Consider the following 72,089-nt stretch of genomic DNA (forward strand, 5'->3'; position numbering starts at 1 on the left):
TATCCGTTGAAAGACATAGTACATCATCCGTTGAAGTACAAAATGAAGCATCCGTTGATCATAGTTCATCAACGGATAATCGATTTACATCATCAGTTGATAGAACTCCAAATTCCCTGCAAAGAACCAACAACTCAGGGGGAGTTTCAACTAATCAACACTCTGTCTCACATCATGACAATACTGAGGCCTCCTTATCTAGAGCACATCTTCCACCTCAAAGGAAATGGACCAAGAATCATCCCTTTGAACTGATCATTGGTGATGCATCATCTAAAGTGCAAACAAGAAAAGCTACTCAAGATGAATGTCTGTATAGTAGTTTTCTATCTCAGGAGGAACCTAAGAAAGTGGAAGAAGCTTTATTGGATCCAGATTGGATATTAGCTATGCAGGAAGAGCTGAACCAATTTGAGAGAAACAAAGTTTGGAAGCTGGTACCCAAACCAAAGAACAAGAGTCCTATTGACACAAAATGGGTATTCAGAAATAAGATGGATGAAAATGGCATTGTCATAAGGAATAAAGCCAGATTGGTTGCTAAAGGCTATTCTCAACAAGAGGGAATAGATTTTGATGAAACATATGCTCATGTTACAAGACTTGAAGCCATCAGAATTTTTCTAGCCTATGCAGCCCATGCCAATTTCAAAGTCTATCAAATGGATGTCAAGAGTGCATTTCTAAATGGGAAATTGGAGGAAGAAGTCTATGTAAGTCAACCTCCAGGGTTTGAAGATCCAAATTTTCCAGACTATGTGTATTATCTGTTGAAAGCACTCTATGGACTGAAGCAAGCACCTAGAGTCTGGTATGAAACCCTATCAAAATTCCTTTTGGAGAATCACTTCACTAGAGGTACTGTTGATAAAACTCTCTTCTTTAGGAATGTTAATGGCTCTAGTATACTTGTTCAAACTTATGTAGATGACATAATATTTGGTTCTAAAGATAATAAACTTTGCAAAAAGTTTGCTAAGCTAATGCAAAGTAAGTATGAAATGAGCCTGATGGGAGAACTAACCTATTTTCTTGGTTTACAAGTTAAACAAGTTAATGATGGAATTTTCATTAGTCAAACTAAATATATTCATGATCTTCTAAAAAGGTTTGACTTAATGGAATGTTCATCTGCAAAAACTCCCATGGCCACTGCCACCAAACTTGAATTGAATAAGACTGAAAGGTCTGTGGACATTACAGGTTATAGAGGCATGGTTGGTTCACTTTTATATTTAACTGCCAGTAGACCAGATATAATATTTGCTACATGTCTGTGTGCTAGATTTCAAGCTGATCCTAGGGAGTCTCACTTAATTGCTATCAAGAGGATTTTCAGATATCTCAAGGGTACACCAAATTTAGGTATTTGGTACCCTAGAGAATCTGGCTTTGATCTAATTGGTTATTCAGATGCAGACTATGCAGGTTGCAAAATAGACAGGAAAAGTATAACAGGCTCCTGCCAATTCCTGGGAAACAAGCTTGTATTATGGTTTAGCAAAAAGTAAAATTCAGTCTCTACTTCTACAGCTGAGGCTGAATACATTGCTGCTGGAAGTTGCTGCTCTCAAGTGTTATGGATGAGGAATCAACTCTTTGATTATGGACTTCATGTTGATAGAATTCCTATCTTTTGTGACAACACAAGTGCCATAGCCATAACAGAGAATCCTGTGCAGCACTCAAGGACCAAGCACATTGATATCAAGTACCACTTCATCAGAGAGCATGTCATGAATGGTACAGTGGAACTACATTTTGTTCCAAGTGAACAACAAATTGCAGACATATTTACCAAGCCACTTGATGAATCAACATTCACAAGATTGGTAAGTGAGCTAGGTATGCTTAATTACTCATAAAATTTAATGTCCTAATTGCAATTTGAATTGAAGCCTGAAATGTATTAGTTGCTAGAACAAATTTGACTTCTTAACACAGATTATTCCATCAACGGGTATTTCCTATCCGTTGAAAGTCAAAATTGTTCCATCAACGGATGTTCATTATCCGTTGAAAGACATATACATTTCTGGAATTTTTATCCGTCAACGGATAAAACTGGAGTACTTTTCAACGGATGACAATTTACTTCATCCGTTGAAATGTCACATCAGTCGATTCAGGTGTCTTACAGCCGTTGATTCTATTTTCTTAACCGTTGATACTCATACATACAGCTGTATGTATTTGTTTTAAAGGTAGTTTTTAGAATACTTACAGTTTATTCTTAAACGGATGAAACTCACTTACATATATTTATTGATTAATCTTTTATTTATGCTTTTTAATTTGAGAAAGTATATAAGCCCTTCTGATTTTTCATTTTTACTTTACGCTTTCTTGAAACTTCAAAGCTTTTACCATTTACTCTCTGCAAAACCTTCAAGTTATTCTCTGCAATTTCTACTTACAACAATGGCACCAGTAGTAAAAATTATGTCTCAATCTGGGTTCATCTATGAGAAGAACAATTTCATAGCTTTGGTAGCAAAGAATGAAGCCCACTCAGATTATCACAAAATGATGGACTTCATCAAAAACTGTAAACTTAGCTATGCAATGCTGGAAGCCCCAACGATTTACTGTGAAGTAGTTGAGGAGATTTGGACAACTGCCGAGTTCAACTCCATAGATATGACCATCTCTTTCACTCTCAAAGGTAAAAATCACTGTGTTAACTGTGATGATTTACTAGCATATTTTAAATTGCCTGAGAACAATGCCATGACACCACACACTGATAATGATGTATCCAGCATGTTAGATTCCATAGGTTATTCTCTTAACTCTGCTAGTTTAGGGAGTATTAAAAGAAAAGGCCTTAGGAAAGAATGGAGTTTTCTTGGGGATGCCTTTATCAAGGTTTTCTCTGGGAAATTTAGTAATTTTGATGCCATAACTTCATCTCTTGTTAATATGCTCTATATACTTGTTTCTGATAGGTATTTTAACTTTAGCAATTATGTTATGCTAGAATTGGGTACTAGATTAGATAACAAAGCTAATAGACCTAATAACATCTATTATGCTAGATTCTTTATGTTATTGGCTAACCATGTTGCTGAAGGTTTGGTCATAACCAATGAGAATAATAAACTCAAGTGCTGGGCACAAGAGAAAAGAGTTCTTGCAGATTTATTGAGAATGGATCTCAACAGCAGTGTACCATTGGTATATTTACCAATCATGGATGCACCTCAGGTAAGTGAGGTAATTGTTTCTACAACTCCTACTTCTTCCAACCCCTCTATTTCTTTATCTTCTAGTGTGCCCATGGAATCTGTGACAATGCCCCAACAGATTCCTACCAAGGTCACCAAAACTAAACTTTCAAAATCAAAGACAAAGAAAACCACCTCTGTTGTTTCTCAAAAGACAATAGTTGTAACACCTACCCTTAACCCTGAGGGGAGTGAACAGGGTGTGAGTGGTGAGGGGAGGGGTGAACATCAAAGAAACCCCCAGGATAAGGAAGGAGAGATAAGTGTTTCTCAAGCTAGCCAAGCCACAGTTTCTCAAAAAGCTGTGGTGGTTGAAAAGGTTACTAGCACATCCCTAGCTGCATTCTCCCAAAAGGATGTAACTATTGAAAATAGTTCCCAACCAGGAACACAGAACAAACGAGGGAGGGACACAGAAGCCAAACACTCACCAACAAAAGCTTTTCTTAGAAGAAAGAGGGCTAGAACCCAATCTTCTACACAGGGTGCACACACTACACAGATACATCCATCTGTATCTATGCCTTCTCAAACTCAGTTTGATGTGGCTCCAACAAATGTGGAGTCACAGCCCCATTCTCTCACAATTAACACACATCAATCACTACACACTTCATCACCATCTCTGGATGTGGATATGTTATTCCCATCAATTCCTGATTCTCCCTCTTTATAACTCAGGGAGGAGCCCCACTCAAATACAGGTGATCATCATCTTTTAGATGATTTGTTGGATCACCCGCAAATTCTTTCAGATGTAATTGAAGGATCTGTGTCACCAAAACTCAAATCAATCCACACAGATTCAACAGTTATATCACTTTCAATTTCTACTTCTTTTCCTTCTTCAACGGATATCACTCATCCGTTGACAAGTGGTTGTTCTTCAACGGATAAGCTTAACAGCAGTTATCCGTTGATACCATCAGTGTCACCTTCAACGGCTATTCCATATCCGTTGATAGTCTCTACACACACAACTGAAACAATTCCAAGTGTAGAAGACATGATTACTGTACAATCACTTTTAGGACTGAGGGAAGGGAGTGACAATTTGAGTGAGAGGCTGGGTTGCACCCAGGCAAAAGGAGAGATTGAGAGCTCAAATATGCATGCTATTTCTTCCAGCATGGCAAAAGTAAGTGAGAGGAGTACCACCTTAGTAGGTGAAGGTGAGGAAGTGAGGAGTGTGAGCCAGGGGGAGCCCCTGATGCAAGAATATAGAGAAAAAGAGAGAAAGGCAGGTACAGCAGATATAAGGGTGGATCCAGCCATTGCTAGTGAGTCAATGATTGTGGATGATGCTGAAAAGGAAAGACAATTTCAGCAACATTACAAAGCTGTAATTGATAACATTTCCTTGGATGCTGACATTTTTACTCATCCTGTGTCGCCTATCAGTTGTTGGCTGCTCAGGGCAATGAGGAGGCAGAAAAGACACTACATCTAGTACATACAACAGAATCTCTTCAAAGGGATAAAGCTGTTATTAACAAGATGCCTTCTAAAGCTGGTGAGTCATCTGAGGAATTTGGAGTAAATTCTGATGATGATGACTCTGTTTCTTTTGATGGAAGCATGAACTTAGGGGGAGATGAAAGCCCTAGTTCTATTCCAAATTTACCTGAATGGGCCTTGACAAAGGAGTTTACACCAGGGCAATTCAATGTCTCCTTAGTCAAACAAATCAGTACTATCCAACAGGCCATTCAGAAAACTTCACATGCTGGTACCAAGGCAATCCTTACAGATCACCTGGACTCACTGCATCTCATGAAGTTGCAGCAAGTAAGACAGAATCTGAGTGTGGATGAACTCAAGAAGGATATTGCTGACTTGAAATCCTACAATTCTGAAAAATTGGATTCAGTCATGCCCTATGGTACAATGAAGGACTTATTGTTGAGATTGAAAAAGGATTCAAATACTGAAAAGAGGCTGGCTAAGTTAGAAGACAGAGTCCAAGTTATTGAAAATTCTGTGGCCAGCATTCTTCACAACCAACAATCTCAAACAGTCTACTTATGCAGCTGGCAAAGGCACAAGGCTTGACCCCTCTCCTTGATGATAACAAAAAGGGGGAGAGAAAAAGGGAAGGGGAAGGAGAGCCATCTACAAAAATCCAGATATCTAAAGTGCTAGTTCCTGCCATCACTACTTCTCCAATTATGCAAATCAAAGGAAAGCCTGATGGAATTGACCTAATCCAGCTAGCAACAGCTGAAATTCAAGTGAAAGAGCAAAGGAGGAGAATTGATGAAAGGGTGCAACAAGTGTTTGGCTCAACACAAGATAAATCAATATCTGTGAAACATAGCACAAAGGTTGAACCAATCATTATGGAGCACAAGCCAGAAAGGAGGAATAAGGTTGGAGAAACTTCTTTCAAGAATCTAAAACCTATAGTTCTCAAGCCCAATACTAGATCCAACAAGGACTCCACAAAGAACCCCCTAGACTTTGCTCAGATGAAAGAAGTGGACTTTCCTCTTCCAAAGCCTGATGAAGACAAAGTTTTGGGTGCTAACATCATAAAGTACAAGGAGACCAAGGACATAGATGAAAGAATGAAAATGGCCATTATCTTTAGAGAGGGAAAGAGTATCTGTATGATGCAAGGACATCCCAAATTTCCAAAGGCCAAGAGGGAAGAAACCAAAAGGTTGAAGAAAGAAGCTGAAAAACTCAAGGATGATAAAAGAGCACAAGCAAAGCTTGAACAACAGCTAAAGTCAAGACAAGTTGAAGGAGAGAAAGGAATTGAAGTCAGGGGTGAAGACAAGATTGCAAACCTAGATGAGGTTTTTGGGAGTATATTTGGTGAGATTATGGAGGAAAGAGAGGAATGGCAGAAGGGAAACAGAAGAAAGGCCAAGGCACATAGAAGGAGTGAAGATAACACTGAAGAAACTAAATCAATATCTAAACCACTACCTTCCATACCTGAACCTTGTGTTGCTGATCCCACTATAAACATCCATGGTGAACTAATCATCCCAAAAGAGGAACCTATTGATTGGGACACCATCAAATTGCCTACCTTTTTAATCACTCTTCCACTACCAAAGAAACAGAAAAGAAAATCCAAATCTACACCTCCCCTAACCTCTAAGAAATTCACTCAAAAACAAAAACCTAAGCCTAAGCCACCCATTTCTAAAGATGATTATGTTCACATCTGTGACATAAAAGAAATTTCAGACATTGAACTCTATCTGGATGAGCTGGAGGATGTAAGGGGAATAGCTGCCTACAGACAGCTACCAGAGAGATTGGTGTTCAGATACAAAGGAGCTGGGGAAAGAACATGGCCTCTCTACAAGATTCTGAATGAAGGCTACTCTACCTTGATCAGAGTCTTTTCAGCCATACAAAAGGATTCTGGCTTTACCAGGACTGCCAAGACTGAAATTCTCAACAAGATTGCCAACATAAGGAAAACTTGGAGGGAGCCCAATGCTTTGCCCAGAACTTTACTCATTCAAGAAAGGGGAATTACAATCCACAAATCACCTCATTGGTTGATGGAATTTAGAGATGATAAAGGAGTCAGAAGATTTTTCAGACTTGAAGACCAACTCAAGATTGCCAGCAATGAAACTCTCAAGGAAATGCAATCTAAGTTGGATATCAGTGATGAAGATGAAGCTGAATTCTACAGACAACTCCAACTCCAAATTGAGGAAAATGACAAAGGGCTAGGAAAGAAAACAAGGGAATAAAGAAGAAAAAGATGATTTGCTCAGACTAGAGGAGCACCCTTGGAAATTCTGTAAATCTTCAATTACCTCCTAGTACATACACTTTTGCAGCACTTTTAAATTTCTACTTAGTTTCAATTCATATATTTGTTAAGTGTTTTGTTATCATCAAGTTAACCCTGAATTTATGTCTACAATTCTTATAGACATAAATAGGGGGAGATTGTTAGGAATATATGTGCATTAGTTTGATGATATGTTTAACAAAACACTTAAGTAGAAGTTTAGTGTTTGTAGCCTCAACGGATAAGACCACTTTGGCTATCCGTTGATGGTGCAGCTTTACTTAGAAATAAGTCTAGTGTTGTAGCACATTTCAGTCTCTGTATTTAAGATATAATTCTTAGAAGTTGAGAGAAAATATAAGTCATGTTGACTACTAGAAGATATGCAAATAGGAAGGCCAATTGTAAATATTTCATGCTTTGTAATTTTGTATAAATGAAGTGGTATCAACGGATATCTTAAAGACCTTCAACGGATGAGAAACAAAGTTTCAACGGATGTCTCTAAAGCTTCAACGGATAGAGCTTCAACTGCTAACACATCAACAGATAAAGCCATCAACGGATGAAGGCTTCAACGGATGTTCTGTTAAATAGCAGTTGATAAGTGGTAGTTGTAACAGCAGACAGAGGCACATGGGTTGACAGAGATAACTGAAATGTGGAAGCCTAATTTCAGGAACATCAGAAAAAGCAGCCGTTCTACTCTAGTACAAAGAGGCAATAGTCAACAAAGTACTTGAGTGATATGGAGAAGAAACAAGTGGAGAACTTATTTTAATATTGTATTTTTATCTTTGTCTTCACTTGTACACTTGGTGATATATAAACCAAGTAGCAGCTAGTAATTAGATATGAATTTTTCCAGTGCTGTTTAGAAAAATCTTGAGAGAAAAATTATCTAGTTTGTACTAGGACGCAGTTGTGATCAACATCTAGAATCACAGATTTTCTGAAATACCATCTCTGGTGGAACAACAATCCACCAGAAAAGTTTTTAAGGTATGTTGTGTTCTTTACATTAGTGCTTGAATACATATCTGTCTGTATTAGCTTAAAGTAATTCACACACTTGTTCATCTTGAACACAAAGCCTTTAAAACTGCTCAAAACTTGAAAAAAGTTTTGAGATTTACATTCAACCCCCCTTCTGTAAATCTCATTGTTAGTCCACTAGGAATAACAAATACCAACCAAAACTATGAGCAAAAAAATATTGAAATAATATTTATATTAATATATTTAACTAAATTAAAATTACTGATTTAAAATATTATAAATTAAAATATTTATTCGACCACTCAACCAAATATGTGATATTTGTTATACATTATTCTCGTGCCACTCAAACCCCGTTAAATGAGGTTGGTGATTCTAATTTCATATCATATTTTGAATTAAATGATTCCATATATGATTTAATAAATATAGGGATAATTGAGAAGGGAACGGAAAGTATGATTTAATCCAAAATTTAAACACGTGGACGTGGAGACAAAAGTTAGGTGTCTGCATTATTTTTTTTTCTGATCGTGTGGGAGAACCATCCCGTATATTATTTTGATTCCAGTGGATTATAGAACAAATCATTTCACTGGAATGCCGGAATGAATTACAATATAGGAGTATGACTTTTGTGTAATCTTATTACATAGTACTAAAACAAACGAATATTCCACTTATGGTTTTTTACATGAATTTCCTAGGTTGATTAGAAATTTACAGATATATAAATTAATGATTGGTTGTTTCTTGATAGAAGAAAAAACAATGTCCACGCAGATGCTAATGTTTGAGCAATGGATTCCGCTGGAAAAAGTTAGCTGGTCGGAGCTCAAATCCACTGTTGAGAGTTGACATCACCGGAAAATCTTCTTGGACTGGACTATGATGTAGCCCTATTGTGTACCACAGTACTATATCCTCATTCTTTATTGATCTGTCCCTGCACATTACACATATGTCAATTTCAAATCCTAGTAAAAGAATTTTACAAGTACATGCTTTATATCCCACCGCAACTTGTTACTAGCTTAGTCCTTGTCTTTAATTTCGGTGTAATTAACTTGTTCTCATAGAGCCATATAAAGTGAAAAAATCAAATGAGTGGAAAAATGCTTTAGAAATAAACGCATTACTTGGAACAAGAAACTTACTTGCTGCTCCAACTGGCTAATCCATCGTCGCCATGGCTCCGATCAGCATAAAATCCACCAGCCCATCTCTCAGACTTATTATAGCTAGTCACCCAAACTTGATACTTTGTATAAGCAGCGCGAATTTGTGGATGATCATCATCAGAAAGTAGTGAAATTGCTGGCTGTCCAGTGATCAGACCATAGCCTACATTGTTTCCCAACTTTGATTTCTTATTCGGATTCACTACAAGATATTCAGTTGGAACCAATCCAAGGTTGATCCTTGCGTCCGCCTCGGTTTTTGCTGTTTCTGTCACAACTCTCCAGTAACTCTTTCTTGGAGAATGCTTTGCATGTATCCTTTTTAAATTGGCTTTGACAAATGAATTTTTATTACCATCGATATCAAGGTCGAGATAATAAGTTAGAAAATGATCATGGTTGTTTGCTATGGTGTTGTCTGCGACAAGGTTACCATAGATCTCCTCTATTATCTGATCTTGATTTTTGTACGGAACACCTTTCATTTCTACAACACCTGATAGGCCTACCTGTTTACCATTACAATAGAAGAAAACAAATCTAAGTACAAAATTCTTATTTTATAACTGTATATATAAAAAATTTGCAATAATAAATAGAACTAGCTAAATCATTTCTAAAAACATAGTTGGGGACACTCACATTAATTTTTATTGCACCATTTTCTTTGAACTCCCAATCAAGAATATAATCGTAATTTCCAACAGTAGCCACCATCCTAACTACTAAAGTAACTTCTGGTTGCCCACTTGTTATCTGCAAAGCCAGTAGTTAATATCAAGATTCAAGAGTCTGCAAAAATAACAAACTATTGAAACTTATTAGTTGCTTCTAACAGCTTATCTTTACCACTTTTCCAGGAACACCGATTTCAGTATGTCTCCAGGCAATATCACCAGCATAACGCTGGAAAATGCATATTGCATTTGGGACTTCTTGTGGCTGTCCATCTCCTCCAGCCATGTAACCATCCATATACACTGCATTGCTCGGACAATCTGTCAGTGGAATTAGGCTAGAAGCAGATCTTCCGAACCCAAATTCTCCAATGTCCATGAATGTCCTGTAATACCATTCAATTGTAGGATCCATGTATGGAACAAATGTCTCGGAAACATGACCTCTGTAAAGCACATTCCTGAATTTCTTCCTTTCAAGATCAAGTATTGAAGCTGTTGATATAATTAGCCCTGCGCGAGCATTAAATCCAACATGAAATTTCCAATTAGCCCATCTGACCTCGTGTTTATTGATAGTGAAGCCAGCATCTGTTGCATTGCATGGTACAGAAATAGGCCATTGACCTGCTGAGTGAAAATCTGTGCCTTCTGCTTTTGGTAAAGGTGTTCTGTATCTATCTACATATTGAGTAATTTGCAACGGCTCCACACTTACTAATATAGTCAATCCTCCAATAGGTCTGGCAAATATGCTGGTAGTTCCTCCGCGATAAAAGCATGAAACTTTGACAGCTCTACTTCTTACATGCTCTCCAAACCAGCCAATTGTGAAAGGAAGACAAGTGACTTCAGACAAATTTAGTCCTCTTCTTGAAATTGAATCTTTGAATTTCGGATACTTTGCAGGTAACCTGGCTGCTTGGAAAAGCTCAATAGCGGTCCATGGAGGGTAACCATGACCAGTATAAACATGGTCCGATGTAACTGAACTAGTGGCCAAGTCTACAACGAGCTCATGAGTCTCGTGATTAGCACGAACCACAACCTTAGCTCTACGATAAGGAAATGACTTGTTGCCTTTTCGAGAAGACATCCATTTGAGGACATTATCTTTCTCTGGTTCATCAAGATCTAAGAAATGAAAGGTTATGTTGGGAAAATAAGGTGCAAGGTGAGACTTTTGAATAATTCGCCTCACTTGATTAATTTCTTTAGGGGTGAGAGGATCCAGGGGATGGTTAAGGCCATAAGAAGTTAAAAAGAATTGCAGTAGAAAAACAAAAAATAGGAATGGTATTTTCATCAAATCTGTATTATCAAAATAGAAAGAATACAAAAGCTGTGATTCCAAAAACTGTTTGAAAGTATATATTGTATCGAACTAATGCACATGATCATGAATGCTTCTGTTGCCAATAAACTTGGGCTTCCCATGTTACCCAAACTTAGAAGTTTTCCTTGTGAATGAGTCAATTACAGCCTATCATACTTTAAATAACTAAGTTGGTTACTATTTTTTTAAGCCCTTTACTTGCCTTGTAATCACAGATTTCTTGATAAATCTCTGCCTTTGCATCACCAGCAGAGACCCTTTATTGCTATTATTATGTGAACCTAACATCATAAAGTTAATTTATACCCACTTGGGAAACAACTTATGCCAATACTTTTAAGAGTATTCATGACCAATTCTATCTTCTCTTAAGTTCTACTTCTACAGAAATAATTTACATGACTTGGTTTCTGTGTACATCCATACTTCAAGCATTAAGAAATACTCAAGTCAAAACTCCAACTTGGAAGTTTATTAATACAAATCAACCAAGTCTTGCATTTATATGTTTTAAATTATCTGGCTTCTTCACACAATGAAGAGGCTATACATTGAGCACAGGAATTGGTTCGGCTTGCAGGCGGCAGATCGAAAGTACCATTTAAGATGGGCATGACTGGCAAATTTTCATGATAAAGAAAATGATAAACAATTTATCTAAAACACAATGTCCTTCTGAATCTTCCTATCTCTGCGTTGACAAATGAACCAGAGACTTGGTCATATTGATAACCAATTGTTACCAAATAGTACCAAACTAATGATATGGTCAAAATCAATCTATGTGAATTAAATCATCAATTCACAGCTAAAAGTCAGCTTAATGTACTTATGACATATTAGAGTACTGTTAGCTAATGTCAGCTTAATGTACTTATGACATATTAGAGTACTGTTAGCTAATGTGTTACTTACACATAATACTAGTTTATATTATTAAAGTCAAAGTATTTTATGCAATAGTACCTGAGGGTCCATGGAGCAATTGTGTCAGTTCTTGGGGTCTTGGCTCTGATCAGCAAAATATACCAGCTGCACATTTTTCAGACTAAAAATCACTAAAAAATTAATCAGTGAAGGCCCCACGATTCACTGTCTAATAAAAGCGCAAAGATCTAGCATCCTGGAATCAGATTGTTGCCCCTATGATACCCCACCTTTGCTTTCTTGTTAGGATCAGAAATCAGGTTCTGATTTAGCTGTTTTCTCATCAGCATTTTAACTGGTCGTTCTTGGTGTGTTTTTACTACTCATGAAGGTTGTATTTAAGTTATAGCCTCACCTGTAGACTATAGCAAACTAGTCAGGTGAACCTCCAACTTTAAGGATTTAGATCAATGCTCAATTGTTCACCCATGTTTTATTGATAGTCAACGTAAATCATGAAACATGAATTGCTTATATAACATAAAACATACAAAAAACATGTTCCACAATAAATACAGCATCCAGATTCTGAGATAACAATACCTACAGCTTAAAGGTTATAAATCTTTCATTAGATTCTCTCCTAGAATTTTATACTACAGAACTCAAAAGAATTAATTCGTATACTCTCGTACATTCCTTACTTGATCAAGAGATCCATCTGATTATACAATATGATTAATGGATAAACAGGCATGTGCTTGATATAAGAAATTACTTAGAAAATGTGCTTATTACGAATAATTTTCCGTTGACCCATTTTAAGAAATGTACCTGTTTCCAGCATTGAAGCTTCTGCCACATGCTATGTAATGTTGAAAGATAGAGAATACCTGTGATGTTTTACAGTTGTCTCACTCTGTCCAGTGTATTAGCCGTCGCTGAACGTGCATTTTCTGACATCAATTAGTAATGTAAGATGACACTGCTGAGAGATTAAAACCTGCTCCCCAGCATCTATGGAAGTCCTACAGAACCATTCTTCAGGCAGATCAACGCAAGGCACAAGAAACTACCTACAGTATGGATCTGTTTAAAAAAATTGATAAAATTTAGCATTGGCAATATCAAAAACTGACGTTGAAGATAAAAATGGATCAGCTCTCATGTCTAAGCTAGATGAAACTCCCAGTTAGGTTGCCTACATTGCGAAACACATATAATGCTTATTAGTATTTTGTATGGTTATACTATAATATGTGCTGTAGCATGATGTAAGTTGTCCATTATTAACATTAAAACAGACCTAGAATTCAATTATTAGCAATATCTGGTCCCAAATCGTAACTAAATCAATAAAATAGAGATCATACACTTGCTCAAACTTCTGTCAATTGTTCAACACATATTGCCTCAATGCATATCACTCATGTGGGGTGCAGACAATGTCATACCTGACTGTGGTCATCAGTTATGGAACCTGGTTCAGCAAGCGGTCACGAAACATTGTGATCTTTATTGCATCAAGATCAACAGCACTAGTCACACCCTCAAACCTCTATAGGTCTCAACGGGCCTCATGCACGTAATCACAGTTCAATCTAAATATTATCACCAAACTTTGATAACCATGTTAGTCTTTTTTCCTCTCCAGCACATTAGAGAGTAAAACTTAGACAACTTCCTCAATCTTGAACCCTCTTTCTATTTGAAGCTAAAAACGGGGGTATCCTACTATCCCGGTATACTTAACATACAGGCAGCTGGCAGCCATTAGTTCTTTGTAGGGCAGTAAAGGTAATACTTGACCAGGAAAACTTTTATCTGATATGGATTAGTGTGCATATTTAGCTACAATGATATCATGACTTTCTTGATTGATTCCTGCAACAGGGATCATCGATAAGTTATCCTAAACCGGTGGTTTGTTAATAATTAAAAAAAAATTGTTCCTTTTTCAGGTTCAGGTAAGCCCGAAATTTTGAGATGTCAGACTGTGGGGGGGCAAGGCTTGGATTGGCTGAGCTCTGAAAGAATGATATGTCCGGTGGGTAAGTTGAGATTAGAGACAAAATGGCGAGGAGGAGGAAAAAAATGAGAAAATTAGAGACAGAAGTAGATGCCATGGCCTAAAATGTAAGAGAGGCAAAGGTGTTGATAGATGAAACATAAATCATATAATCATGCAACTTAGTGTGGATATGTAATGGGTACATGCAGATTGTTAAATCATATTTTAATAGCGTGGTTTTGATTGAATATTTTGGTCTTGTTATGCAGATAAGTTAATTATGTTAGTTAATAATAACCGAATCAGTATTCTTGTAAGTGGTACCTAAATAAAAGGATTTTCACTTATAGGTTCATAACAGCAGATCAATGAGGATTTGTAAATATTTTTAATTTGATGAGATGATGATTTCTTAACCTGTTAAAGCCAATGTTCATGTTTTACAAATTTGTTCTTGAATTGCTATTAGGTAAAGAACTAGTACTAACATCTCAGTTCTTAATATCATAATCTCTTCTCACCAATTTACTGGAGGTTTGTACTGTCTTCGATTTGCAGCAAGACACCATAACATTGTCTTCTGTTAGTTCTTCCCCCCAGACTGATCACATATTTACGAAGGCTCATTCAACTCCAAGTTTCTGATATCGGAAAACTCTCGATACCTATGTTTTGCTGGGTTAGGGAGAATGGAATGAGTAAAATCGAATGAGAAAAATGAAATTTGTAACGTAGATTAAAAAAATGAATAAGTACAAATTCATTACGGTATAAATTTTTAAGAAAGGAACAGAACATTCTTTCTAAACATGGAACGAGGACGAGGAAAGAATGGAACAATGAATTTATGGAAAAAGAAGAATATAGAAAAGAATAATGAATCAACAGAGTAAAACTATTTTATTGCAGAAGTGTAAGAGGAAAATGCTGAAAAAGGAGATCGGAGCATTAATTTCAAAACATGTGGGTTAAATTTTTAACTTAAATTGTTTGGAAATGAAAGAAGGAAAAAAATTTATAAAATTTAACTCAAACTCTCCCAAATAAAAGTATAAATTCCATTTCCTTCTAACCCCATTCCATTCGAACACTTCTTGATGTTGTGAAAGTCTTTTGCATCACTAAGATGTTGATAATGAGTAAGACTTGAGAGTTAGCAAAATACAGAGTTAGCAAAATACAGAAGAACAGCATATAACAAGGACTAGATGTTGTAAATTTCACTAATAAATATAGCAACATAGAGTCAAGTATATAAAAAATTTAGTAAGTGCAGGTCAAGACCACAGTTAACAAAATAAGTAACAAAATAAAATATGCATGTAAATAAAATCAGTAACTGAAATAACGAAGAGAAAAACGAAGATTTACCCGAACTTATAGCTTTCAACAGTGACTGAAAATAATGGTTGTGCACAGATACAGAATGCCAAGAAAAGAAGATCATAACTGAGACACTAGGCCTTGCTCGAAGCCCCGACTCTCTTGAAGAGAATATTGCCTTGACAGCTCTTGAAGAGAATATTGCCCCTACCTGCTGTGTTGGGATGCGTGCAATATCTCCACCAGGATAAAACAGTTCGGAGTTTATGTTAACAGCAGCAACAAAACCTCCACCTCGACTAGCACCTCAGTCGCCGGAAAATTAACTAACAGCACTTCGAACTTGTGTTTTTGAGAAACAATTGCAGAGAGGGAGAAGAAAAGAGAATGTAGTGTGGTGTGTAAAATACATTCGTTTTAACCTCTATTTATAGAAGAGGAAAAGTGAAACTGCCCACACAATTAATGTATGAATTAAACTGCTCCATTAATAAATAAAATCAAAACTGATCAGATTTTGAATTTAAAAATATTTGTAACAGCTTTTCATTTAACACCCACATTATTATCAGATTTAAATTTTAATTGAATATATCAGTTACAGATCAGATTATATTCATGTCCAGGTTCAATGAATTAGACTAAACCCACTAAGAAAGTGACTTAGCCCAATTCAGTATCGAACCCAGCCTAACAATTGTAATAATAATCCAGTCTACTGATAAATAAATTTGAATTAAAATTAATTCTCAAATAAATAAAATCCTTGCTCAGGTCGCCTCGCGTACGCGAGACGCCGAGACATTCGCCCAAATCGCCCTGGTCCGGTCTGGTGCGTGACGGGGCAGGGCGGCGGCGGCGTGCGCACGCGTGTGTGTGCGCGTGAAGCACACAACAACACAATGAACCATCACACATCTTAGTAGTTGTATACTACTCATGTGTATGATATCATATAAAGCACACAACTCCCTTTATTTATTTTAATATGGGACAAAAACATTCTCAAAATTCCAAGCTTTTTCTAGCTACTTTCAACTCTCATTTCATATGGATTTTATTAAGAAAATTCTTAAAACCAAACATGAAAATTTAAGTTCAAATATCATTGAACAATTTCCAATCATTAGATTTTAGGATTAACATCAAGAACATAATTAAAATTAAGCTCTAAAATCCTAATTTTCTAACAATCCCCCACAAATCCATACAGAAATGCGATTAATTTTCCATCATGACTTATTTTTCAGAGTCGGTACCCTTCCGGGTTTGAATCCTCCTAAATCCTCTACTTCAATGGTTACTAGATTCAGATGGAATGTTTCACCTTGAATCTTAATCCGTTTAGTATAACCATATTCCATAGACGACGACAAGTCAAAGGTTATGGTGCCAATCTACGGCTTTGAGACATTAATGGTCATGTCTCGATCCTGTTCGTCGAATGCTTCAAGGATTAACCCAATCCTCTAATTGTGACCACACAATTACATTCGCTTAGCTGGGCATCTCCAGAGATATACTGCCTCTATCTCGTCAAATGACTTGACCCCATTCAGAGTTCTAACACTCTTGCTTTTCTAGCAGTGCCAGTACCTTCTAGTTTTACATGGGATAGACTCAGATACTATAGTATCATCTATGTAGCAAAGGTACTACCAATTCATCCTTCCAGCTTGTTATTACCCATTGAATACACTTAGAGGGATCTCCTCTCATGTGTATTGGGATCCCACTGTCGATGAATTATGATGGGTTGACAGTCCCATCCCCAACCTTGACTTCAGGACCACTGCAGGTTCCAGTCCTTTAGTAAGAGGATCAGCTATATTATTTTGAATTCCTATGAACTCTATAGCTATGATCCTATCAGTCACTAAACCCCTTATAGAGTTGAGTCTAACTTGGATGTGTCTCTTAGTTTTAGCATTATGTTTTTTACTGCTAATTTTGTCGATAGTTGTTCGACTATCACAGTGAATAGCAATAGCAGGAAGCGGTCTGCTTACTATAGGTATCGCAGACATAAGTCTGTGTAACCATTCAGCCTCCGTCCCTGTGACATCAAGTGCACACAACTCAGCCTCAAAAGTAGACCGAGTAACTATAGTCTGTCTTCTTGACTTCCAGGATATTGCTCCACCAGCCAAGGTGAACACGTATCTAGTCACTCCATTGGAACCAGACTTCTTAGCTATCCAACTTGCATCACTGTACCCTTCAAGAACACCAGGATATCTCCTTTAGTGTAAACTAAGGTACATTGTGCCTTTTAGATATCTAAGTACTCTATCAAGAGCATCCCAATGAGTTCTGTTTGGACAGCTTGTAGATCCGGTCAACTTAGACACAGAATATGAAATATCTGGTCTAGTACAGTTAGCAAGATACTGCAAACTCCCAATAATCTGAGAATACCTTAACTGAGACACAGGCACTCCTGAAGTATTCATGACAAGGGAAACTTTCGAATCATAGGGTGTACTAGCGATTCTACACTGTGAATAACCATATTTTTCAAGTATAGATTTCTCTATATAATGAGATTGAGTCAAGGTTATTCCTTCAGTGGACTGAATCAGTTTGATTCCAAGAATCACACTTGCCTCACCCATATGCTTCATTTCAAAATGCCTTTTCAAGAATTCTTTAGTCTCGTTAATAATCTCAATATTGGTTCCAAACAGTAAAATATCATCCACATATAGGCACAAAATAACACACTCATTACCTTTAACTTTAGTGTGGACACACTTATCACTTTCATTAATCTTATAACTGAAAGGCAATACAGTTTCATCAAACTTTTCATTCCAATCTCTGGGAGCTTGTTTCAAGCCATAGATGGACTTGATCAACTTACATACTTTCCTTTCATTTCCAGATGCAACAAATCCCTCAGGCTGATCCATATAAATCTCTTATTCAAGTTCACCATGAAGAAAAGCCGTCTTTACATCCATCTGATGGATGATAAGACCATGGACTGAACCCAATGCTATAAGCATTCGGATTGTTACCATTCTTGTAACCGGAGAGTATGTATCAAAGTAATTAATTCCTTCCTTTTGCTTAAAATCCTTAGCTACCAGTCTAGCTTTGTACTTGTCTATTGAGCCGTCAGGGTTCAACTTCCTTTTAAAGACCCATTTGCACCCAATAGTAGAACACCCAGGAGGGAGATCAACCAACTCTCATGTTCCATTAGAAATAATAGAGTCAATTTCACTCTTCACAGCGCCCTTCCAGTGCCTTGACTCAGAAGAATACATAGCTTGTCGGAAAGTTAAAGGTTCGTCCTTGATATTGTAAGTGATGAAATCACCTCCAAAATCCTTGACTACCTTTGCACGCTTACTTCTCCTCGGTTCCTCTACTTCCTTAGGAATAGAGCTACTACTAGGTTCCGCCCCCACATTTGTCATCTTTTCCACATGATCAGGAATAGAACTCGATGTGTGAGTAGGATCTTCCTCAGAAGTCATCTCAGGTATTCCGGTCTTCATAGGGTAGACATCCTCAAAGAATGTCGCATCTCGAAATTCAACTATCGTGTTTTCCACTATACCATCTATGTCAGATTTTAACACTAAAAATCTCATAGCTGTAGTGGTTTCAAGATAGCCCAGAAAGATACAGTCAACAGTCTTTGGACCTAGTTTCTTTCTCTTGTGTTCAGGAACAAGCATCTTAGCAAGGCACCCCCATACACGAAGATACTTAAGACTAGTCATCCTGCCTTTCTATAACTCCAAGGGTGTCTTATCCATGTGTTTCAGAGGGACTCTATTCAAAATATGGCAAGCCGTATTTAGAGCCTCTCCCCACATGTATTTAGGCAACCCAGAGTTAATAAGCATACTATTAATCATATCTTTAAATGTTCATTTCTTTCGCTCAACAACCCCATTAGACTCAGGTGTGTATGGTGGAGTAATTTCATGAACTATACCATTGTTTGCACAAAATTCATAAAAAACGTTACTCGTATACTCACCACCTCTATCGGATCTCAACCTTTTAAGTACCTTACTAGTTTGTTTTTCTACTTCAGTTTTATATATAATGAATTTACTAAGTGCTTCATCCTTATGTCTAAGTAAATAAACATAACAATATCTACTATTATCATCTATAAAGGTAATGAAGTATCTAAAATGGTCCTTGGTCAACACACCACCAAATTCACAAATATCAGTGTGTACTAAATCTAACAAGTTTGAATCTCTAACAACGTTATGAAAAGGTTTCCTTATTTATTCAGCAGACACACATACTTGACATTTAGAATTCTTTTCTATGGTATGTTTTGGAATCAACTCTAAGTTCATCATGTTCTTAAGAGTACCAAAGTTTAAATGACCTAGTCTAGCATGCCATATATTCGAGGATTCAATACAGTTAACAGAAGGAATAACATTATTATTCAAATTTCCCAAAACGGGATTCGCATTAATAACAAATAAATCATTTAACAATTAACCCTTGTCAAAGAATGTACCAGTGTGAATAAGAACTACTTTATCACATTTGAACGAAATTTCAAAACCACTAGAAACTAAACAGCTTCCACTTATTATATTTCTACGCATGTCGGAAACATGATGCACTCTCGTCAGAGATAGAATATGTCCTGAAGGGAACTTCAGATCCACGTTTCCAACTCCATGTACTTGAGCAGCGCTAGCATTCCCCATCTTCACAGTCGGGCTATGACTTTGTTGATAAGATACAAATAAACTAATATCAGCACAAATATGTACATTAGCTCCAGTATTTATCAACCATTCATTTAACAGATAGGTAGAAAATATTACAGGGTTGTAGGATACATACCGGTCAACATTGGTTTCAGAAGCCGTAGCCTCACCAACGACCATGTTCACTACAGGCCAACTTGCGATTCCAAGCACAGCATTCGCTTGCGCTACCTCAGTTTTCTTCGCTTTCTTCGTAGGGCAGTCCTTACTCCAGTGCCCAACCTGCCCACAAGACCAACATGGTTTGTTTGTCTTGGATTTCTTGGCCTTGTCCTTGTCACTCTTAGGTTTATTACTATTAGCTTTCTTAGCAAAAACCTTCCTCTTTTGTCCTACAGTTGTTATATTTATCTTCGAGGTATCGTATTCGGTTGGCATCACATGTCCCTGTTTGGACTTATGTTGTTCTTGCACCGAGATGTCCAGCATAAGGTTGGTCCAGGTGATCTCTCCTTTCTGTCTTTTCAGGGAGAGAGAGAACTCTTCCCAAGACTTCGGGAGCTTTTCAATCACACTCATCACCTTGAACTTCTCCGGCAAGTCCATTCCAGACTCCTTCAAAGCATGCACTATCATCTCGAACTCATGCACCTGCTCAGTCATGGACTTATTGTCCACCAGCTTGAACTCGAGGAACCTTACCACAGAATACTTTTCTAGACCTTGTGAGTCAGTATTATGTGTCTGGTCCAGCTTCTCCCATAAGAGTTTTGCGGAGTAGACATCAGAAGAATAGACATCAAACAAAGTGTTTGTTAGAGCCGCCAGAATGGCCACCCTAGTCACTCCATCCTTCTCAGCCCACTTCGCAAAAGCCTTAACTGTGTCAGTCTTCTCTTGATCCGCTACTGGTTTCTCATATTCCATAACCGGCCACAAGCCCTTTATAGTCAGCCACAACTTCATCATTTTTTCCCAGCGAGAAAAGCCAATGCCACCGTTGAATTTCTCCAAAAAACCGGTTAGTTCAACAGCTTGTGGGAAACTATAGGTGGTCCAATCAATGGCCCCGGCAGTTGCACCCGAACCGCTACCACCACCAATGATAACCTCACTTTCGTTAACCATTATGCTAAATTCTAAATAACTAATATTCTCTTCAAAAATGTTGTAAATTTCACTAACAAATATAGCAATATAGAGGCAAGTATATAAAAAATTTAGTAAGTTCAGGTCAAGACCACAGTTAACAAAACAAAACATGCATGTAAACAAAATCAATAACTGAAATAACGAAGAGAAAAACGAAGATGTACCCGAAACCATAGCTTTCAACAATGACTGTAAATAATGGTTGTGCACAGATACAGAATGCCAAGAAAAGAAGATCATAGCTGAGTCACCAGGCCTTTCTCGAAACTCTGGCTGTCTTGAAGAGAATATTGCCCCCTACCTGTTACGTTGGGATGCGTGCAATATCTCCAACAGGATAAAACAGCTCGGAGTATATGTTAACAGCAACAACAAAGCCTCCACCTCGACTAGCACCTCAGTTGCCGAAAAACTAACTAACAGCACTTCGAACTTGTGTTTTTGGGAGAGAAATTCAGAGAGGGAGAAGAGAATGTAGTGTGGTGTGTAAAATACATTTGCTTTAGCCTCTATTTATAGGAGAGGAAAGGTGAAACCGCTCACACAATTAATGTATGAATTAAACTGCTTCATTAATAAATAAAATCAAAACTGATTAGATTTTGAATTTAAAAATATTTGTACCAGCTTTTTATTTAATACCCACATTATTATCAGATTTAAATTTTAATTGAATATATCAGTTACAAATCATATTATATTCATGTTCAGGTTCAATGAATTAGACTAAGCCCACTAACAAAGTGACTTAGCCCAATTCAGTATCGAACCCAGCCCAACAATTGTAATAATAATCCAGTGTACTGATAAATTAATTTGAATTAAAATTAATTCTCAAATAAATAAAATCCTCACCCAGGACGCCTCGCATATGCGACACGCCGAGACATTCGCCCTTCGACCCGACCCGGTCCAGTGCGTTGCGTTGCGTGGCGGGTCGGCGCGTGTGCGCGTGAAGTACACAACAACACAATAGATCATCACACACCTTAATAGTTGTATACTACTCATCTGTGTGATACCATATAAACTACACAACTCCCTTTATTTATTTCAATGTAGGAAAAAAATATTCTCAAAGTTCTAAGTTTTTTCTAGCTACTTTCAACTCTCATTTCATATGGATTTTATTAAGAAAATTCTTAAAACCATACATGAAAATTTAAGTTCAAATATCATTGAAAAATTTCCAATCATTAGATTTTAGGATTAACATCAAGAACTTAATTAAAATTAAGCTCTAAAATCCTAATTTTCTAACAATATATCAAGTAGTCAAGGACAACACATAAAAAGCAATTCCAAACGTTAACATGTCACAAATGTTGTAGAAAAATTGAGGATAACTTGGATTATTCTGAAGTCTTGACAAACAATTTCAGATTGAAACAATTTGGTGGTTATCCAAACTTTTCAACCGGATAAAATCATAATATAAGAACAGAGAATGATGTATTTTGTGTGAATTCAATAACCAACCTTTTGTTTTTTTTTCTATTTGGATGACCAAATCTATTACAAGTATTATATAGGTGTCCAAAAGACATGTCCTAAGACACGTCCATACATGTCCAAAAGACATGTCCTAAGACACATCCATACATGTCTAAAAGACATGTCCTAAGACACATCCATACATATCCAAAAGACATATCCTAAGACACGTCCTTTGAGGTATGCGGTTGTGTCTAAAAGACATGTCTTTTTACATTAACACCAACCCCCGCCAATACCGAAAATCATAATAAACTCAAATAAGCATGCACTCCGCACTCTCCCGACTTGTTTGATGAAATATTACAATGACATTAGTCAACTAGTTAATCCAATTACACTAAAATATCTAACAATCCTCCCCCATTTTAGCGTAATCCATGATTAACTAAACAAAATCACAACAAACAACAAATTTATGCATAAATGAAATATCATGACGATTGAATTTCATATTAGTATATTACACATCCCAGATATTCGAATATCAAGGTATCACACCTGATTGAACCTCTGTTATTCATAATGAATACATGAAGATAATATACACATAAATTTACATCCTCAAATGTTCTCACTTGACACTATCTTTTACTAGTCTTGTGTCCTAATCCTTCATAAGCATAATAAAGTCAAGTCCTAACGTCTTGAAGCGGCTAAATTTCATGCTCACATAGGTAGCTCTTTTATTCTTGCACCTGCATATGCAATTTTTCAAAAGAACTATTAAGAAGATAAACTTCAACCTCCTCAACTTGCAGGCCTGAACACATACCTTGGGATGATACTATTAATGTGTTCCAATCTCTAGATGTTAAGCTTTCCGCGTTGAATTCAACATCTAATGTCATATTAGATGGAAATTGGGTATCTCAACATGAAAAATTTTAGATGGACTTTAATCCCACCCCTACAGCCGATTTGTACACAAGATCTCTTCTCAACCCTTTGGTCAAATGATCGGCTAAATTATGTTGAGTTCTTATAAACTCCACTGATATAACATCATGTCTAACACCTAAGTGTCTACACTTGCCTTTGTACACTTCTCTATAAGCATTAGCCAAGGCAGACTCACTATCACATCTGATAGATATGGGAGATATCAGTTTAGGCCACAATGGAATTTCATAAATCAGATTTCTTAGCCATTCAGCTTCTTTACCAGCAGCTGATAATGCTACAAACTCATATTCCATTGTTGAGTTAGTAATGCAACTCTGTTTTTTTTATGCCCAAGAAATAGCACCTCCCCCAAGAAGGAATACCCAACCACTCGTGGAAGAATGATCTTCTTTATCACAAATTCAACTTGCATCTGAATGACCTTCAAGAACCGAAGGAAATCCAGTATAAGTCAAACCATAATTCACGGTTCCTTTTAAGTACTTGAACACTCGGCTTAAAGCTTGCCAATGATGTGAACTTGGTTTGCTAGTAAACCTACTAAGCTTACCAACAATATAGGCTATATCTGGCCTAGTGCTTATCATGGCATACATGAGGCTACCAATCGCTCTTGAGAATTCAAGTTGAGATACTACAACTCCTTTAGTAGATACTAGCTTAAGACTAGGATCAATAAGAGTGTTAACTGGAGAACAATTATTAAAGTTAAATCTTTTCAGAATCTTCTCAATATAATGAGATTGAGAAATTGAAATACTATTTTCGTACGCTTGATCTTTATACCAAGAATCACCTCAGCCTCTCCCAAGTCTTTCATGTCAAAATTAGATGACAAAAATTTCTTGGTTTTATCTACTTGATTTTGGTCAGTACCAAAAATCAACATATCATCTACGTATAAGCAAATTATAACTCCTTTACCAGAAGCATCAAACTTGCTATATACACATTTATCTGCTTGGTTAAGAAGAAAACCATTAGACAAAACCACACTATCAAATTTTTGATGTCAATCTTTTGGTGCTTGTTTAAGACCATACAAAGATTTCTTCAACTTACACACCTTGTGCTCACTACCAGGCATAACAAACCCTTCCGGTTGTTTCATAGAAATCTCCTCATCTAATTCACCATTCAAGAATGCAGTTTTTACATCCATCTGATGAATTACAAGGTTGTGTATAGATGCAAGTGCTATCAACAACCTGATAGTAGAAATCCTAGCAACATGAGCATAAATATCAAAGTAATCAATCCCTTCTTTTTGCCTAAAGCCTTGTACAACCAATCTGGCTTTAAATTTGTCTATGGTAACGTCCACTTTCATTTTTCTTTTGAAGATCCATCTATTTCCTAATGCTTTACAGCCAGGAGCTAGATCACTCAATTCCCATGTGTTATTATTCATGATAGAATCCATCTCATCCTGAATAGCTTCTTTCCAGAATGCAACATCCCTTGATGTCATTGCTTCATTAAATATTTTTGGATCCTCCTCAATAATAAAATAATATTGGTACTCAGACTCAATCTCAACCTCATCTCTTGAACCTTACAACTTTTTATGTGGTTAACAAGAAATGCATCTTCTTTTGCCATCTTCTAAAATCATGTCCCTCAAACTTGTCTAGTTTTGCAAACTTGCTAGTCATGTCTTTTACAAATTCGTTGTTCGCCATCTTCAGAAAACAAATTTGTTTCAATCTTTTTTGTAGAAAAATTGAGGATAACTTGGATTATTCTGAAATCTTGACAAACAATTTCAGATTCAAACAATTTGATGATTATCCAAACTTTTCAACCGGATAAAATCATAATATAAGAACAGAGAATGATGTATTTTGTGTGAATTCAACAACCAACCTTTTGTTTTTTTTTCTATTTGAATGACCAAATCTGTTGCAAGTATTATATAGGTGTCCAAAAGACATTTCCTAAGACACGTCCATACATGTCCTAAAACACATCCATACATGTCCAAAAGACACGTCCTAAGACACGTCCATACATGTCCAAAAGACATGTCATAAGACACGTCCTTTTAGGTATGCGGATGTGTCTAAAAGGCATGTCTTTTCACATTAACACCAACCTCCGCCAATACCGAAAATCATAATAAACTCAAATAAGCATGCACTCCGCACTCTCCCGACTTGTTTGATGAAATATTACAATCACATTGGTCAACTAGTTAATCCAATTACACTAAAATATCTAACAACAAACAAAAGGCAAAGCTAGCAATTGTTCAAACAATTATCTCAAGTCTCAACTCTTAACAGGCACCAAGTACTGAGAGATGCAACAACACTACAAAATATTATCTAAACTGAAAGGATAAAAATTTCCGGATACTACAAGGATTATGGCAATTGTTTCAAAGAACTGTCAGGCATTTAGAAACGAACAGGGTACATCTTAAAACTGGAGACTGAGTCTAAGCAGCAAGAATACAAATTGTAATTATAAAAGCCGACAGCCAATCCAGTATAACCGTTCACCCCTCTTTTGTGCAAGAGGTGAAGCATTCAAGTTGCCCTGTATACATGTATGCAACTATACTAGTCTATAGAACATTGTTCTGTACTAACTAGAACATAATTCAGGAAAAAAATCAATGTTAGTCAGCCACTCTTGCAGTGGCGACAATTATCACCTGATCATTTCCAATATTGATCTTTCTTCATTTCTTATAAACATCATTGGATAGTAAATTAGCTAATGTTATGACCTATACAACTAACAAGGATGGACGTAAACACCAGCAGTGTAGCAAATGTATTCCAGAATCTAGGACCAATTGACATAACCATCTTCAACATGCACATGATGAAACAGGTGCAAGAATTTCATGGCAAACTAACATTGCATTCAATCTCGGACAGTCACCATCAAAGCCCTCATCCATATTTATATTCAAAGTATAAAATTAGGCCACAAAAAATCTAGTACTATGCCTGTTACCGATAATAAACACATTTAGGATTCTAGATTAATTAGTTACTATAATCCCTGTAATTAAGGAACAGGTAATAAGACGTACACTGCTATAATGTCATGAAATACCACTAGAAACAAGTAGTATAATTTATGAAGTTTCCAGCTAGAGATTGATGCCTATCCGGTGCTTTTTTTTAGAAAAAAAAAAGAACTAGATCCAGTGAAGAACCCACCATGTTGAAGTAAATGGAGGAAGCATCACTAACTTAAAGTGGAAACCTTTACAAGGATCTTAGCTAGAACTTTACAAAGACAGCTTAGAAAGACATATCTAAAGAAATAATTAAGAAAATACATTGTGAAGTACATTACTTAAATATATTGACTTGTCTGGAAATGGCATTCCATAATCGAAAAAGGATTCCCAGTGACTGTGCTACAGTCCATGGATAGGTTTCATCACAGGCACGACCAGCACGGTTCAAATTTTAAAGTTTCTTTTTCTCCCATGAAATGCTCAACATTCAATTCACCATAAACTCTACACAAGAATACTATGCTATAAACTATAAAAGGTGTATGTTCCGTAAACAACTAGTAGAAGGTACAAATGGGAATCTGTGTAGTTGAAGAATCTTACACCATATATAGTTCACCACCAGTAAATGCTGTCATATTTAGTCCTTGAAGAGTTGAAGGATACAGTTTTCATAACACTTGATGGTGACACAGCAGCTTTCACGAAAAGTGCCAAACGCCATGTTACGCAAAAATCTTGCTAAAGCACTCTCCATGAAATGACAATAAAAGTTCATGAAAGTTTTTACTTGGCAAATTATTAATTATAATTTTTCCATTTTCTGAGCTCATGCCGCGGTCCATGTCATTACTTAAATATATGAAAGAAATTGATAAGAACGCCACAAAACTTTATGAGCTTAATGCTCCTAAGTACGTACTCACCTAAGTTAGGTGAGTACAAAGACTTTTTAGTGTGAATACACGAGGGTTATATCAGTAATTAAACGACTTGATTAAAAATTTGTTAAGTCTATCATTAAAATACACTACGTACTCATATAACTCCCCTAAGTATGTACTTAGGGGCATTTTTCTCAAACTTTATAATATAATTTAATTAGGTTGTTTACCAGAGCATAATAAGACCCAAATTGACAAATGAAAATGACTGGTCTTCATTTGCATCTCAAGCAAATTACACAAGTATGAGCGTAAATATATCTTGAAATATGTAACCACTGTATAAGGGTTATAGGTATAGCTCAAATGTTTTGATATTGCAAAGTGAAATAAACAAGCAAAGAATTTTAATGGACTGATATAGTATAATACCATCATTAGTATAGTTCAACCATCTCCATTTCATCCAAGCATAAAACACACATCATGTATCAAGGAGGCTTTGCTACTCATTCTTCCACGCATACAAGGTCAGAGCAAATCCAGGATCGGATGACTTAGATTCTCTACTATTCAGTAAGCAAGGCCAAGGGGGTTCAGAGGGATCCAACGTCTGACTAGCCCATAACTTCTCAGTTCTCGGACACGTTTGAAACATGAAAATGGCACTCCCAAAAGTTGTGCCAAATAACCAATTATAAACATCCCAAAATACTTCTACAGGAAGCCCATCAACCAAAATTGTCTGGTTCCCACGAAACGTCCATCGTAAATGCTTAACCTGCATCACTATTTTGCTGTCTAAACGAACAACTAGCCGCGGGTCATTAACTCCAATCGTCTCACATTCAATCACAAGATGATGAACTTTTCCATTATCAGAAAACTGAACCCTACTTTTATACACCCTCTTCCCAAACACATGCTCCCTCTTCGAAACAAACACTGAACCAAACAAAGAAGGAACAGCATTCGCTTTCTTAATCGCTTCTTTACGCATATCTCCAACCAACAAAACCATCTCCCCCTTACACACCACTCCTACATAAAACCCCTCCAATGGCTGTGAACCCGAACCATATTTCGCCAAAGAAAGGTCCCAAAAAACATCAATTTTACCAGCATTCACTTGCAAACACTTATACCCTTTCCTTTTATGAAACAAAGAAGGCTTAACATCAACTCTACAAACACACTGACCAGCTAAATCATTAACCTCAACACCTAAACAATACCCCATCAAACTCTTGGTCCAAGAAAGCACTATCAAACAAGTCTTGCCAAGTAATTTGCATTGATATATACAAGTAACCAAGTTGTGTGGAGATTTACTTAAACCAACACTTGAATAAGAAGAATTATCAGCAATTTGAACACCATTTTCACCAAAACAAGATGGAAAGTCCCTCATTCTATCAAGAACCATCAAGAACTATACATACAAAATCTGTATATTTATAAAAGTTTAAGTGAAAATACGAAAAGGGTATTGTAAACTCACCAGAAAGAGTCAATGGCAGAAGAAAAAAGAAGACCCCGTGATCTTGAAATTCATGTTTTGAAGATGTGAGGTGTTTATTGACTACAAGTTGAAATGGGCATTTGGTTTCTAAAGGACTAGAAATAAGAAAAGGAAAGCTAGTAAGCAAAAACAAAGACTGAAGAAGCCTTGAAAAATGTGGAAATTTTAGCGTAATTTTTGGGGACCAGCAAGAAGAACAAGATTGGAGAGAGAATGAATAGTTGTAATTGTAGTTGTAGTTGTAGTGATTAGTACGTACAGTTTGTAATAACTAGTACTAGTAGTAGTGTTTATCTCCTTTTCCATACATGTTTTTTACGCATCATTGTATCTAATACGGGCATTAACATTTATTATTCAACCACCAATAAGAAGATCTCATTTATACGAGAGTTAATGACTAGTGTGTGCCCTTGTACACATCATAGAAAATCATTTCTTTAATAGTAACTAGCTCTATACCTTGCGAGGCACGGTTACATAATTTTTTTATCAATTTTGATTTTTATTTGAGGTATTTGAAATTCATATTAGTGATAGATGTTGCGACATTACAAATTTATTTTTGTGTTATATTCAGAGAAAGTTCTCGGCGTGATTATATTATTATCGACTTGTCAGAAAAGATTTATTATTGCATAACATTGATAGGGTATAAGAGACCCGGATAGGCATCAACCTGGACTAAAGAGAGGCAGGCTCAACCGAACTGCTAAGACCCCCCTCTCCCAGGCCAGTCAAGCATAGGAGCCCAGGCCCGGGTCTATCCTACTTCCCGGATCCGGATCCACCTGCATACCTGGATCCGGATCGGGGCCAAAACCACAGTGAGGGGTCCCAGAAAACACATGCACACCCCACAACCCGCCAAGCAAGGGGGCGTAGACACGTGACTATGACAGCTATCAACAACCAACACACCAGACAAGCACGGCGCGTGTCAGAAGGCCGTTAGGACACTCTGGAGGTGGTCCTCCCCTGGACACGTGCAAGCAATCCGCCCAAGTCAGGTGTCCTCCGGTCCCAAGGTCCAACGGCCCAGATTCAGAGGTAACTACCCATAAACCCTACCTTGGGGCTATATATACCCCCAAGGCTGAAGGGTTTAGGGGTTGGAAAATAATTTCTCTTGCACTCACACACTCTCACACTCAAAACACACAGCAGCCATCACATATACACATCCACACACAAACACACAGCAGCCTCTGAGATACATAGATATATATATACCTTCATCTTCTCCAAAACACGTTCTTATTCTTATACCGGAGGCGCCGTGGGAGCAAAACCCCTCTTCCGGTGTTGTTTTGCAGGCGCCCAACCTGCAACTACACCTCACCCCCGCACAGAAGATCCAGGAACGCCGTCGGACGGAGCCGCCCGCTCACCAGAGTTATCAAACATGTTATTTGTGTTGGATTAGTTCTTTGTGCTTCGTTGATTTGAATTTCATTCAAGAAACGTGCATGATATAAATACGATTATATTATTGTAAAATTTCCACTAAATATTTGATATTGTATGGTATGTTCTTTTTATTTTATTGGTAAGAATTTCTGTAAAAACAAGATGCGACAATTATATTGTGTATTTTGTAAGCAAGTATTTGATATTTCATAATTGTCATCATAATAATATTACATATTAAATAATTTGAAAAATATTACTTAAAATAATTTTATAAGTGTATTTTAAAATATGTAGTGATGATTTCTTTATGTTGGTCATTTAAACGACAAATTAATTTAATATGAAATTGTGTCATATTATTTAAAAATTTGATATAATAAAATTATGTTATATTTATTATTATTTCAAAATCTCTAATTTATAATTGTATTTTATTAATTTTTAAATGATACATATAACTGAAAATAACATGTGTATAAATATATGTGTGGATGTATGTTAATATATATGTATAACTATTTTAAAATTTGACTATAAATGAGTATTAAATATGAAATAAATATGATAAAAGTTTCATAAATAGGATAGGATTTAAGTATAATTTTAGTGCTTGGAGAGTATAATAATCATTTTACCTTGATTAAATACAGCAAAGAAACTTAAACCAAATTATATGATGCAGTTTTTAAAATTTTTAAAACAATATATGACCTTCAACCCATTTAACATGCACTATGTGGTGGGTTTTAGATGATTTTATTTAGCGAATTAATCAATTTCTGATCAGTGAAATAATAATTATTAAAAATTACTGATATTACTATTAAATAAATTTTTCCACCTAATACATTATAGCCTGCAAATTATGATGTGTTAATTAAGTAATGCTAAACAGTGGTGCTTCGATAATAATGACCAAAAACTGACGATACCTGAATAATAAGTGCAAACATGAGTTTTCCAACAATATTTTAGAAAAATAAATAATGAAATTACACTAAACTTGTGCTATCTATTTAACTAAAAGTTTTTTTTTTAAATAATGACAATTTGGTGAAATTCAAAAAGTAGTAATATAAAACTACTAATATATATATATATATATATATAGTTCGGTTTATTAGGGGTGAGTTAATATAAAACTTTATTAAATTTGGTGAACCGGAACTACGAAACTCGTTTCGATTTAAGTTCAGATCGAATTATAAGTAGATTAAGACTCTGTTTGGGATTGCTGTTAAAAATTGTTGTACTGTTAGAAAAAGTGCTGCTGAAAAAAGTGCTGTTGTAAAAATCAGATGACTGTTTGGTAACTTTTTTGATACGTATATGTGTTGATGCAAAAAATTAAAAATAATGATGCTTTTGGTAAGGTTTGATGGTGAAATCAGTATCTGCTTCCCGCAACAGCTGAAAAACAGCTTTTTCCAAAAGCATAGGGGGCTTGTTTTCTCTAACTGCAGCTTTTAGGTCAAAAGTACTTTTCCGAAAAATAGCTTTTAAATTTTACCAAACAGTTTTTTAACTGTCTGCTGTTGGTGTATGCAACATCAATACCAAACACGCCCTAATTTTGACGGTTCAACCGGAACCATAATCACCCCTTATTACATAATCGGGAAATATGAGAAAGCGTGTCAACTATGATCTTATCCTTTATTTAGTTGTTTATAAAAAGTTAAGATATTTAGCTAATTATTAAAATTTAAGATATTTAAATTTGGATAGCATCAACATTTTTGTCACATGTTTCGTTTTCGACTCTTCAACATTTTTGTCACATGTTTCGTTTTCGACTCTTGGTTTATTTAAAAATTTATAGAAACACGTACTTTACTAAATAGGCTAACGCTACACTCGCTGATATTTTTGGATATTTTTGCCAATCCATAATTAAGAGGTAAAAATAGCTAACATTAATTTCGTGTTTACGTTTGAAGGTATTTTTACGTAATAAAGTATTGGTATCAATCTTCGTTGCTTACTATTAAATTAATTCCATTAAAAATAACTTTTTTCGTATTGGATTACATAATGTTTCTGATAAATAAAAATTTGAAAGTACTAAGGTTGTATTCCCTTGTTGAAATGGAATGAGATTTAAAATGTACTCCAATGAAATTTGTATTTTTTTAATCTATTTTCATTATTGTAAAAATTATACTACCTCGTGTTTATTGATATAATCACATACATTTTTTTACCAAATATTTTGTTAATCATTTTTCATTCCAATTCACATGTAGTCAAATTATTGATCTCCCTAAAAAAAATCAAAAGTAACTTCATTCCATTCTTATCAACTAAACAAATCCTAAATATATATTCGTGAATTGTGGAGCATTTTTTATTAAATGTAGATGAATATACATAAAATAAAATTTGTGCACATTATTAAATTTATGGCAATAATAAAGATGGGGCATCGATCTCATGCATGAATACATGATGTATGATGTATCTAAGCTTCCTATTAGCATGCAATGCATAATATATGGGGACCCATCATATGTATGTAATACAAAATATGAAGTGGCGATGTCTAGTCCACAACACTGTGAAAATGCATTTCTACAAATTAATAGTTACTGTATTATCTCTTCATCCCAATTTTATTATTCATTCTTTTCATTATTGTCTGGCCTAAAAAAATTGTTCAAATTCGATAATTATGATAATTTACGGTGAATAAAAGGATAACATAAGATAAATATGATTATGCGAGCTTAATATTATAAAAGTTATTGTTATTTTTTATTGATTAAATAAAAAATGAATTTTGATTAATGAAATGGACGGAGAAAATATGAAGCAGAGAGACATAAATATATAATCCTTAGCTCTCAACTAATCTCGCACATCATTCCTTTTCCCATGCTCTTTTTTCTAATCATTATAATGATTAGTAAGTATCGTAAAACTCAAGGTTAATCATTTTGCAGCCTTGTAATGGGTTTACCAAAATCCATCCACCCAGGGCATGGGGTACAAGGTAAAATGATATGACTATATATCTATTTATCACTTATCAATCCATTATTCATTTTAATTTATCAGTTATTTATTTTAAAATTGTCAAACAGATACAATATCCTATCATTGTAACTTATAACTTAAATCTGTAAATTTACTTGAAATTTAATTTAAAACTTATAGGTGGCAAACCTTTAAAGTTCCATTCTCAAACAATAAAATGATCTGGAATAAATTTAGTATATTTTGGTGCATATCTAGATAACACGGTTTTAAGAATCAATAAATCATCTGAGAACTCGATCTGAGGTACTTGTTTTCGAAATTTAGTTCGATCTAATTTTCGGGTAATCGCCTGACCGATTCAGGAACGATTTTGTAAGAAACTAGTCAAAACTTGATCTGGACTTTGATTTTAATGAGAACCTTTAAAAAAACAATACATATATATAACAATTTATGGTATTTTATTGTTAAATTTCAAGATTTCACACATTATAATAAAACTAGCGTTATTACCCAAGTAAGGCACGGGGTAGCTTTATTTATAAAAAATATTGCTATTTTTAATGTACTTTTACGACATTTTTATTTTGTTTCATGCAATTTTGCGTGGTTAATATTAGAAGAATTAATGTAACCACGAATATCCCTAAATTTATATTATGCCACGAATATAAAGTTTAGAATGAACTCTTACCATTGTAAATAATGGTTTTCTATAAAGTCTCAATAATTTTTTCAATTAGAGATACCAAAAATACTACAATGTTTATGTGTCATATTTATCAAAATATAGGGGTAAAATAGTAAAAAAAATTACACGGTCGAGCTCGAACTTCAAATTACTCGGCTCATGAGGCTCACGAGTCTTATTGAGCCGATACTATTTTTTTAATATAAATATATTTTTATGTAAATATTTAATATTTTATTTATATTTTATATATTTAATAGAAGCAATTTTGAGCATAACCTATCATATTTCAAATTTTTGTCAATATTTGGTGAAGTTGATTCAATCTTTCGAGCCGAACTTGAGGCGACCTGACTATTTATGACCCGAGTTTCAAGCTTGATTTAAGATTCGGTTGATACCGGGCTCGTGCTCGAGTTTTTAATCGAGTTCGAGTCTGAAAGTTTTCGACTCGGCTCGGCTTGATTATAGCCTTAGTTGTTGTACACAACTATAAAGTTAGTATTTTGAAGTGAGTTAATTACACAAGTCTCAATAATTAATAAATTATTATTATATGTTAATATATTATCAACAAGTTAATATGGTAACATAATATCAACAAGTTATTTATTTAATGGTTGTAATTTTTTTATAAAAAAAAATTATAATCCAGTTATTGTACATGAGTATAAAATTAATATATTGTAGTGAGCTAATTACGCAAGTATTAGAATAATTTTATTCTATATCAAGATTAAATTATATAAGTTTAGCCATCCAATATAAAGAAACAAATATATAATGCAGTATTTGATGTTATCAAAATATAATCAAATGGGCCCTAACCTCAATTGATTGAAGGCACGTGTTTGGACATATGTGTCACGGGTTCAATTCTACAAGCCAACAATATTTTTTCATATTTGTTCAAATACGGGCGCAAAATAGTAATTTCAAATTATATGTTTCCCCTAAAAAATTTGAGCCTATCGAACCATTTATGACCCGGGATTCGAGTCTGAAATTTAAGGTTCGGTTGAACTCGAGTTCATGCTTGAACCCGAATATTTTTAATTGAGTTCGAGACTAACAGTTTCGACTCGACTCGGATTGATTATAACCTTAGTTGTTACACGAGTATAAAGTTAGTATCTCGAAGCGAGTTAATTACAGGAGTCTCGATAATTAATAAATTATTATACGATAAGATATTATCAACAAGTTAATATGATTATATATTATCAACAAAAAATTCTTTATTTGATTTATAAATTAAAAAACAATTATAATCCCATTGTTGCACATGAGTATAAAGTTATTATATTGTAATCAGCTAATTACCCAAGTCATAGAATAATTTTATCTTGTATAAATATTGAATTATATAGGTTTAGTCACCCAAAATAAAGAAAGAAGTATATAATTCAATAGTTGATGTTATCAAAATCAAATCAAATGAGCCTCTAGTTCAGTTGGTTGAAGTTATATGTTTGCTATAATGTGTCATGGGTTCAATTCTCCATGCCAACAATATTTTTCCATATTCATTTATAATCCCAATGTTACATATGAATATAAAATTATTATATTAAAATATAAACAAATGAGCCTCAAGCTCAACTGGTTGAATTCATATGCTTGTTATAAGTATGTCATGGGTTCAATTCTCCATGTCAAAAAATTTCCATATTTATTCAAGTACGAGGGCAAAATAGTAATTTCGAATTAAATGTTTCTCCACAAAAACAATGTTGCAGTATTATATATATAATAGATAGATTTGAACGAAATCAATTTTATTTTATAAAAAATTAAAAATTGTGTCAGATTCATTCTTCTGAGTATTCTTCAAATTTTAGATACTCACTTTTCCGGAACAAAATTGAGTCAGACTTGAATTCCAATTTTTACAACCATGCTAAATAGTTAGTGATAGTACATACAGCTCCTGCAAGGCCTTGCCCCAGACTCTTAACTATATAGCTCCTGGAAGTACTAATCCTAGACTCCTAACTCTATAACTCCTGGAAGGACTAGTCCTGCACACTACCAGTCCTGACTGACCCAGTCCCGCAAGCCCAACCTTGATAAATCCCAGCACGTGAGACACTGACCCAAGCACATGATGGGGACAACTGTCACACATCAATCATGGAAATAATTAGGGCATGTGTCAGAGGATCCTCAGAACATTCCTCGGCCAGTCCCGTGCTGACACGTGTAAGGCATCCACTCCAGCCAGGTGTTCTCCGCTCCCAGAACCAATGGCTACGATTTAAAGGTACCAACCCCAAAACCCTACCCTTGGGCTATAAATAGCCCAAGAAGGTGAGGTTTTGGGGTTAATCACTCTCTCACACTCATATACATACATAGCCACCCTGCATTGATATCTATTTTCATCTTCCCCAAAAACGAGTTCTTACTCGCACACTAGAGGCGCCGCGGGACTCAAACCCCCCTTCCGGTGTTGTTTATTTAAGCCACGTTTGGGTGTGCTCGTTATTTTAGGCCACGTTTGTGTGAGCCCTGTTTTGTTGATTTAAGCCGCGTTTGTGTGAGATATTGTTAATTTTAATCGTTTTTGCTCTAGCTTGAATATTGCATTTGTGTTCTACTACATTGTTGATTAGTCCCAGGAGATTGTTTAAACTAGTCCTGGGAAGCTATTTGTAGGTGTTTGTTGTTATTCTGGGTAGTTTTTGCAATTTTCAAAAAGCAACCTTAGATCGATACTTTGTGTAGCATATTGTTGTTAGTTATTGTTGGTATTGTTGAGAAATGGCAAGACCAGGAAAACATACTTCTGGGAGACCATCTGCCAGCACTCAGGTCCAAGAGCCGGACCACTTCCAGGCCCATGATGCAGGAGCCGAAGTGTTCCAGGAGCAACCACTGCACACTCCCGTAGTGGAGAGAATCGTAAACACCAGGGACGCCAGAAGCCTTATTGAGCTTAACCAATACAAATACACCAATGTCCTGGTGGCCGAAGAACACATGGCCAACCTTACGAGTGATGAACTAGCAGAAGCAATCAGGCTCTACAGGCAGGAGCAAACCCGGCTCCAGGAAGAAGCCGAACTTGAGGAGGAACCGGAGGAGTCCGGGGACTCCCAGCAATCTAAAAGATCAGTGTTTGACCGAATTAAAGCCAAGGGGAAGAAAAGCAAGAAAGATCAAGGAAATAAAAAAGAAGCAGAAGCTGCTAAGCAGAGAAAGTTGGACGAAGTCCGGGAGCAAATCAGGAAAGAGGAAGAAGCAAAGCTTGAGCTAAAGATCCAAAATAAAATGCAGCTAGAAGAAGATAAGCTACTGGCCAAGTCCAGGAGCAAGAGAACCCGGAGAGACCCTACTCCGGAGCTGATTTCTGATGATGAAGAAGAAGAGAAGTAGAAGGACCTGAAAGATATGATCTATGAATTGCAAAGAAAGATGGACAGAGATTCAGGAGTAGAAATTGGAGAAATATTAACTCCTTTCATCCACTCCTTGGAAGCCATTCCCCGGCAGCGGAACTTGAAGCATTACAACTTTGACTCCTTTGATGGTCTAGGAGACCCAGAGGAGCACCTGAACTACTTTGAGAAGATATCGCAGATATATTACTACAATGACTTGACGAAATCAAGGTTCTTCGCTTCAACTCTTAAGGGAGGGGCCCATAGATGGTTCAGCAGGATCCCCTCCCGCAGCATCCATAGTTGGAAGGAATTCCGAGCCTCCTTCCTTCGGAGATTTCGGGCAAATAAAATGCACGAAATGCACATGTGTCACCTGGAGACAATCCGGCAGCATGACAACGAGTCCCTCTCTGCATACATGCGCCGGTTCCAGGAAGCAATCAACAAAGTTTCGAGCTTGGATGAAAGGGAATCTTTGAGCATTTTCAGGAGAAACTTGGACCCAGAGCACAATGAGAGATATATAGTGGAGCTAATTAATAAGGAGCCGCAAAGTCCGGAAGCAGCTTACTCCATGGCTTCCAGATTCATAAAGGAAACAGATATTCTACAGGCGATGAGGATAACCCGGAATGGGGGGTCCAGGAGTAAAAACACTGATGACCGACCAAAAGGGGGTTACCATCAGGATAAGAAGTTCAAGCAAAGCAACCAAAGCCAAGAAAGATAAACAACTCTGGTTTTCCAGTGACTTGGTCCTAAGCAGGAGTCAAACAGCGATCCAGGACCCGCGAAGCAACCCTGGGAGCCGAAGCAAGAGCCGTACTAGACTCCTCTCAACATGACCCGGAAGGAAATCTTGAAAGAGGTAAAAGACAAGCCTTTCTATTATCCTCCGAAACCAATGCAAACTCCTCCGGAGAACAGGCCTTACAATAGGCAGTGTGATTACCATGAGACCCATGGACATAAGACTGAGAACTGCTTATCACTCAAGTACTTCATTGAGGACCAAGTAAAGAAGGGGAATATGAATAAGTATTTAGTCCGAGATAGCAACAACAGGGGGGAAGCGCAGAAGAGAGGAAATAATGTAGTCAATGTAGTCCTAGGAGGCTCCCACTCCCACCTTGGGGCCCGGACTTCGGCGAAGAAGTGCTCTCCATCCAATCACTCCCAGACCTGGTGATATCCTTCAGCAGCAAGGACTACGAAGGAGTCAACCTATATCACAATGCAACTTTGGTTTTCACTCTGGACATCTTTGATAATGAAATAAGGAGAATGCTCATAGATAATGGTTCCTCAGTAAATATTCTCTTCAAGCACATAGTGGATCGAATGCAGTTAGGAAGCGTCTGCTCAAACGAGTGCCGGGAGGACCCACTCTATGGGTTCGGCCACAACTTAGTCCCGATCCAAGGAACTTTATATCTACCAGTCATTTTTGGAACTGCTCCTAACCAAGTGACTCATGTCATCAAGTTTTATGTGATCAACGCTCCTTCGTCATACAACGGAATTATTGGAAGGTTGGCTCTAACAATGATGCAAGCGATAACTTCAATCTCCCATCTTAAGATCAAATTCCCAACCGCGACAGGAGTCGGGGAAATAAAAGGAGATTATGGAGTTGCTGAAACATGCTACACCCAAGGGTTAGTCATGGCAGAAACCCATCAGGACAATAAAAGGAAGGCAACAGTTTTTCGCAAACAACAAAGCATGCAGAAGCACAAACCCCGAACAAGGGAAGAAGCAACAAAGGAAGTACAACTCATTATTTCAAGTCTGGAGCAAGAAGGACCGGAAAGCAACCAAGTCATGATAGTCGAAAAAAAAATCAGGTCCCAGACCAAGCTAGTCCTACCATGCAAACAACCAAAGAATCTGAACAAGTAAACTTCTATCTGAAGAAAAATTCTGAAGCCCGAATTCATCAAATGGTTTCAAACAAAGAACATGAAAAAATTGAAGCTGCAGTAGAAACAGAAGAAGTCCAGATTGATGAGAGCAGTTCTAACAAAAAAGTGAAAGTAGGGTCAGGAATCAAGGAGTCCTTCAAGGAAATATTAGCGTCCCTGCTCCGGGAGTACAAAGATGTTTTTATCTGGAGCCCAAGAGACATGCCAGGACTACATGAGTCCATAGCAATGCACATCTTGGATGTCAACCCCAACAGAAATCCAGTCAAACAGAAGAGAAGAAATTTTGCCCCAGAGAGGCAAAAAGTCATTGACGAAGAAGTAGAGAAGCTACTCAAAGCAGGAATCATCAAAGAAATCAAATATCTGGAGTGGCTAGATAATGTTATTATGGTAAAGAAGTCCAACGATAAATGGAGAATGTGTGCGGACTACACCGATCTGAATGATGCATGCTCGAAGGACCCATACCCTCTCCCAAATATTGATTAGCTGATAGATGCCACCTCCGGACACATCATGCTTAGTTTCATGGACGCCTTCTGCGGATATAACCAGATCAAAATGAACCCGAAGGACATACCTAAGAAAGCATTCATAACTCACATAGCAGTCTATGCTTATGTGATGCTACCCTTCGAACTGAAAAGCGCAAGATCCACTTACCAAAGAGCCATGAACAAGATATTCAAGTCCCAGATTGGGAGGAACTTAGAGTGCTATGTCGATGACATGATTTCCAAATAAACAACTATACAAGGGCATGTGGAAGATCTGAAGGAATGCTTTAACAACCTAAGGAAGAACCAACTCAAGCTGAATCCGGAGAAATGCACCTTCGGAGTAGGAGCAGGAAAGTTCCTAGGATTCATGATCAGCAACAGAGGCATTGAAGCCAATCCGGAGAAAATAAAAGCAATCCAGGAGATGAAGGCTCCCAGGACCCAAAAAGATGTCCAGAAGCTAGCAGGATCACTAGCAGCACTCATGAGATTTGTCTCAAAGCTAGCAGAGAGGTGCCTACCATTTTTTGATTTATTCAAAGGATCAATTAACAAGAAAGCGGTGAACTGGAGCCCGGAGTGCCAAAAGGCATTTGAGGAAATCAAGTCCTACCTCTCTCAGCCACCAGTCCTAACTAAAGCTCAGCCAGGAAAGCCTATCTACTTATACTTGTCAGCAGGAGCATAAGTCGTAGGAGCTGTCCTAATCAGGGAAGAAAATGGAAAACAACAACCAGTTTATTATGTAAGCCAAGTACTTAAAGACGCAGAAACAAGATACCCAAGATTGGAGAAATTTGCCTTTGCCTTAGTCACAACTTTAAGAAAACTCAGGCACTACTTCCAAGGAAGAGAAATCAGATTGGTGACAAATCATCCCTTAAGGAAAATAATTCACAAGTCGGATGTCTCGGGAAGACTTGTCAATTGGGCTGTGGAGTTGAGCCAGTTTAATTTAAGCTTCATCCCCAGGACTGCCATCAAAGCTCAAGCACTTGCAGATTTCATAATCGAATGCAACTTCCCAGATTAAGAGCCGGAACCAATGGACATGAATCCGGAGCCAGAAAAAGATACAAGTCCGGGAGCTTGGACCTTGAAAGTAGACGGTTCTTCAAAAAGTGAAAGGTCAGGAACCAGACTCATACTCAAAAGTCTTGAAGGATTCACAGTTCAAACAGCTATATCTTCCGGCTTCCCTGCAACAAACAATAAAGCAGAATATGAGGCGTTGATCGCACGACTAAAGCTCTCCAGGACTCTGAGGGTCCAGGACCTAAAAATTTACAGCGACTCCCAGATAGTGGTCAAGCAAACAAATGGAGAATACATAGCAAAGGACCCTACTCTTGCCAAGTACTAAGGACTTGTTCAAAGTTACTTATCCTCAATACCAAACCATCAAGTCCTTCAGATATGCCGGGAAGAAAATGAAGAAGCGGATATTTTATCCAAATTAGTCCGGAACTCATCAGATCTGGACTGCTCAGTTTACTTCGAATAACTCCCCAAACCATCTATTGAATCCGAAGAGGTCTTGGAGATCGAAAGCAACTACAGCTGGATGACTCCCTTCATCAACTACTTGGAGAAAAGAGAGCTCCCAGAAGATAAAGGAAAAGCTCAAAGACTGAAAGCAAAAGTAGCCAAGTTCTTCCTCGAAGAAGGAGTACTCTACCGCATGACCTTCTCATCTCCTATCCTGAAGTGTATTGACCCAGAAGAAGCAAAGTACTGTTTGGCGGAAGTGCATGAAGGGATATGCGGAGACCACATGTCTGCAAAGGCCCTATCTCATAAGATCATAAGACAAGGTTACTACTGGCCAACTATTCACCAGGATGCAATAGAGTTCGTCAAGAAGTGCAAGGAATGCCAGCTTTTCAGCATTGTGTCCCGGATCAGCCCAGTCTTACCATCCTTATTGACATAATGGGACCTTTCCCCGGGCCAAAGGAGACCTCAGGTACCTGTTAGTCTCTATTGATTACATGACAAAATGGGTTGAGGCGAAAGCAATGAGGACAATCAATCAACAAGACTGCAAGTTTATGGACAACATCTTGATGAGGTTCGGGATACCACGAGTCCTAGTATCAGACAATGGATCCCAATTCATCGGATCAGAGTTCGAGTCCTACCTCCAGGAGCGCGGGATCAAGCACAAAAAATCATCAGTGGCATATCCCCAAGGAAATGGCCAAGTAGAAGTAACCAACAGAATACTGCTCCAAGGAATTGAAAAAAGACTCAAAGAAAGCAAAAGCAAATGGCCAGAAAAACTACCAAGTGTACTTTGGTCCTACAAGACAAGCCCCAGGACAAGCATATGAGAAACTCCATTCAAACTAGCTTATGGCACAGAAGCAATGTTTCCTATTGAAGTGGGATCTCCCTCTCACAGAATAATAAAATTTGAAGAAGAAGCAAACGAATAAGGACTCAGAACAAACATGGAGCTAATTGATGAGTTCCGAGACCAAGCTGTAGAAATGATGGAAAAATACAAGAAAAAAACAAGAGAGCACTTCAGTAAGAAGTCTAGAGTAAAAAACTTTCAATTTGGAGACTTAGTCCTTCGAGGCACAGAAGCATCAGATCCCACAAACACTGGAAAGCTAATGCCCAAATAGGAAGGACCATACAAGGTCAAAGAAGTCCTGAGGCCAGGAACCTACAAGCTCCTGAACATTGATGGCTCAGAAGTCCCAAATATTTGGCATAGACTAAGGCTAAGAAAATTCTACCAGTAGGAGAACAAACAAAACAACCAAAAATCTTGTAGCCAATATGGCAAGCAACCAATTTGTTTGTCCTTACATTTTGTATGAATGATTAATGAAAAGCATTTCCCCTTTATATTCATCAAAGCTAACCACTAGTCCGGACAAACCATTAGTCAGGACTAGTGCAACCATTTTGACTTAGAATTAATTTTCTGACAAAAAAGCAACCAATAGTCCGGACAAGCTATTAGTCAGGACTAGAGCAACCATTTTTACTTAGAATTAATTTTCTAACTAAAAAGCCACCATTAGTCAGGACTAGAGCAACCATTTTTACTTAGAATTAATTTTCTAACTAAAAAGCCACCACTAGTCCGGACAAGCTATTAGTCAGGACTAGAGCAACCATTTTTACTTAGAATTAATTTTCTAACTAAAAAGCAACCACTAGTCCGGACAAGCTATTAGTCAGGACTAGAGCAACCATTTTTACTTAGAATTAATTTTCTAACTAAAAAGCAACCACTAGTCCGGACAAAGAATCAGTCAGGACTAGAGCAACTATTTTTACTTAGAATTATTTTTCTAACTAAAAAGCCATCACTAGTCCGGACAAGCTATTAGTCAGGAATAGAGCAACTTAGAAATAATTTTCTAAGGCAAAAACAAACTATAATAGCAAAGCAAAATAACAACAATAAAAGCAAACATTGAAAAAGTAACCGGGCTAAAACAAGCCCGGAGCAAGTACGAATATTACAAGAAACAAAGTCATCAAAAGTCTTAAAGCAATAGCAACGTTACAAATCAGAGAAAAATCAAGGCTCCGGAGCATTAGGAGGCAAGAAGCTGGGGCAAGGACCATCGAACGGCTCCGGTTCCCCTAGTCCTAGCTCAATGTCTTCCTTCGCCTTGATAAACTCATTCACAAAGCTATCCCAATCGGCCTTCGGATCAGTCTTGATGTGTCTCTCCGCAACCAGCCAGCAACAAGCGATCTCCGGAGCACCAGCATTGGCCATAGCCTTATTATACTCCTCAGACCTTTTAAATTCAGCAATGACTTCAGCTTCCGGCCTCACAGCGGACATCTGCCTCCAGAGCTCAGCGAGTTCGGACTTAAGATCAGAAACCTCTTTCTCAGCATTTTCAGCCCGGGTAGTGACATCAGTAAGGTGCTTGTTCAGTCCGGACAGAGAGGTATCCTTAACAATAATCTCATCCCAGAGCTGACCAATCTCGGAGTCCTTGTCAGCTATAGCAGTCTGAGCACCCTTAAGCTCATTATAGGCCAGAGAAGCAGATCCAACCATATAACCACCAAGCTGCAGAAAATAGAAAAACTTAGAAAACTATTCTAAGGCAAATGAACAGAAGAAACAAGAACATGAAGATAATGTACTTGACCCCAGATCTGGGAGCACTCCTTCATAGTGGCATCGAATCCGGCCAGGTTCATTTTCTTCCAATCAGCCTCAGAAGGAATATCGGCCATGAAGCGAGCAACTTTAACATCCAGCTCCGGACTGCTTGCATTCGGCTCTTCATCTTCGAAGCCCTTTCCCTTACCAGCTCCGGACCCAGAACCAGCTTCGAAATTCTCAGCCCGGGGAGGTTTAGTCCCCAGTGTCCGGAGCCTCTTCTTTTTTCTTCCAGACTCAATACCCGGAACTTCCCCAATAGGCCCAAGATCCTCAAGGTTCTCAAACTCATCCCCAACCTCAAGATCAACATTCCTCTCCGGAACCCTCTCAGTAGCATCAACCTCCGGCCTTGAAACGGCGTTGCTCTGGGATCCCTCCTCCACAGAAGCATTAGATCCGGACCCAGCAACAGTAGCTTTCTCCGGCAACTTGAAAGCTTTGCCCAAACCCTTCAGTGCATCACTATAGGCCGAAGACGACATATCCGGATTATAAAGCGGTAAGCCTGCAAAAGAACAAAGCAAAAACACAAGCCAAAAACAATGAAGAACTATATTAGAAGAAAGCGACAATTCCGGACAAGAAAACACATAACTAGTCCGGACACAAAAACAAACTACTTACAGCCTAGCCTATACATAGTCCTATGCATCATAAAAGTGTCACGAGTCATTTGGAAACCCATACATTCGCAAAAAGCAAACACCGTCCGGATAGCATATCCCCGGAGAACATCCCTACGGAACCGAGTCTGAACTCCCTCCGAAGCAATGTGGGGGAGATAATGCAAGTCCAACCCCCTAAGCATGATCAACTCCCCATTCCAGTACTTCAATGAAGACTGCTGAATTACGGGCCTGTAGGAGCCACCGTACCCACACTCCGGAGCCCGGAACCGAAGTTCATACAGAGGAAACTGGCTAGACCGGACCATATGAAAAATATGATACCACAACTTAAAGGTGGGTTGCACTTTAAACTGGTTGCAGCTAGCGATGAACCAACTCATCCACTTGATCCCATTCGGAGTTATCTGCATTGGAGATATCTTATACTCATATTTATACAAATGTTTGAGAAATAAGTGCCAGTGCAGATTTCATCCGGACCGGAGATGCTCCAACCACACAGGAACGTATCCATCGTCCGGTCTGTGATAAACCCGCTCATCCGGCTCTGCCCACCTCCACTCGATCCGGGGATCCAATTGAAACGCAGCCCGGACAGAGGAGTCCTGAGCCGTATGATCTAAAGCAGCATACTCGTCTTTCAGCTCATAATGTTCCTTGGCCACTATACTATCGACAAACTTCCTGTCGAATTCTTCTTTATTATAAGGCCCCGGACCCGCGTTGGGTTGTCTAGCGTACCCAGACCTAATACTCCTGTAGTGGAAGTTGTTCTCTATCTCATCACTCTTGGTGACGAAGTAACCTGGGGTATTCACCCATAAGCCCTCCGGAGTGCAAGGCACCTTCCTAGAGGAAATCCGAGCCACAAACAGCTTAGTTATAGCTTAAGAATCAGAGGTCGTCGCCTTCTTACCCATTTCAATCCGCTCAGAATCACTAGAAGACTCAAGATCTGAACCAGAAGGCCCCGGATAGCAAGTTATATAGGCCTTGGCACGAGCTTTAGTCCGGACCATAAACCTAAAACAAGTGATAAAGGTTAGTCTAAATCCCTACAGTTTATTATTCTTGAAAGCTACATGGTCCGGACTATCCTATGTTCAATTTTAGTTTAAGTCAAAAAGCAAACAGTCCGGAGACCCAGGCCCAAAAGACAAAACAAAAACCCAAAACATAGTAACCACTCCTGACTATAAAACACTAAAACTAGCCTATCACTCCGGACAGAAAGCCCATAATAACAACAAAAATACATCAGTCAGGACTGAGAACCCAAGTTCGGACCCAAACAAAAAACCCCAAACCCAGAAACACTATCAACCAGAATCAAAAAAGCAAATCATGCCTAAAAACCATATACATACACATACATACAACAACGTTCAACAAAAATAAAACACAATATAGAACAAATAAAGAGTTCAGTACGGCATCAAACTCAAAGAATGGAACAAAGAGCAAGAGAGGGACTTACAGAGATAAAGATTAAGGAGCGGTTGGGGACGACCAAACAACAACAAAGAACCTCCAAAAGCTCTCCTGTAACAAACAGCGGCGACGAAAAAAGCAACGAATAAAAAGCCTCAAAGAAAACAGAGAAGAGAATTAGAAGAAGAGTAAAAGTAAAAAATAAAAAGAGGAAGGGGGGCCTTTTTATAGGCGTGGTGAAAAACCGAAGGGCCACGCCACGTGGCAGCATCCTGACCGCTTATCGCACACGGTGATTAATGTAAATCATAATTGTGGCACGCCTTTTAACCACTAACAGCTGTAACAATTCAAATCATTGGGGGGGTGGGAGAAATCCCCAAAACCGTTTCAACTTCCAAGTCCGGACTCCTTCGCTCAACGCAATCCGGACTAGGGGCAAGAAAAGCTCAACTCCTTCCAAAGTCAACCACTTTATTCCGGATTCGCCGAACTCAACGCAATCCGGACTGGGGGGCAAGAAAAGCTCAACTCCTCCCAAAGTCAACCACTTTAGTCCTGATTTGTCAAACTCAACGCAATCCGGACTGGGGGTAAGAAAAGCTCAACTTCTTCCAAAGTCAACCACTTTAGTCCTGATTCGCCGAACTCAACGCAATCCGGACTGGGGGCAAGAAAAGCTCAACTCCTTTCAAAATCAACCACTTTAGTCCTGATTCGCCGAACTCAATGCAATCCGGACTGGGGGGCAAGAAAAGCTTAACTCCTTCCAAAGTCAACCACTTTAGTCCGGATTCGCCGAACTCAACGCAATCCGGACTGGGGGCAAAAAAAGCTCAACTCCTTCCAAAGACAACCACGTTAGTCCCGATTCACCGAACTCAACGCAATCCGGACTGGGGGGCAAGAAAATCTCAACTCCTTCCAAAGTCAACCACTTTAGTCATGATTCTCCGAACTCAACGCAATCCGGACTATAGGGCAAGAAAAGCACAAATTCTTCTTAACAAAATAATCAAAAGCTCATGTTCTACAAACAACCCCAAATTTACTCCCCCATCCAGAAAATCTGCATAAGGGAGTGGGGGGCACATGATAGTACATACAGCTCCTGCAAGGCCTTGCCCCAGGCTCCTAACTATATAGCTCCTGGAAGGACTAATCCTAGACTCCTAACTCTATAGCTCCTAGAAGGACCAGTCCTGCACACTACCAGTCCTGACTGACCCAGTCCTGCAAGCCCAACCTTGATAAATCCCAGCACGTGAGACACGGGCCCAAACACATGATGGGGACAACTGTCACACATCAATCATGGGAATAATCAGGGCACATGTCAGAGGATACTCAGAACATTCCTCGGCCAGTCCCGTGCTGACACGTGTAAGGCATCCACTCCAGCCAGGTGTCCTCCGCTCCCAAAACCAATGGCTACAATTTAAAGGTACCAACCCCAAAACCCTACCCTTGGGCTATAAATAGCTCAAAAAGGTGAGATTTTGGGGTTAATCACTCTCTCACACTCATATACATACATAGCCACCCTGCATTGATATCTATCTTCATCTTCCCCAAAAGCGAGTTCTTACTCTCACACCGGAGGCGCCGCGGGACTCAAACCCCCCTTCCGGTGTTGTTTTGTAGGAACCCCACCACAACTACACCCCCACATCAGCGAAGGATCCAGGCACGACATCGAAGGAGCGGCCCCGCAACCAGGAGTTATCAGTTAGCGGTATAAGATGGAATTATATGAAATGTTTTCACAAAAAAATGTTTATTTTCACAAGCACCTCAACACAATTTGATAAAGTAAATAGGAGGAATCCTAAAATAATGAAATAAAATATATTTCACAAGTTGTTCACTCTTTTAATATAAAAATATAAATGCATAGAGGTATTTCGGGATCTGTACTCCTTAATATCCGATTAATATAAAAAATTAAAAATACGGGAAAAGAAATAAAAAGATGAGTCGGACTGAAGGAGTGTAAAAAGAAACAAGCGAGGGCTTATCTCAGAAAAGGAAATAGTTTCATGATGGACTCGGCCGCTTGGGCTTTAAAGATTTTGAGTGTCTGGATAAAAATAGGCTTAGCTAAGCACATTTGTTAATGAGATTGAGACGTTCTCGTACACAAACCAGGCCCATATTTATATTCGGCCTACAAATTTGTGTCCATTAGGAAAGAAGAGAGAGAAATGATGATTGATGAATCGGTTTGTATTTGTTATATCGAGCTAAATACAATAAAAGCAACGTAAATGACATAATAATATTAAGAGTTTGGTACTCCTATTTTTTTTTTTTAAAAAAAGAGTTTGATACTCCCGCAAAGAGTTTTTTAACGTGAAAGTACGGAATATCATTGTAATTATATAATTAATTTAAAAAAATTACAAGTCTATAATTATTTAATAAAAAACACACTATATACTCGGGTAAATCCCTGAGTACGTATTTATGGAAATTTAAATTTAAACTTCTTATTAACATCCCTAGTATATAGTGTCCCTAGTATATTATTAAATTTGAACTTAAGCTTCTTATTAACAAACTTAATAAAAATAAATGCATAAAAACTATGAACAATTCAATTGGAGACGCAAATAGGCTTTTGAAGAAATTGGAACTAGAATGATTTAAGAAATAAATATTTGAATACATTTTTATCATTGTTCGCATTCAACAAGAGTTAAAATTAACCCACAAATGATTGGTTGAGATATTGATTTTTTTTAAAAAAAAATAAGAATTTGATGTCTGATATATGTATGTAAGTTTAATTATCAACAAATAATTCCAGCTATATTTAAGTGGAACGTATGGAATTCGGGAGATTAGTCGAAAATGCAATCCATGTCGGTTCAAAAATGCAAATCATTCTAGACCAAATATTTTGTTTACATCTAAGACCTTGTCACTTGTGGGGATGAAAAGAACCAAAAATGCTAGGAGACATATATGTTGTCATCATGTATATATTCATCACTTTAATTGGTGTCATTTTCAAACGAATAATAAATTTTAATTTTTTGCTAAAATATCAGAAATATATACGTGAAATGTCATGGTCATATAAATTGGCCTTTCCTCGATGTTCGACATTACCCTGAGGCAGTAATGCCAGAAGGTGGGTAAACAACAAACTAACAAATTCGAGGAATATTACGTTTATTCAACTGCAACTTCGTTTGTCACACTTATACTACATGAAAATGATAGAGTATATAACACATCTAACATCGCGAGTGGTGAGATTCGATCCTGGTTGGTTATTACATCACCTCATAAATATCAGATTATTGATGGTCGTACCATTAGTATGAAATAATGTCTACGGATAAACTTATAAGAATGCAAAGTGACAACAGATTGATTTTTTTAAAAAAAATCTGAAGTTCAATTGTTTGTTACGAAAAGGGAAAATTCCTTTCCAACTCAATAAATCAAAATCACTTTAACTCTCATCTCCGAATCAATAAGATATCTTATTTGATGTAGAAACAGATTCTAAAAGAGCCCAAGTTAAATAAAAAGCTTATATATAAAAAAATATGTAGTTTTCAAGTTAGTCAAGATTAATAAAAAACAATTAAGGAAAATAACCCAAAATACCAAATTTATAATATTTTTATTTCTTAAGTTTCGAAAATACAATTTGCAACTTTTGTAACTTATAATATAATTTTATTTCAAATTTTAGAAAATTAAATTTATGTTACATCAAATGTGTTTTTGGTTGCGATTCTAATCCAATTTAAAATTAGTTATGAAAGAAGTGAAACAAAAGTTGCCATTTAGGTGGTAGAAATTGCGTAACCGTATATTAACTATGAAACTTTAAAAAAATAGTACTTTTAAAAATCACTATGTATAAAATTATAATTTTGAAAATGTAGATAAAAATATCATTGAAATACGAGAACAAAGGTCTCATGAAACTCTTTTGACCCAATAATTGAAATTGTATCTGTAACAAAAACTAACTGATTTTCCACCTTCCAAATTTTAAAAAAATAATATTATTGTCGTTTCTAATAATAAATAGATTTGAGGGGGCAAGTACTTCTGCTATTTTATCGGATTGTAAAGCTCATTGCACAAATTTATTGCTTACTATGGATTTTTACCAGCGCTATGCGTGCTAATAAATTTTAATTTTTAAAATATTATAAATTATGGAATTATATTTAAATTGTTAGTTAATAATATATAACTAATTCAGTTAAGAGAGGCGTTAATATTTTATTTATATTTCATTTTATATCGTTCATTTTCTCAATCGATAAATATTAACTTCGCGGTTTTTTCAATTTATAAATGTTGTTTACGCATTTTTTCATTTGATACATATGTTTTACATGATTATAGTGTTTTTACATATATTGCAAGAATACATTAAACACATTAAACACATGAATTTAAATTCATTTTTTGTCAATTACTCCTCTAACACATTAATATATATAACTTTAATATAAAACTTAGTTCAATATTACTGGGTGACACCTCACTAACTCCGGAGCTCGCAGTTTAAATTTTAGAAAATTAAAAAAATGTAAAAACTAAACATAAGTTCTTTTGAAATATGTTAAACAGAAAATGAGAATATCAATCCTTATACATACAATATGCATAACATACAAAATTAGAGCAACATTAATATATATAACTTTAATATAAAACTTAGTTCAATGTTACTCGGCGTCGCCTTACGGTGATACCTTGCAGTTTAAATTTTAAAAAAAAAAATGTAAAAAATAAACATAAGTTATTTTGTAATATGTAAAACGGAAAATCACATATCACTCCTTAATACATACAATATGCACAACATACAAAATTAGAGTATTAAAATAAAAGTTAACTATTCCGCTAAAAGAAAATTTTAAAATTATTTTAACATATTGATAAATAAAAAAATTAGAGCGTTACAATAAAATTTAATTATTTTGCTAGTAGAAAATTTTAAATTTTTTGTAACACATTGATAAATTAAAAAATACATTTATTTATCAATATGCTTATTTAAAGTGAACAAATATGTATTTTTGATACATATTCTTTCACTTTAAATATATGGAGTTAATTATTTTAAATAAATTGTACTTTAAATATATTTATATTTATGTAGTAATTTTTCTTCACTTTTAAAATAATGTATATCATTCCACATTATATAAAATTGTGCATTAAATAATCTATATATATATTAAATTAATATATATAAATATTAGGAAAAAAATATTAATAAAAGTTTTGTTACATCACATACTTGCAAATTTGTTAATTACTCAACTTCATTAAACATATAAATTTGAATTCAATTTTTATCAATTACTCCTCTAGCGTCATTAATATATAACTTTAATATAAAAATTAGTTTAATATTACTCGGCGTCGCCTTAGGGCGACACCCCGCAGTTTAAATTTTAGAAAATTAAAAAAATGTAAAAACTCAACATTAATTATTTTGAAATATATTAAATAGAAAATCACAATATTATTCCTTAACACATGCAATATGTACAACATACAAAATTAAAGCATTAAAATAAAAGTTAATTATTCCGCAAAAAGAAATCTTTAAAATTATTTTAACATATTGATAAATAAAAAATTAGAACGTCACAATAAAAGTTAAGTATTCTGCTAGTAGAAAACTTTAAAAATATTTTTATAGATTGATAATTAAAAAATATATTTATTTATCTATATGTTTATATAAAGTAAAGGAATATGTATTTTTGATACAAAGTATGAAAAAAAAGGATGTTAAATTAATGGTGCATCATTATTTTTATTACATATTCTGAAAATCAGATCGGATTATATTTTTTACTTATATTAATTTCTATATAATTAAACTGAAATAAAATATAAAATAAAATATTTTTGCATAATTACGCGGCGCCGTCTTATATTTTATATATAATTCAAAATTTGTAAAGGTCAGAGTGAATTCATAGCCCTTTATAAATAATATCCTAAAAATTATATATTTATTTAATTCCTAAATCTTAGATTTTTCGTCTTGAAGAAAAGTTAATATTCTGAATAATTATTCTCTTTGTCCAGAAAAAGTTAGAAATAATTTTCAAAAAAATAAAGGGTTGAAAAGTTTAACAAAAAATATGGAGTTAAGTAATTTAAATAAGTTTTAGCTTAAATTTATTTATATTTATGTAATAATTTTTCTTTACTTTTAAAATAATGTATATCATTACATTTATATAAAATTGAGCATTAAATAATCTATAAATATTAAATTAATCAATATTAGTAAAAAAATATTAATAAAAGTTTCTGATACATCACATACTTGAAAAAGTTAGCTTCCCGTGCATAAACATATTTACAAAGTATTCTATGAGTGATAACTAAATTTAATACATGCTAGTTTTGAATCTTCTTAAGAAGATTCTCAACATAAAATTATTTGGCAGCTTGATCATCTAGTATTGCTTCTTCTACAATGATTTTATTTTCATTCTCCTTTGATTTCTCAGATGAAGTATGATATATTTGAATATCAGTCTTTCAATATATTCAACTTTCTACAATAAAGGCTTGCAATATCTTTAACTTTCTACAATAATGGCTTGAGAATCGTATATGGAGGTGCTGCTGCAACTTCTTTGCATGACAAAGACTTTGAGGCAATGGAAGTGAGAGTGGAAGACATTGGTGATACTCTTGTAACTTAGCCCTCCACCAAATCACTTATGAAAATACATAATTGAGCGAAATAAAAACAGATAAAAATATGTACATAAATATGCTAATGGATAATTATCAACTTTAAGTTAGAAGCCACGGTAGAAAAACACTCAAATTAGTAATCATGTCAAGAAAGATTGTCAAAATATAGAAGAGATATAAATTTAAATGACAATGATTACATGGAGCTACTTAACAAATGTTTATGCCAATGTAAATGAACTATTTACCTTGATTTAAATTGTATCCTAAAACACCTATACACATATATAAATTGTATTCCGAAATATTTTTTTTCATGAAATATATTATTATGAAGATGGTCTGCAAATGTACTGTTGTTGGATAAAGAAAATTGATCTACTCCAAAGTATAAATTACATGTGTAGTGGATAGATGTATGTTAAAAATCTAACATCATGATTCTGTGTATCGACAAATAGATGTGACATATTTAAGCTTGAAATGAAACAAAGTGAATACATCAGAAATTTTCACTTTTCTCACCCAGGAAGAATAAGAGTAAAACGCAGATGTATGAATGGAAAATTTGTTATCCTTCCTAGGAAAGTTGAGATCTGGGAATTATATGAGTTTGGAATATTGGGTTGAAATGTCCACCACTATTAAAATGTGATTATTATATAGTAGAAGTCATTGAGAAAAATCAATCAGGTACATCTATTCTCTTTCTAGAGTAATTAGATGATTTCGCATCCGTATATTATGCTCAAGTCGAGGTTCATTGTTTTGTAACATTAAAGATACCTACAAATGAGATGCTTAGATTTTATATCATATTCCATTATTTCGGCTTACCGAGGAGCGAGGTGGCAAACTGAGAGGTTATCTAGAGCTGAATGCAACAACATTGCCTTTACATTGACTGCTTCAGTAAAGACTAACTTGGAAATATTTTAAATCCTCTGTATTCCCCTTCCTCGTGTATGCTTTCTAATATATGTCAAGCCTGATAGTTTTAGCAAGCTCTCCCAAATTACATGAAATATCAAGCTCTCCCAAATTAAAATTTGACATGATGTGGAGTTAAAATAAATACAAAGTTCTCCCAAATTACATGAAAGTTTATGACTAATGAAGTACCAAATTGATTTAAAATAAGCTCTTCAGGTAGAATCAATATCAACACCATCAAAATTCACATCAGTATTTAAGACTATTCAAAATATGTTTATTTGCACGTAATAGAAAAAATCATTTTCTGACTTAATTTAAATTATCAAATAACCGTATTCAGCTCAAAATATAATCTAGTATTTTATGCACATTATTGCATACTACTGTAATTTTCCCATTTTATTGACACTTATATAATCTGAGAAACATCCATGGGGATATACCTGAAAAAATAATGTTGATCGGGCAACTAAATCTGGAGGAAAAAATAACGTGTCGTCACTCGATCATTGCGCACATAATGATTTTTATAGAAGAACCCTTATTTAACTTTTTTACATTTACCAGCAAATTGGGCCAGCATATCAATGGTCTGCCAAATAATAACAAAATAAAATTATAAAGTTTAAATAACTCTTCAAATTTTTATAATACATGGTACGATAGTAGACAATGATTACATATAGTAATATCATGTACTTTATGGTGGAGTTGAGGTGCAGGAGAGCATAGCCAGAAGGTGATATGGAATGGGGTTATTAAGTTGATATCCATAAATCTATCTTCGAGACTGATAACTTTCTTTCAGAGTTTTATGAGAAATAATAACTTTCTTTCAGACTTTTTAGAAGATGTATTGAAGAGGACAACCAATATAGATTTTTCAATGCACAAACTTGCTCTGCACAGACACATTAAACAACAGACCAAGCAAATATTGTACTTTTATCGATCTTGCAGATTGAACTCCTGTGCAAAATATGATAATATTATTTTAACCTGAAAAATGAGACGTGAGAGCATAGCAACCTAGGAAGTGGATGATCCCTATGATTTTGACGCCCAATTTGCAAGCCTCGTGTCTAGTGTAAAAAAGAATCTGAACATTATCAGTTTTTCCTTTGTCTAAAGTTACTTTTCTAAATCAATGTAATTATATATCTCCAAGGCTATATATAGATTTTTAAATTCTCGTCTTAATCTTCATAATATATAAATTTGTAAATATCAGATATCATGAATATTCAGGATTCACAATTGATAACAAAGCTTAATCTAAATCTCCTCTATACCTTCTTACAAAATAATAATGATCTAGTAACTAATACAATTTAAACGCTATAAAATTCTCATTATTAATAAATATGATACACGTTTATTAAATCATAAACATTAACAATAAATTAAATAAATAGAGGATAGTCTTATGAGATTGAATCTCTGATAAATAGATGTTAAGGTTTCCTACCTATTAAAAAACACTTGAAGCAGTTGCTGATTGGGTTTAGAAGGCAAGGAAGAGAGCAATGACAGAGTTAGGAATATTTGAATATTGAAAGTAAAATTAATATTTACAGTGGCCTAAACAATTAAAATAAACCAAATGTTACTTTTCAGACCTCGAATACGTAGGCTTAAAAAATAAAGAAGTTGAGATTGTCCTTCTTATGATGAGAATTGTTGCTCTTCATATTATCAGCGGTATAAACTTGCACAAAAAAAATGAACTTATATATGACCAAACAATTCATTAGCTCATTTTTACCAAACTCAATATGTACAGGCTTATATTCACAAAAATAATATGCAATAATTATCAAAATAGAAAAAATAATATGTAATATTAATTTATATGTCTCAGTCATATCTCAACTAACATAATATCAATGAATCATCGAGAATATAAATCAAACACATTGTATGAATTCTTCGTAAATCATATGGATTCTTCTAAAATCATATGAATATTTAATAAATAGAGTAAAACGTATCTTAGCTGATGAAAACTAATGGAAGCAACTGCACTGTAGGGCGTAGCCTGAAAGGAAATAAAATATCAGGAGTAGTGGTTCATTCACATTTAAAAACTTGATGTTAGACATAACCATCTTATATATTATATAACATTGGTACAAATTATTAGTGCACAAACTATATATAAAAACAAAATAACGTGCGGGTTGTAAAACTAAACACATACACAGATTCACGATATTGTAAGCACAGTTGCATGTTTAATCAACACATCATCCTAAACTGCACAAACCAAAATACAAATATATAAAATAAATATATTACAGAAGTATAACTTTGAATTTTTTATAAGAATAAAAGTACATAGCAAGTTATTTTAAAACCATAACATATTGTAAGATTGAAAATTATAGATCACGTCTTATTCAAGGATCATATAGAAGATAGTAAACAGTAATCTAACATATTAAAACGTCACAAATAACTGTAGTCTTGACATGAAGCGTAGATTGATATCCTTTCTCATTGATATGTAGAGTGAAACATACAAAAAGTCAAATATTTATCTTTAAAACATAACAAACACATATTGTATATGCAGATAAATATGTACAAACATGTTTTAATAAATTGCAGGAAGAGGAAGAAAAATAAAAAAACAAATATTTAAGAATTAGATGTTTGAGATTTGAAATCGAACAGTTGACATACAAATACTATATAATTTTTGTAGTTGATCTTAATCTCACATTCATCAATTTAAAAAAATTAATCCAGACAATCATAAAAGCATACAGCTTGTTAATAGTGCTATTTTTGTAATAGTTTGATGAGCAATGATCAATATTTATCTAAGATTTAAAAATAAATGAAAAATTAAATTATCATATGGAAAAGGAATCAAACTTCTTCTTCATAAGCTGTGAATTTAGTGTTGGATTCTCTTCTTGCTTGGGTGCTACATCTTTCAACTCATCAGCCCCGTCGTCATGGACAGCCAACATAAATTAGTATATTGGCACCAAAGACCGAAGTTATGCATAATTTATACTATAAATCTTGGACAAATACATACTTGCATATCAGAAGTTCATAGGGTCAGATTGTCTCGAATAAGCTATATAATAAGAATGTTATCCCTGTATAAAGACTCTCCCACAGTATCCAACTCTGCAAAAGCTTCATCGAAAGCTTCAAATGTTGCAAGTACCGGTAACAATTTATGAAAAACATAAATAAATTCTAATATGTTACAAAAATTGATGGAAAAACCTGTTCCACATGATGCATGCTCAATCAGGAAAATTCAGAATTTCATAATAAAGTACTGAGAAATTAAGAGCAAGTCCAAATTGAATCGGATGAGTCAGAGACAATTCATAATTAGCTATTTCCTGCAGTCACGATCATAAGATAAAATCAAAAGTTAACAAAAAAATTGAGAGATACTTCCCACTCATATAACTTGATTAAGATTATTGCTTACTTATGCGTTGTGATATCGATTTGGTACTGGAAATTGCCTTGTAGGGAATTCTAAGGGTACACTCATAATTATTTATTTAAAAACATTGCTTTTAGATGAATCAAGATCATAAAGCTATGACAAACTAAATCACTAAAAAGATCTACATGTAAACTTAGTTCTTTCAACTATTTAATTCCGATATAAGTTTGCAGCTAGCATTTACCTTGTTATTCACCGAATTAATTAGAGAATTACTTGATGCCGCAAAATTTTCAATGGCTCATATGTCGTCTACGACCTAGTCAAAACAAATAACAAATATAATTAAATACTCATATCATATAATTTCATAAACTATGTTAGACGATTTATGATTTTACATATACCGTCGTCTTAAATTGACGACGGAGATACATGTAAGGCCAAATGTTACGCTTGTGATATAACCAAAAAGAGGATGATATCAAGAAACCATAAGGATTAATGGCAACACCGAGATAAGAATGGACAATCTACTTAATAGCAAAATAATATATGTAGTATATACAATGAAAAATAATACAATGTGAAAGACAAAAATGAATAAGTTTTTAACATATCAATATTGTATCTGATAAAAATAAAATTTAAGAATCAAAGCTATAAAGTTACAATACACATAGAATCAATATGAGAAAAATGATAATAAAAACAAAATCGTCTCATCCAAGGATCATACAAAAGATAAAAAAAAATTAATCTTACAAATTGAAATGTGTGAGATAATCGTAATCTTGACAGGAAAGCTCTTTTGACATCCACTTTCATTGATCTTTAGGGAATAAACACACAAAAGTTGTCAAATACTGATTTAAAAAATATAACAAACAAATATTGTATATGCCTATAATATGTACAAAATATATTACTAAATCGCAGGAAGAGGAAGAAAAATAAAAACAAAAACAAATAGAGAAAAATGAGATATTTGAGATTTAAAATCAAACAGTTGGTGTGCATACCTTGATTCATAATTCTATAACCACTGCTGCGGAATTAATCAACCTATCGTCATCTCCCGCCTAAATCAAAACTAATATAGGTAGAAAATAATAGTACAAACATATTAAATCTATACAAACCAACAATACTAAAATTACATAACGGAGGTATTGAAGAGACGAATAAAAAGAAAAATTGAAAAAGAAGAAGTATGATTTACTGACCTATTTGTTCATTGTGTTGAATGATATCCAATTAAAATCCGCATGTAACCTGCAAAAATAAAGAGAGAAAATGAGATTTGAGATTTGAAATTTGAGAGAAGAAGAAGAAGAAGATTAGTTAACATTTGAAATTGTGTACACATATATATCAATCTAATTTAATTGAGAGAGAGAGAGAGAAGAGAGCGAGAGGGAGGGAGAGAGACTGAGCCCGAGAGAAAGAGAGATTTAGCAGACCGGAGACAATCATGCATATTTAATTTGATTTGTTCAATATTTTTCATGTATAACTTTGTTTTTGAAATTCAAAAATTAACCATATATTAATTAAAATAGGTCAATTGAACTTAATTGGGTAGTCCATGGATCTAGCAAAATGTATAGGATTTGGGTCATGGGTAATTTTTTTTACCCAAATTGTTAAATGGGTAAATTAGGGAGTAGTCATTAGGTATTATAGATTTACTTGTTTGTTTCAGGAGTGGCATATTCGGATTTGAGTTCGTATTTATAAACGAATTAATTTTGAATTAAGTTAATATTATTAAAAAAAATAAATATTTAAGTGAAGATGAATGAAATTCTTAAAAAAGGGTTATTTCGAATCATTTTTGGGTTACGCGCATGTCATGTTCCATTCATTTTTAAATTTCTCCCAGTAAATCGAGTTACGAATAAAGTCAAGTTTGAGTCTAATGTCTGTCCGACATTGCAACCCCTAGTTTGTTCCATAAATTTGTATATCATAGTTCTATTAGTCCGGGAGCCATAAGCCATTCGTTAAACTTGAACAAATTTTTTACTCTATATTTAAAAATTATGTTGCTACTTAAATCGATCTTTGATTGCTACTAATGCGCAGTGTTACAGAAATCGGCCGAAACACCGATAAATCGGCCGAAATATCGTCCAAAATCACGTTCCCGATATAATTAGGGGAAATCGCTGAACAAAACGTTTTTGCAGTATTGGGTCAAAAATCGGGTCAAAATCACAAAAATCGGGTCAATGATTCTTCACAAAATCCTAAAATTTTTTATCTGCCTGTTTTGATAGTTCAAAAAGAGGGATAAAAGAGATTAAAGATGGATATTTCAACACGTTACTTTGATTGATTATTGGGTTAACATAAAAACGGACCGCTGATTCGTCTCACCAATTTAATAAAAAAATGATATGATGGATTGAAGACGAGGCTTCATCTGTCGGAGTATAAGAAATGAGATTAGGAAAGAGGATGGAACCTGTTCATGAAGGAGTGAGAGAGATTGAAGATAACTCAGATGAGATAGATGAGGTAGGTGGGACTTCGAAGGGATGAGGTAACTAGGAGGGTACAATTCAATTAGTTATTCAAGTTCACTCATTCTTAATTGTGAAAGTCTACTTCTTTGATTAAAACCATGATAGTTAGTAATAGTATCACAACTTTTACATAGACGAAGCAGTATATTTTATTATCTATAATTATTCATTCTCATTTGTAACATCTATATCACTGGTGCGGTGATAAGTATTATAATTTTTATTTAAAAAAATAATTAAATTTAAATTTTAAAGATATATTTATGTATATGTATAAATAAAAATAAAAATCTTACTTAATATGCATATTTTATGAAATTAATATTAAAATATATCCGATTTTATTCCGATTTAGTATTTCGATAAATCCCCGATTTCCAATAAATCGTAAATCGGTAGGTAAACCGATCTAGTCCGATTTCCGATTTTTATAACACTCCTAATGCGTAATGATTAGCTTTAGAAAAGTTGTGATTCATGATAAAAGTACGTGTAAAAAACATGCATTCCAGAAGCAAGCACTCAACAATATCTCTGACCAAAACCCATATTTTTCACCTTGAGAAAACCAAACTTTTACAATTTCAACTCGCCCATAAAATGGTTCTTAATGTATTTTGGACTCTCCCAATTTGTTTTGGAATCTAAAGCTCCGTGTGAATTGTGATTACTCAAAGTGCACCCCCATCACAATTTGTGATACACATATACCTTTATCCCCTTGTACTATCTACTCATATGTGTTGCCAGAAATTGTCAAAATCAGCGATTAAAATAAGATTTTAAAGGGGGCTTGCTACCGACTTGAATCCCATAAGCACAAGCTCCAAACATTACAGTCCAGGATACCACTGATTAAAAACGTCAATGTTTGTGCGAATTCACCTCTCTTATCCATCAACTAAATTACAAATATTCCTGATTTCCCGGCTATATCTCACTTGTTACCTTGAGGGCACACTATTCCGAGCAAGAAATGGTATAGTAGCATATATGGTCCCTTACTATTATAATCACTTTATCTAAAATTTTACAATATTACATGACACGATCTTATATTATCTTCTAATACTTACCGTCTTTATCATCTTAATTCCAATATTTTAACTAAGATAAGACTAAATTAATAAATTACAATTTTTTTGAATCTCCATCCCAAAATAATTTATATATAAATTAATGGGACCTAGGGGTGAGTGCATGTCACACCGGCACGAGAATGTCAAGATGTGCATGCCATGACGTCAATTAGTCACACATACCTTTTCATAATTTGACATGCCTTTTTACTAATTTTTTTTTGACATGTCTTTTTACTAATTTTTTTATATTTTTAATAATTATTTTAATATTAAAATTATCCAGAAATAATAAATATAATTCTAAAATATTAAGATATATTTGAATATCTAAAAAGTTACTAATATAAATGAGTATTATGTTAATATTCCGTTTTTACTATCAACTAACTTTAATTTTATATTCAAATTAACTGTTGTATATTAGTATAACAATTATATTTTAAATTTTATTATATTTAATTGATAAATGGCATATCATTTCAGAATGATTTTTGGCAAAAAGCATGCCTATAAGCATGCTTTGGGGGTTACCGGGACAGAGTATTGTGTTTTTGTGCGTGTGCAGGTGTATGGTTTAAGTTTCCCAGACAAAGCCACAAGGCAGATGAAACTAGAAGTTGCACAATTGAAAATGGTTACAAGAAGCTCCTCCATTGACTTTGCTATACAATAATAATACACATGGAGACACATATTCTTACCTACTCTGTCCATTGATTCTTGAAAACTAATGTTCGATACTGTATGGACTGAACCAAAATAACAAACACAAGTTTACAAAATAGTGTGAGTTTCGGTTTTCAAACTTTGTTTATTATGATCTATTCATCTGTATAGTAATGTTATATATATGTCTTAAGGGAAAAATGTCAAAGATTCTTCATCATATTATATACTTACAAAAACAAAAATTTGTTGGAATAATCTTAAATTTAGTTATTAATTATTTGTTTATTTAATTATTAGATATTTAGCAATAGATTAATTATTAGAGAAAAATATTAATTTAGAATTGTTTAGTAGTGGGGTAGTGGAGTAGTGGAGTTATGGAGTAAATTATGGACATGTAATTTTTATAAGAGTTTTATAAGCCCCGGATCATATGGCTCTGATGCCAATGTTGGAAAAACTTAGAGAAGAAAAAGACACCTACATTTTTCATTCTCATCATCTCAAACTCTCTCTTGAGGTTCAGAATTTGCATCAGTTTGGTTTGTTGATTGCCTTCAAATTCTTCCTTAATTTTTGTCCATGCTTCTTTAGGAGTATCACAACTCATAATAGTTGTAAAGATCTCTTCCGACACAGCCGAATGTAGACATGAAAGTGCCTTTGCTTCTCTAGCCACTTCTTCATCACGTTTTTTGATTTGGGCTACTGTTGGATTTTGTGGAAGAAGGGTTGGCTCAACATCACTCTCGATTGCTTCCCACAAACTCATAGCTTTCAAATATGATTTCATTTTGATAGCCCATGAATTATAATGATCTCCTTTGAATAATGGAATAGAGACGGAGAAATTGTTTGATGCCATGAATTATTTTCTCTAATAATTAATCTATTGCTAAATATCTAATAATTAAATAAACAAATAATTAATAACTAAATTTAAGATTATTCCAACAAAATTCAAACACCACTTTTTATTTGTTTATTGCTCTGGAACTAGGGTGAAATCTAGAACATGAAAAATAGCATATATTATGTGGAAGTGACTTGTTTATCAGCTCATGTGTTCAGTAATTTGAGCCCTGCTGACGAGTGAAAGAGATGGTGTCGTGCACAAGATTAATATAGGTTTCCGTATACAAGTTACTTCCTCAGTTTTGAACAATTTTAGTTTGAATTTCATGACTCTGGGCTCGTTGTGATCAATTAAACTAGCCGAGTTTAAATTCAACTTGAATTAACTATAATGTGACCGGTAACGATCGTTACGAGTAATTGAAGGAAGAACGAGTAATCGAATGTAGGACCTTTCTGATCTCAACCGGTTGAGATATTCGGGGTGAATTTTCCACGGTTTGAGTACATATTTATGATTCAAACTGATTTTCAATGCAATGTTCTCCTTCACGACCACGGTATCGCATTTCCATGCATGCAGTGTGTTTACCTCTACATTCTTCGAAATCAGGCAAACACGCACATGCATCACACTTATTTACATTTCAGTATCTCACATTGCACGCAGTCTACTTGTTTATAATATGAATGTTGAGCTACTTAATTAATTAAGATCGTTGCACTAATGTAAATGCAAACATCAATACTATTTTCTTTGTCATTCGAATTTAGATATGAATTGAACAATTATTTAAGCTAGCTACTTAGATAATAGAGTCTTGGTTAATATATGAATGATATTGCATGTAGGCATATGTACTCTTTGTGATCATCAGAATCGTTGAGAGACTGACATGTGGCGACGCTTGAGCTGCGGAGAGATGATGGAGATGAGGCCACCTAGTGGAGGTTTCATTTTTGATCTGTAGGTCATTTCATCGTACGGCCTACGATAGAATCGCAAAAATGGGAGGAACGATTCGCGACACCTGTCAGTCTTGCTGACATGGCACTCCTTCCTGAAGAACAGGGATGCAGGTGATTGTAGGAAGGAGGGCTTAGGTGTTCTTGGCTGCTTGATTTTGGAGTGATCAAATTTGTGTGTCTTCTGAGGCAACGGTGTAGATGGAAAGAAGCTCTTTCGAACAACGGTTGTGTTGTTGTCACGTGGCGTCCTGGCAGCTGGGGATGCGAATGAGAATGACCTGGCATTGGGGCCAACAAGTGAGGCGTTTGTAGGTCCCACTTTGGATGCTGACGTGTCAGTTAGGCTAAGGTACCAAGGCTTGACGGAGTCGAAATGGTGGGCCACTGTAAATGAAAAACGGGAGGAAGAGCATGCTCCGACGTTGGCCGAGGATGGGACTGAAGAAGGGTCGTACCGGAGAGAGGAGGCTCTCGGGTTGAATGTGAAGTCATTGCACTCCAAAGATTCCTCAAAATCAAGTGAGGAGACTAATGTTGTGAGTTGTGATAATTCAACAAATGCCTTCACACCCTACAATCAATTCAACATACATCTTCAGATTCGAATCCTCAACTTTCTGTTCAAAACTATATTCTGTGCATAATAAAGCTAAATTGTATTTCTACTTGGTAATAATAAAATGAAGTTTGTCAACTTATTTTTCCTCCTAAAATGGTAGATTTTTAACTTTTATCTAGTGTCCTTTTCTGTCACAATACTGAGGAAACATCTGCTATAAAGAAATTAATAATTCTTTTAACTTGACAAAATGTAAACCGAGGAGACAATTTCTTGTGAAATCAAATCCATGCCATGCCAGCATATTGTACACATACTGACATACAGAGCTTAATACACACACACACACACACACTCAGTGAATAAATTCAAAATAAAAGTGAGAGGCAGAGAAAAGAACAGTAATGCAGGCAAGTATATGGAAGAATGTATACCTTCCATAGATAAGAGAAAAGAGAAGGAGGGTCAATGACAAAAGCTTTATGAAGTTGAGCAGGATAGTAGTCTGCTATCATCTTCAGTGTTGCTAGATACATGTTCATAAAAGCTGATGCTGAGCTGTGAAAGCCTGTTCATTTTTACAAACACAACTCACATAATTAACATTTTTTATTACAACTCCACTTATTATGTGTAGCTAGACCAGCCCACCATCCTGTGTTTCACTTTTAATCAAGTCAACAAACACACCATAAAGCTATTCTTCCCTAAATTTGAATTTTCTACCGTGAGGATGATTTTTTCTACTATATTTGTTTATTTTATTATTCTGTCAAAGAAGAAATAAAGGGGACTAGAAGAATTCTTGGAATTCTTGAATAACATGGAAAATGCAAAAGAAAAAAAGCATTTTGTCTAGAGAATAATGAAAGAAAATGACCTCACAATGCACTCCAGGCAATTTCTGCAACTACAACTAGTTTTATTGTGTTGTGTTTCCTTAACCACAATCACTATCAATGGTGAATTAAAACTAAGTGGGATTTGAATTTATTGGGGTGACAACATAGGAAATTACAGCTAAAAAGTCACACTTATCAATCAATTTGTTAGAAATTGCCTAGAAAGAATGATCATTAATTGCTTTTCTCCCCCTCATGGTCCTCCCAACAATACTACAACTGCCTTTAACCACAAATCCTGCTAGTTCTAGTTCTAGTGCTACTACAAACTTGTGTTGGGATTTGATAATAAGGACCAGTCCTTCTATCACACAGTTTTTACATACAACTATGCACCGAAAAATACATGTACATACAATTTACTACACTGACAATTTTGTCCCTTATTTAGGAAAATCTTTTCTGAAATATTAATGTATTCACTATACAATGAATAATTTCACAATAGTATGATCACAACATTATACCGAAAGAGCAGAATAAACTTACTAGCATCAAAGAGGAGGACAAACTGGTCAACATCTTTAGCCATGCTTTGTCTAGCAACTTCAAGAGTAAACACCAACAATCTAGTAAACCTGCAATTTATCCAAATCTATGTTAGTCACGTTTACCAATAAATTTTTGAATACAAACACCCATGCACTAGTCACTCCAGATAAACACACACATATATAGTGAGGAAGACTCACTGTTTTTGTGAATGGAACTTGTGGTAGTCTTGCTTGATTCGGAATATCTGTAAGAAATTACAAAAAAAAGGGTATTGCGTGTTTTACACAAAGAATAAGTTACTATGATAGAGACTAGTACACAAAATGCAACATTTGACAGATGAGAAAATTACCAGAACGGGTCTAGAGTCATCGTCGAAACCAGAGACAAAAGCTAAGCCATCAGCAAGCTCACTTGAAAATTCATCGGCTATTAGATTCTCTGAAGAAAAATAAAACATAAATTACATGGAAAACAGTGAGCTCTCAGATTTTATTCCTTTTCACTTTAATCATTACTACTACCATTGCTGTTACTGTTCATTTTCTAGTCCGTACTTTACTGACTCAGTTTAATTCAAATGGTGTAGTTGTTTATAGAAATATAATATAAAAAAGCAAAATTGAAAAGTGTGAATGAGAAGAAAAATAGAGCAAGAAAAAGAGTCAAATTGAAATAGGGTTGATTTGTTTAATTAGATTTTGAAATGTAAGAGATAGAAGAATAATTGTAAATGTAGGTACCAATGGAAATGCAATCTCTCCAAGAAAGGCAAGCTCTGAGTTGCTTAGCAGCTTTTTTAACATTCTCTCCTCTTACTTTCAAGAATCTCTCTACACACCCAATGCTGCAGAACTTCTCCTGCACTCCCATATCAAATCTCATATTTAGTTTTATTCAACCAAGAACTAGAACATCTGCATATTTGTAACATAAACAAACATGACCATATATACCTGTTTGAGAGTGAGAGGAGCTTGTTTGCGGAGAAGATTGAGAACCGCTTCAACTTTGTCTTTCTGATCTTTCTTAGCCATTTCTCTCTGTTTTCAACAAGCTGGTTAGCTAGCTAGCTCAAAACACAACTATTATGTGTATAATCTTAAGATAAAACTACACTACACAGACATACCACCCTTCAAGTACAAGTAAAGCATATTTAGACAATATACATAGACCAAATATGTGGATGTTTGTGTATATGTATGTGTGTGTGTTAGTAGCTAGAGGCTCGAGCGCAAGGGAAGGTTGGGTTTGTTTTTTATGCAGGAACAAGTGAATGAGTGAGATATGGTTTAAGAAGCCACGTATTTATAGCGGTGACGGAAGCCGTTACTTGTAATAAACAATATACACCCCTCTTTCTTTCAAAGCTTATCGAGTCAACATCATGACGGTAGCAACGAGATTCTTAACGGAATCCGTCGGGCCCTTCACTATTTCGAATTACCCATTTTACCCTTACAAAATATACCTAGGTTATTTTTGAAGAACAAAGATGTCATTTCACTAATAAAAAGTTATTCGACGTTTATTTCAATGATCGAGTCGAACATGCAATAAATTGTAATCGGCTCTTCTCATAAATAGACAGTTAACCGATATTTTGAAAATGATATATATACAAATACGAGTCACTTCATGTATTCTCGTTGAATTACTGGTACCCTCCATCATGTCCCGAAGGAGCTATTGCTTGAGCTATGACCAGAACTCTGATTCCAAACAAAATTTCATCACAGAATCAAGACCCCCACTTACAATTAAGAAGTAAAAAAATAAAACTTTCACCGAAAAGAGAAAACAACCTAATCAAAAGGATAGAAATTCTTCACCTAAGAGAAAAATTATTGAAAAAAACAAATTAAACAAAACAAATAAAAGGATTTGGGGCTTTTCACGGGTAAAATCCCCGTCGGTTATGATGTTTAAGAGAGGCGGCGTTGAGAGAAAAAGAGAGGAAAAATCTAGAAAATATGTCTCTTCAATCATCATTATTTTTTTTCTATACCTAGGTTTTTTTATATACCCCAATTGTTAAATTTACGAAATTTATTTAATCATTTTACGCTCATCTCACATTTTAAAAAGATATGTGATGTATTAAAATTATATGCCTAAGTAAACTTATGCATAAGGAGATTCACAATTTTGGTTATTTTAATTTTTCAGTTTTAACCGAAATACATTCGATTTGGTTCGGTTTCTTCAAACACGGGTTGGTTTAAAATCAAATTAATCAAATATATATATATATATATATATATATATATATATATAGGGAGTTGCTCAAATGAGAGCCCCACTATTATGAGACATGAGATCCAATCTTATCCACACATTATATATATATATATATTGATTAAATCTTATCCACACATTAACATTTTAAGATCTATTTTTTATTTTTAATCTCTATCATCTAACCACCTCATTCCCTACCACCTGACCTCCTTCCTCCGCCATCGACCACCGGCCGCTGTCGTTGCCAGAAAAAACCGGCTGCCACCGTTGTCGGAAAAGTACCAGACCTCTCTCTCTCTCCCCTTTTCTCCCACACCCTCCCTTCTCCTGCCTCCACCATCTCCTTCAACTCCAACGCCATCCTTCACCACTACGCCACCTGAAACTTTGGCGACACATCTCCGCCATCATCAACATCTCTAATCAGCCTCGAATTGCAAATGTCTCGCAAGCCAAAATTCAGATTTGGTGCTTCAGTTAAATTGTCGACTACTTGCGGACGAAGAGATTGACTTGTAGGGATCCTGTAGGTGATGGAGACGTTATTAAAGCTCTGTTCGAGTTTCAAAACAGAGGCGATTTGGTGATTTTCAATTCATAATCTGAGAATTCTTAGTGAACCAATTTAATATCCGGTGATTTTCTAGTTCAAAGCAATGATTAGCCGAAGACGGAGATATATGATTGTGATTTGATGGTCATGATACTTTGGTTTACTGGATTATGTGTTTGATTTTAGTAATTTTTCTTCGACGGTGGTGATTTTTTTTATTCTGGTGGTAGGTGCATAACTGGACAGAGTTGTAGTATGGTGGTTGTGGTGGTGATTTTGGTCGGAGTTGGTGATCGTGTCCGGATCTGATAGGAAGAAAGTGGATTAATGTAGTGATTTCTAGTTTCCGGCAGTGATTTATCATTATCCGGCGGTGATTTTTCATTATCCGGTGGTGATTTTCTGATGGTCGCTGGAGGTGATGGTGGCCTGAAATGGTTGTCACCGGAGGTGGTGGTGATTGATGGGTGGTTGAATTAGATAGGAGATGGAGCAATAATAAAATTTATAAATATTAAATCAATGGTGAGAGATGAATATGTTGAATTTGAATGAGTGGATATGATTAAATCTCATATCTCACAATAGTAGGGTTCTCATTGGAGTAAGACCCTATATATATATATTTGAATTATATTTTATATACAATATACAATATATTTTAAAATATAATACTTATAGTTTAATACTAAGTAGTGTCACTGTAGTCGATCTATTCACCAACTCCCATCTAATTGTGCCTCTGGGCTCCGACTAGTAGACCCTGATGACCCAATCTGCAATCACCGACTGTCAATCCAATTTTGAGTATGAAAAATTCTTCGTAATTTTCATTACTTAATCATTGTTAATCAAATACTTCTGAGTACACTGAGCCTGAAAAAGAAAAAGTCTCCATGGACAGTGGCTTGCAGTTGATCCTAATAGAATCACTTGACAATATAATGTACAATAACATTGTCAACTGTGACACTGCTAAGAAGATCTGGGAAAAGATTGAAATAATCTGTGAAGGAACTGAGGAAGTTAGATCTAATCTAAGAAGGATAATGATTTCACAGTATGTGGGTTACATGGCTAATCCAAAAGAAAGTATCACTGATGTATTTGAAAGGTTCAACAAGCTGATAAATGACTTGCAGCTGCATGACAAATACTATGAGGCTGAAGAAGTGAACTTGAACTTTTTGATTACACTCCCTGATTATCTGGAACAGAAAATTTTTGCAATCAGAGAAAGGAGAGACTTTAGCAGAATAACTCTGGAAGTTCTATATGGAATCTTAAAAATATATGAATTAGAGATGATTAAAAGGAAATCATTAAGAGCTGGTCAAGGGCATGTTGTAGATGGTTCAAGTGCTCTAATTGTCAATGAAAGCCAGACCTCTAATGATGAGCCAAAATCCCAGACTCCAGTTTCCTCAGCAAGTGAGCAAAGAAATAATGATTCACAGGAACAAGTCATACTGTAATTGGAAGAAGATGAGTTCTACACCCTAGATGAACTTGATGAGCTTGATCATTCAATGGCCTATCATGCAAGAAATTTCTCTAACATTAGAGTAAAGAAGCCAAGATTTTTCAAGGGTAAAAGACAATCATTCAATAAGGACAATAGTTGGAAAGGAAAAGAGAAGTACACATCTGATAGCAAAAATGGATACAAAACTGGATCTGTTGATAAATTAAAGATAAGGTGCTATAACTGTGATGAGCTGGGCCATTTTGCTACAAAATACAGGAAACCCAAGAAAGCAAAGAAAGACAAAGCTTATCTTGAACTGGAAGCAAAGTATGAAGCTTTTCGGAAGAAATAACAAAGCAACGCCTATATTGCAGAGGGAAAGAGTTGGGATGATTATGATAATGATAAAGATGAGGAAGTTGGAAATTATACACTAATAGTTTTGGAGCAAGGAGAGTCATCCTCATCAAAATCACAGGTACCAACTCTCACCACTATTGATTTAAATGTGAGTCAATATAAGGAAACTGTAGAAAAGATGAGCACAAAAATGTTTCACATTCATACAAATATGGTTGTTGCTAATGAAGAGGTTATCAGACTGACAAAGATAAATGAGAAGCTTAAAAATGAGAAACAAGGAACTGAGTTGTTGTTGGTAGAGCTTAAAGCTGTGAGACAAGATAATGCATATCTAAATAACAAGCTCAAGTGTGCAAGTGAGATTGAAGCAGTGTTAAGGGAGAAGCTGGAAAAGAATGAAGTCAAGTTAAAGTCCTTCAAGAATGCATCTGAGTTGGTTGAACAATACCATGAGAAGAATAATCCATGTGCAAACATTACTATTGGTCTTGATTATGATTCCTTGAATAGTAAGAAGAAAGATATAGGTGACAAAGGAAAAGCAACAGAAAATAAACATGTTCCAGCTATGCTGAAAAAGGTTGTTTCACCTATATTCAAGGCATATGAAGTTAACTTCAGTGAAGAAGAGTTGATTATAAAGCAAGAAATTGTTGATGAAGATAATGAGAAGAATAATGCAGAAGCAACTCAATCTTCTAAAGCTGAAGAGAAGCTCATGGACAACCAGGGTTCCAAGACACCTGTCAAAGAAATAAAAGCTGCAGATACAAGAAAAAAGAAGAAAAATAGAAATGAGAAGATTAGGATAAATAAAAGCAATAATTTTGTTTATGTTGCAGATGCTCCAAGAAAGAAATGTGAGAAATGTGGCTCTGTGAATCACCTAACTCACCTTTGTAAAAAGGTTGTTAGCAAGCCAGTTGAAGGATCCTGTAAATACAATAAAGCAGATGCAAATGATCCCTACTCATTCTGTGACAAGTTTGATTGCATCCCTTGCAACTTGAAAGCGATGAAAAGCTGCCACAAGCTGAGAGTAGACCTCAAAAAAACAAAAATTAGATCTACAACAGACAGGGAAAATGCACAACAGTCAATGAATTCTGTTTTATCTGAAATAACTCATTCTACTTCTGCTAAATCAATTAACAAGAAGAAAGTGCCCAACAATGCTTGGGTTGCTAAACACACTTAAAACTCATTGTGTGCAGGGCAAAATGAAGAAGGACATATGAATTATAGACATTGGATGTTCCAGACATATGACATATGATAAGGCCATGCTATCACAATTTGAGGAGAAGGTTGGCCCTTTGGTGACCTTTGGAGATAACAGCAAAGGATTCACAATGGGATATGGCAAGATTATTTCTGAAAATATTATCATTGATGATGTAGCATTGGTAGCTGGTCTTGAAGTAAATCTTCTCAGTGTCAGCCAGTTTGCAGACAAAGGTTTTAAAGTTTTATTTGACAAAGAAGAATGTATTTTCATCAGCAAGAAAACCAAAGAAGTTACTCCAAAAGGATCAAGGAAAGGAAGCTTATTTGTTGCAGACTTGGACTCATCAAATGAGAATGGTATTTGCCGCTTCTACACCAAGGCATCTATAGAGCAAAGCAACTTATGGCATAAGAAACTCTCACATCTGAACATCAAGGCAATCAACACCTTGGTCAAGAAAAAATTAGTGAGAGACATGCCAAAACTAGAGTTTGCTCAAATTGAAGTTTGTGAAGCTTTTCAGAAAGGAAAAATGAAAAGATCAAGTCACAAGTCAAAAAATGTGAATTCCATAAGTGCACCATTGCAACTTATTCACATGGACTTGTTTGGACCAGTAAATGTCTTATCAATTTCAAGAAAAAAAATATGCACTTGTGATGGTGGATGATTTCTCAATATACACCTGGGTATAATTTATGCACTATAAAGATTAAACTTCACACATAACAAGTGAGCAAATCAAGAAGATAGAAAAACAGGCTGAAGATCATAATTGTGTAAAGAGATTGAGAAGTGATATTGGAACAGAATTCAGGAATGCAACATTGAGTGAATTCTGTAAAAGCAAAGGCATTGTTCAAGAATTCTCAGTTGCTAGAACGCCTCAACAAAATGGGGTAGTTGAAAGAAAGAATAGAACATTGGTAGAAGCTGCTAGGACAACATTGCAAGATGCCAAGTTACCAACAAGT

At 35.4% G+C, this 72,089-nt stretch overlaps 5 protein-coding genes across 5 annotated transcripts; 2 read left to right on the plus strand and 3 right to left on the minus strand.

The window, feature by feature from the left end:
* Positions 1 to 8,482: 8,482 nt before the first annotated feature.
* Positions 8,483 to 11,423, minus strand: LOC141676707 (primary amine oxidase 1-like). The gene is made up of 4 exons (XM_074482410.1): positions 10,023 to 11,423; positions 9,816 to 9,929; positions 9,150 to 9,682; positions 8,483 to 8,938 (listed from the first exon to the last, which is right to left on the minus strand). The coding sequence occupies exons 1-4, from the start codon at positions 11,154 to 11,156 to the stop codon at positions 8,779 to 8,781; spliced, it is 1,941 nt and encodes a 646-aa protein (XP_074338511.1). The 5' UTR covers positions 11,157 to 11,423; the 3' UTR covers positions 8,483 to 8,778.
* A 16,331-nt stretch (positions 11,424 to 27,754) lies between these two features.
* LOC141676487 (uncharacterized) lies at positions 27,755 to 29,279 on the minus strand. Its single transcript, XM_074482139.1, has one exon. It carries the CDS (start codon positions 28,927 to 28,929, stop codon positions 28,009 to 28,011), a length of 921 nt encoding a protein of 306 aa, XP_074338240.1. The 5' UTR covers positions 28,930 to 29,279; the 3' UTR covers positions 27,755 to 28,008.
* Positions 29,280 to 40,967: 11,688 nt separating this feature from the next.
* On the plus strand, positions 40,968 to 41,285 carry LOC141680352 (uncharacterized). Its single transcript, XM_074486603.1, has one exon. It carries the CDS (start codon positions 40,968 to 40,970, stop codon positions 41,283 to 41,285), a length of 318 nt encoding a protein of 105 aa, XP_074342704.1.
* Positions 41,286 to 41,486: 201 nt separating this feature from the next.
* Positions 41,487 to 41,855, plus strand: LOC141680353 (uncharacterized). The gene has a single exon (XM_074486604.1). It carries the CDS (start codon positions 41,487 to 41,489, stop codon positions 41,853 to 41,855), a length of 369 nt encoding a protein of 122 aa, XP_074342705.1.
* Positions 41,856 to 63,059: 21,204 nt separating this feature from the next.
* LOC141676769 (uncharacterized) lies at positions 63,060 to 66,526 on the minus strand. Its single transcript, XM_074482481.1, has 8 exons — positions 66,392 to 66,526; positions 66,216 to 66,302; positions 66,003 to 66,120; positions 65,612 to 65,700; positions 65,457 to 65,503; positions 65,254 to 65,342; positions 64,297 to 64,430; positions 63,060 to 63,874 (listed from the first exon to the last, which is right to left on the minus strand). Exons 2-8 carry the CDS (start codon positions 66,294 to 66,296, stop codon positions 63,209 to 63,211), a joined length of 1,224 nt encoding a protein of 407 aa, XP_074338582.1. The 5' UTR covers positions 66,297 to 66,302; positions 66,392 to 66,526; the 3' UTR covers positions 63,060 to 63,208.
* Between the last annotated feature and the right edge of the window lie 5,563 nt (positions 66,527 to 72,089).

This window comes from Apium graveolens, chromosome 8 (assembly GCF_009905375.1).
Source record: "Apium graveolens cultivar Ventura chromosome 8, ASM990537v1, whole genome shotgun sequence".
Taxonomy (NCBI): Eukaryota; Viridiplantae; Streptophyta; class Magnoliopsida; order Apiales; family Apiaceae; genus Apium; species Apium graveolens.

Coding starts and splice junctions, on each gene's coding strand:
- LOC141676707 (XM_074482410.1), bottom strand. CDS start 11,156: ATGAAAATACCATTCCTATTTTTTGTTTTTCTACTGCAATTCTTTTTA. Junction 9,683..9,815: donor ATGGTGCAATAAAAATTAAT/GTGAGTGTCCCC, acceptor AATGGTAAACAG/GTAGGCCTATCAGGTGTTGT. Junction 8,939..9,149: donor TTAGCCAGTTGGAGCAGCAA/GTAAGTTTCTTG, acceptor TGTAATGTGCAG/GGACAGATCAATAAAGAATG.
- LOC141680353 (XM_074486604.1), top strand. CDS start 41,487: ATGACTCCCTTCATCAACTACTTGGAGAAAAGAGAGCTCCCAGAAGAT.
- LOC141676487 (XM_074482139.1), bottom strand. CDS start 28,929: ATGGTTCTTGATAGAATGAGGGACTTTCCATCTTGTTTTGGTGAAAAT.
- LOC141676769 (XM_074482481.1), bottom strand. CDS start 66,296: ATGGCTAAGAAAGATCAGAAAGACAAAGTTGAAGCGGTTCTCAATCTT. Junction 64,431..65,253: donor TGTCCTCCTCTTTGATGCTA/GTAAGTTTATTC, acceptor AAAAATGAACAG/GCTTTCACAGCTCAGCATCA. Junction 63,875..64,296: donor TTTTCTCTTATCTATGGAAG/GTATACATTCTT, acceptor AATTGATTGTAG/GGTGTGAAGGCATTTGTTGA.
- LOC141680352 (XM_074486603.1), top strand. CDS start 40,968: ATGGACATGAATCCGGAGCCAGAAAAAGATACAAGTCCGGGAGCTTGG.